General features: G+C 47.7%; 1 protein-coding gene and 1 long non-coding RNA gene across 2 annotated transcripts; both read left to right on the top strand.

The window, feature by feature from the left end:
- Positions 1 to 1,132: 1,132 nt before the first annotated feature.
- On the top strand, positions 1,133 to 24,214 carry LOC311195308 (hydrocephalus-inducing protein-like; the record flags this gene model as incomplete). Its single annotated transcript, XM_084268687.1, has 16 exons — positions 1,133 to 1,182; positions 2,257 to 2,410; positions 6,407 to 6,571; positions 10,101 to 10,253; positions 11,398 to 11,636; positions 12,558 to 12,810; positions 15,043 to 15,186; positions 15,683 to 15,820; positions 16,546 to 16,859; positions 18,653 to 18,845; positions 19,088 to 19,297; positions 20,645 to 20,782; positions 22,058 to 22,235; positions 22,709 to 22,839; positions 23,514 to 23,647; positions 24,043 to 24,214. 16 exons carry the CDS (start codon positions 1,133 to 1,135, stop codon positions 24,212 to 24,214), a joined length of 2,766 nt encoding a protein of 921 aa, XP_084124813.1.
- An 858-nt stretch (positions 24,215 to 25,072) lies between these two features.
- LOC311195201 lies at positions 25,073 to 25,965 on the top strand. Its single transcript, XR_014617490.1, has 3 exons — positions 25,073 to 25,119; positions 25,236 to 25,457; positions 25,891 to 25,965. It is a non-coding gene; the product is annotated as an uncharacterized lncRNA (long non-coding RNA).
- The last annotated feature ends 29,469 nt before the right edge of the window (positions 25,966 to 55,434 follow it).

Here is a 55,434-nt window from a genome sequence, read left to right as displayed (position 1 = left end):
GCTCTGGGCTCCTGCTTCACCTTTCTCCCCAGCGAGGGGGAGATTTTGCCAGACGATCTCCAGGTCATCCAGATCTCCTTCAGTTCCACCATCCTGGGGAAGTTCACAGAAGAATTCAAGTTCAATGTGAATGGATCCCCTGAGCCCGTGACCTTGACTATCAGGTGAGTGGGGAGGTTACAGGAGCTTGGTGGGCACCTCTGGAGTTATCTCTGGGTAGTGATCTCCCACCTGCCTCATTTTCTGGCGAAGCAGAGAGAAAAAGGTGTTGTGGGAGGTCTTGGCATGGGGATGCTAGGTTAAGAGCTGAGAGCCTTTAACCTTGGCTCCAGTTTGAACCTTGCAACCCAGGGGTGATGACCTTCCTTCCTTCCTACGCCCTCAATATACCCTGTTTAACTCTGAAAGACTTGGGTGCCTGTGGGAAGCACCTTGGCCTTCTTGGTGGAGCTTTCCAGGACACTCTTGGCACGGAGTTTGGCAGCGACAGGTTCCTATCGTGACCCTTTGACACCCCAGTGTGATGATCCTGGGTCTGGAAGTGACTACCCATGCTGGGAAAAGTTTAACTGGAAAGGTGTGGAGATGCCTGCTGCCCAGGGTGGGTACCAGGAGCTGGTAGCTCCTTCCCTCTTTGGGTTGCGGCAGGCGTGTGATGGGCTGTAGATGGGTCTGGGATGGGTCTGTGATGTCCCACGTAAAGGCACAGCGAGGCTAAAAGCACTTTGGAGACCCTTGAGCAACAGGCCAGCCTGGGTGATTTTGTGTTTTATAATCCTCTGTTAAGAATCCACCCAACCTGGGTAGCAGCAGGCTCAGCGTCATCCCTCGCACTCCTGTGTTGGGACAAGGTGTCCTCCCAGCTCCTGTGCAGCGAGTGCTGCGCTGCCTCCTTCCTGCAGCTGGAAAAGCGCCGATGCAGGAGCCTGGGAGCTCTCTGCAGCAAGAACTCGGGCATCATCCTGTGGGCCGGTGCTGGTGCAGAAGATAATCTGCACCAAGCCGAGGAGGGGAAAGAGAAAAGGCTGCTAAGAGAGTCAAAGCTCCTTTCTCAGGCTCTCAGCAGCGGATAAACTTGTCCCAGTGGGTCATAACCATGGGCTGTTGGGATAGTGTGGTGTAGGCAGGCAAGATGTGGGGCTGGCTGTGCCTCCTCGGCCAGCAGCCTCCTGCTAGATCAAGGTAGCCAAGAAATGAAAGGAATCTGCAGTGGGTTTTGCTGGTGAGGCAAGAGAAACCGGTAAAAACAGAACAAGAAGTTTATTGCTTGAAGAGAGAGCGGGGAGTCAGTGTGACCAACTGGAGCTTCAAGACACCCACCCACCCGCTCGAGCTGAGCGCCCCGCTCCTCGGGAGGCTTTGAATGCTGGATTGAGTCCCATGCGGAGAACAACTCCCATTTGGATGTGAGCTGGCTGGTGGGACACTGGGCTATGAAGAAGGGAACGAGGATGAGTGTTTGAGCAGTTCTTTGTTATCCTTCCCACTCAGCAAGAACCCCCGAGTCCACTAATGCTGCCATAGATGTGATCGTTCCCAAAACATCCGCGTTTCCCCCCCAGGTGGAGCTGGGCTCGGGTGGCATCAGCCATGAGGTGAATTCATGAATGGTGTGTGGCTACAAGGGCCGATTTCAGGCAGTGATGGCGAGTTTCAGAGTTTGGAGCTGATTTTAGGGACAGGAGAGGAGGTGTGGTGGGTTCAGGGCCCCGTGTTTGGTTTAAGATGTGTTGTTCTTGGCTGTGTCAGCAGTGAGAAGCTGATACATTCCTGTGTAGAATTGTTGCTGATCTTGTTGTGGTTGGTGGGTGTCTGTGCGCTCCCTAGGATTCTGATAACTGTGTGGATCCAGATCTCCTGAGAAGACGCTCAGCCACTCAATGGAAACGCTGGCTCCAGCTGAGAAGAAGGGAACCTGAGGAGGGTTACTCCATTGAGTCCGCTTTTGTGTGGGCATCTCTACCCATGCGTTAGAGATGGGGAAACTGAGTCACGGAGCCATCGCTTGTTTGGGGCCCCTCATTGAGCCAACTTGGGGGCATAGCTTTGCCCTATCCTGCCTGACACTGTGCCCTAAGCCCCATCTGATAGCTGCTGGCCACCTCCTGTCCCCTTGAATGAGGGCAAGGGTGTGAGGGGCTGGTTTGAAACCCGCCGTGGTTCTGACACCGGCTCTTACCCGCCCGAGCAGCAGGGAGAGCTGAAAGCTCTGCAGTTCTCTAACTCAGCCAGTGCCTTGTCTGTCTGTCCTCACAGTGGCTGCGTCATTGGACCAACGTTCCACTTCGATGTGCCTGCCCTCTGCTTCGGTGACGTCTCCTTCGGTGAGTGCGCCCTGGGCTTGGACCGTGGGCCGAGAGGTCCATGCGTTACCGAAACAGGGCGCTTGGAACCTCAGAGCACCCAGAATGTGTGTTCCTCTGCAGCAGCAGCCTTCAGGGTGTTAAAAGCAGGACTGATACCCTTGGCAGCAGAATGGCTGCGAGGGTATCAGTCCCTGAAATGCCCCGGGAATGGGAGATGGGGAAAAAAGGGTGATGCTGGCGGGGGGAAGAAGGGCGGTGCCTGGGAGGGGGAGAAGGGCGACGCTGGGGTTGGGGGAAAAGGGAGATGTTGGAGGGGGAGAAGGGTGATGGAGCTGTGAACCAGCCTGGAGCTGCTCTGGATAAATGTTGGGAGGACAGGAGCCATTCAGTCCCCTGACCCTTAGTGTGAAATGTTAATTAGTGCTGGGAGGGCACCTTGTTATCACATACCCCATAATATGCCCAAGCCATAGCTCTGCGCAGAGCTCCTTCCCTGTGTGCCCCCACCCCGAAAGCCCAGTTCTGCTGTGCCAGCAGCGCTGGTGGCTGAGCATCCAGAGCTCCATTGAAATGCAGGTTCTGGTTCTCCATCTCTGCCTCACAAAAGGCTTTTTACTGAGATGAGCTGAAGTTTTTAATGGGAAATCAGTTGTGGATTGATGGAAGGGCCATTATCGAGATGGGCCAGCCAAACCAGATGTCTTCTCCTGGGCTGGTCTCCTGCCTCTGCAGAACATCCCCACTGAGTGGGGTTATGCCACTGGTGCGGCAGGGAAAGCGGGTGTCAGAGCTTTTTGAGCAGTAATGAGACGTCGCCGTTCGTTAGGGAAGGTGAGACACGGCTTCTGCTGATTTCTCAGCCAGTGTCAGGCTCAGCTCCTGCCAAGTGGGCTGCAAACCTTCACGTGCTCCATCTGGTCACCCTGAAACAGGAGATGCCGTAAGGCTCCAGCTAACAAAACTGCATCAGAGGGCTTTGCATCGGGCTGTAGCTCCCCATTTCATCCATCCCTGCTTTTACTGCAGCTTCTCCTTGGTGCCAACCTGCTCTTCCGTATTGCAAACCATAGGGGGTGTTCATGGGGAGTTTTACGGATCCGATTCTGGGAGTAAATGCTCTGTCTGGCTGCTCACTCTTACGTGAGACGTAACCGGTGCTGGTGTCGGGGCAGCTGAGAGAGAAAAACTCATGGCTTTGGGCATCAGAGCTGCCAAGGAGGGATCTCCATCACCAGCCTGGCACAGAGCTTCCATGGCAATTAATTCCTTGCTGGGCTTCTCAATTAGCTGCAGTTGAGATTGAAGAGAGCCAAAGTCCAGGCGCAGTTTTACCGTGAGAGGCTGTTCAGCCCAGGAATGGTGGGATAACGGGGGCATAAATCCCTCTGTGTGTCTCTTCCCCAGGCTTCCCTCACACCTTGTCCTGTCGCCTCAAAAACACCTCCTTGGTGCCCATGACTTTCCACCTTCGCATCCCCGGGGACGGCTCGGGAGGGCCCAGCGTTACCAGTGCTGCTTGGCTGTTGAACAACGATCCTGAGCCCTGGAGATGGGGAGTTGAAGGTTCCATCAGGCCGGCTGAATTTACCATCGAGCCTCGCAGCGGGACCATCCGCGCCCTGGGATCCAGGAATATCAAGGTGTGGGGAGAATCCGTCCGGCCGTGCTTCAGCAGATGGAGCTGAAGCTTCACTGGTGGGGAGGGTCCGGGGGGGGCTTTAGTGATGGGAGGCAGATAGATGCACTTCTGTTGTTTGGGTTGGTCCGGGATGTTTGTGAAGGGGCATCGGTTTGTTTCCAGAACCATCCGCTGAGCATCCTGTGCCCTACGGTCAGGTGCGGAAGCCACGTGTGTGCCTGAGCGCTGCGTGGAGCTGTGGCTTTGGCTTAACCGTGGGCAGAGGAAGGATGAGGACAGCGGGTGGCCATTAGAGAGATGCCCTTGTGTAAAGCAGTTTGCTTTTCTTCCCGGACTTGTTTTCCCTCTCCCAGTGAGCAGAGGAGCTGCATTCACTGCAGCCATCCCTAGGGGGGGCTGAAGCAGCTCTGCCACGTGTGACCTGCACCCAACTTCTGGGGCCCTTGGCATTTGGCCCTGGCTGTAAAGCTGAACTCGCTGGGTTTGAGGTAATGCATTGCCCCGGGATCTACGCTGTTGTATCTGAGATTAGAACTGAGATGAATTTTAATACAGTGGTGAGCAGAGCAGTTGTCTGATTAGGCTTTAATTCAGCTTACACACACCCTGTTAACCACACAGGGTGTTGAACCAAGCAGATGCTGTCAGGAGACCTTTATTGCTCTCAGACTCTGCTCTACACATGGAGCAGCAGAAGGATTAGGGGAAAATCCTTCTCCTTACCATGGAAGGAGAATCAGGGGACGCCACACACGGAACGATAGTTTTTGGGGGTGGTGAAGGTCTTTGACGGTCTTCTCTGTCACCAGGTCACCCTGTGCTCCAACACCGTGAAGAAGTACAAGCTGGCGCTGGTGGTGGATGTGGACGGTGTCGGCAAGGAGGTGCTGGGGCTGCTCCTCACAGCCAGGTATCGGCGCTTTCCTTTGCGGCGTGTCCTCTCTCCTGGTGCATCGTCTCTCCTCCCCTCACACAAAGGCCAGCTCCAAACGAGAAGTATTACTTAATGAGCTCGTTAAGCAGGGCTTTGAAAGCAGCCAGTGTTGAGGAGCATCTGTGCTCACCAGACAGGCACAGCCCCCAGCCTTTTCCTAATTATATTAATTAGATTAATTATAGACCTATTTCTTTGGTGGGTGAGGTGTAACAGACTTCCAAAGGGCTGTCTCTCTCCTCCTTCCTGCAAGCAGTCAGTGGGGGAACTGTGTCTGTGTTGCCACCAAAGCACAGTGTTCCTTTGGGATGTGGGGAGCAGCCTGGTGTCTGTCTGGCTTAACAAAGGCACGTGCTAATGGGGAAGGGGCTTAGGGCAGGACTGGTGCAGGAAAAATAACAGCAAGATCTTCCGAAGGAGAAACAGAGTCCTTGATGCTGAGGAGAGCTCAGGTTTTGCTGCTTCCCTCTGGTCCTTTTAAGCATGAATGTTCTCACACTTAAGCTGGAAGTCATCCCTGCTGCAGCCAGGCTGGATCCCGCTGTGCTGTGGGTGTCGGTGTCATTACCAGTAGGATGCAGCTCACTGGTGCTTTTCCGCCGTCTGGTCAGTGTCTGGGCTGTGATTTTATTTTTAACAACCACCCACTGCGTAAGGCAGGGGCTGGCTCGGACCTTCCATCGCCACAGCAAGCAGTTGAGGCTCTTCAGGCCCCTTTTCTGGAGAGGAGGGAGTAGTTTCTGCTGAGATACTGGGCCATACTGCACCAATCCTTGGTGGGAAGGTTCCTCCAGAGCTCAGGGCTTGCTGTGGGAATCAAAGGGAATACAGGAAGCTGAAGGTGATTTATTGCTGTCGGGGTAATACATGTCTGTCTGACAGTGACAAATGTGTTCCGCTCCTCTGTGCCCTATTCAAGGAGGAAACAAATTCTACGTTCTCTCAGTATCTCTAATTCCCTTTGGGACATCTCTTTGCCTAGATGCATCGCTCCTGAGCTGGAAGTGCGGGACCCCACTGTGACATTTGGCCGGTGCTTCCTAAACTTCCAGTACGAGCGGCCGCTGACCCTGGTGAACAAGAGCCGCGTTCCAGCCTGCTACAGGCTCCTTCCTCAGGTTTGGCATCGCATCTGCCCTCAAGAGTTATCCAGGGGTTTATTAAGGGGATGAAAAATAATAACAAAGGGGTGGGGTAAGACCTTGCTGGTTTATATTCAGATGGGTTCTTGTTTTCAGCAAACCTTTGGGTGTAGAAGAACCGCACCACCCCCCCCCCCCCCGCATATAGACTTTGGGAAGAGGTTTGTATTCTAGTCTTTAGGTTGATTTTATGCAGGGTGTTGAAAAGCTGCTGTGAGGAGGCTGCTGGCATGGGTGTGTATGCCTGTGGGTGCAGCAGCTTTTGGACCCCCTTGGGATTCAAAGCCCATCCCGCTCTCCTAGCTGGGTTCCAATGGTAGATGTTAAGGAGTGCAGGTTTCTTCGGAGGTCACTCTGAATTTGGGTTTGATTCTGTCTCTTACAGAAGCACAAGCAGGGTGATGCTGTGCTGTACTGCAGCCCCGTGTTCTCTGGGATCATCAAGCCTTACAGCACTGTCAGGGTCCCGTTGGTGCTGGAAGCCCAGAAGTTGGGACATCAGTCTGCTTCTGCTGTGCTCGCTGTGCTTGGGAACAAGAAATCCCCATTGGTGAGTCCTCGAGGTTCCTAATTCCAGGGATCCTTCCCGGGGCTGCAGTACGCAGCCAGGGTGGACAAGGAAAGGGGTTCGTGGTACAAGCAACAGCCAAGGTCTAGAGGAGAGGAAGGCTGGTGGGACTTCTTGGGCAGGTGACAGTCTGAGAGTCCGATGTGGCACATCATTATAGATAGGGGAGACAGGATAACGAGCGCAGTCTGCAACTCAGCATGGTCCCTGGAGCTGAGACTCTGCTGCGTGATTAGGTGAGCAGGAGCTGCTGCTTCAGAGCAGGAACTTTTGTTCAGGAGGGCACTGGGACACCCTGTGTGAGAAACCACGCTGAGAGCTTGGCCCATCACGTCGAGAAGTATCTGTCTTATCTGCGTAAAGCCCTGTGCATCTCCACACCCCTGGCATCTGCAAGGCAGGGACTCTTCCTTTTTCCAGCACAGGCTTGGAAATGGTGAAGCATTCCTGACGATGTTTCTGGAGCCTCCTGAAAGATGCTGTTAGCGTTCAGGCATGCACAGCAGCAGCAGTGACAGCAAGATGTAGGCAGGAGAATGCCTTGTGTAGTGTCCTGGCTTCATCTAGCTGAAATCTAGAACAAATGTAGTTAATTAAATTTAAGTTTAGAATGATATTAACTTTGGAAGCGGCTGTTTCAGGATGTCTTGCCATCTCTCTGAGCATGAAGTAGGATGCTACAGGAACCTTAAGCTTTCTGTACCCAAAAGGGAGGCTGGCCTTTTGAAAGCAGGCTGGGGATTGAAACTGTCATTAAAACAGATGGAAACAATGCTGCTCAATCCCTGGATGCCAGGAAACATCTCAAGCCTGGCCTTTGTGGCTGTGCTGGTAGGAGAGACAGGCAAGCCTGAAGTGGGACAAACCAGTTGCTTGGGCATAGACGGGGTGTTTCCCTGGAAAAGGGGGATTTCTGCCCTCTAGAACCAGCCTGCCGTTTAACTGCAGGTTCCTTGCAAATCTTTTCTCCTTGAGCTAACAGCTTCTGGGTTCAAAGCTTCACCTTGCCTAAAGTATTTGCCTTTGGAAGTGAACGTCATCTTCATTTTCCTTGTGCTTCAGCTGGAGGATCCCAGCTCTCCCTGGCAGGGGGTTGAGTGGCTCCACAAGCCCGTGAAGTCGGTCTTTAACATGCAGCATTTACGCTCCCTTGCCGCGAGCGCCGGTAGAGGCTTCCCTGGGTGTACTGAGCTCAGGGATGGGAGTTTCTAGCCATGGGGCGGCATTCTCCCTGTTTCCTATAGCCTAAGCAGAGTAGTGGATTCATCTGAAGTTTTCTGGGCTAGCAGAGCATCAACTTGCACATGCTGCACTGGTGGCAAATCCTCCCCATAGGGATCCTGTGACGTCAGCCTGACCCCGGGGGAGTGGCTGCAGTGCGTCACGATGGAGCAGAGCGCGAGCTGGCTCTGAAGTCACCCCGTCAGCGCGGATACCGAGTCTGCGGCCGCACCTTGCGTTGCGTTGAGTCCCTCTGGGTGTCTGTCGCTTGGTGTTGGGCTTGCAGCGGCTGCGTGCCAGCTTTGGTGTGGTGTATTCTGTCATCCTCTGTGGGAAGGAGCTGGTAAAACCCAGACCTGGGGTTACTGGTGGTCACTTGGACCACGGCTGTCTGCCAGGGACAGATGCTCTTCTTTCCTAAAGGATCTACCGTGACGTTATGGTACCCAGAAGCAAAGCCAGAGTGGTGCTGGGGTTTGTACGTGCAGCAGTATTACCCAGAGCAAAACTCCTGTCGCCTTTCACGGGTGTCACATTGCCCGTCACGCTGTTGAACAGGGTTTTTCTTTCCCCCTTGAAGAAGACAGCAGATGAAGAGTTTCGTTGGCTTTTTAATAAGCCTTCTCCTTGGTGAGGATTCATTGTGTTAGTGCACGTTCCCTCGTTAAAACCAGCTAGCCTGAGCATCTTCCAGATGTTATTGTGTCCACCTCCAGAGGGCTCTGCCCTGCCTTTGCTGCTTCCACCCCACTGCTACCGGGAAGCCAAGGTAGCTGGTGAGACACAGCTCTTCCCTCCAGCTCCTTCTTCCTGGCAGCTCTGGGCAAGCATCAGTAAGACCTCAGCTCTCCCTACCTCCCTCCTCCCGGAGCGATGAAACATCTATCATCACACAGCTTTAGCTTCCTATTTTTGAGGTACCAGCCTTGGTACGTGGCTTGTTGGGGGTTTTTTGGCTCTTGCACAGTGCGCTGTCAAGAGATGAGTGTTTACAGACGCTGCTCCTTCTGCCTGAACTGGACTAGTGATTCTGACAGCTGTCAGTGCCTTTTCCTCGAGTGGGCCATCGTTAAAGGTTTTCCATCACAGAGGCTGGTTTGTCCTGAGGTTAAATCCCACTCCGTGTCCTCCGGTGAATCGCACAGAGATTGTCAGTGCTGGGAGTTCTGTGTGTTCGGGTTCTGTTGAAAGGTTGAAGTGTTCTTAGGAGCTGGGCTTGTTCAGCCTGGAGAAGAGAAGGCTTTGAGGGGACCTCATTGCAGCCTTCCTGTCCCTGAAGGGAGGAGAGGAACAGGAGGGAATCAGCTGTTCCAAAGGGCAGACACTGGCAGGACAAGGGGGATGGAGTGAAACTGAATGAGGGAAGGGTTAGATGAGATATCGGGGGAAGTTCTTTCCAGAGAGAGTGGTGAGGGCCTGGAAGGAGCTGCCCAGAGAAGGGGTGGGTGCCCCATCCTTGGGAGTGTTCAAGGGAGTGTTGGATGGGGCCCTGGGCAACCTTGTGTAGCTCCAGGCATGGAGGTTGTTGGCCCTGCCTGTGGCAGGGTGTTGGAGCTCTCTGGTCCTTGAGGTCCCTTCCAAGCCAGACCGTTCTATGATTCGGAACTGGTGAAGTCCAAGCAGAGCAGATGAAGTTCCCTGGTTTTTAGCGCTGTGAGAAGGTGGCTCAGCACAGGAACCCGTCTTCCTCCTCCTACCATGGCCTTTACAAGAAGAAAACTTGGAGGGTCTCAGGCTCTGGAGAGAAAAGCAATCCTGCTTGAGGGACAGAATGAATAATGAATCTCTTGTTCCTGTAGTACTGGGAGTGCCCAGAGGCAGCACCGAGAGGCAGCCAACGGACGTGATCTCTGCTGCCAAGAGCCTGCTTTGCTGGGGGCTCGCGCTGGTTTTCAGGGGGCAGCTTTGTGGGGGATGCGGAAGAAGTTACCGGCCAAGTGTGGCTGTCTGGAAGTCCTAGAGGACAGTTTGGGGCAAGATCCAGCGGGAAAAGGAGCGGGAGCAAGAAAAGGGGCAGGAGCAGGCATGGGGTAGAGGAAGGAGAGCTGAGCAAGGGGGAAAATACAAGTGTGGGGAGCTGGTTTTCTTTATCCCCCAGTAACAGGGGCCTGTGGCTTCCTGATGGGATCACTGTAGATCCCACACTTGCTCCAGGCCTTCTGCATCAGTGTTACAACACCTCAAACGACCGACAGCCGTAATCACCCTCCAGTCTAGGGGTGCCCTGAGAGCCATCTCTTCTTTAAACTTTCCCTTGCCTTTGTTTTTTTAATCTTCCCTACCTGGACAGGACATCAGCTTGAAGGCCGTTGGAGAGGGACCAGTTGTCCACGTGTATCCCAGCAAGATCGATTTTGGCGATATCCAAGTTCTGGCGGACGCTTCTCGCACTCTCTACCTCTCCAACCAGAGTGTTATCCCTGCGTCCTTCCGGGCAGAGGTGGTAAGTATCTGTGGGGATATTTCCCAACAGAAATGATGGCTCCATAGCAGCCTGGGACTTGATTTTTGCACGTGATGTTTCCATGTCGCTATCTGAGAGAGCAGCAAGGTATTCCACCGCAGCGCAGCAAGAGAAGCCCAGCACTGGGGGACCCCTCAGGGAGGCAGGGAGTTTTCCTGGATGGTTGAGCAGAAATTGATGCCAGGTCCTTTTCACAAGTTCTGGCTTTACATTGTGGGAGGTGTTTTGCTCTGAGCTGTGTATTTGGAGCTCTGAGATGAAGAGAAGCCCGTAGCCTTTTTCTCCTGAAAGGAGCACGGTTTTCCTGATCATCTCCCTGCTCTCTCTGCGTCTGTTTCAAGCTCCTCCTGGTGATGGAGACCATTGCTCTGCTGCCAGCTTGCTCCCTGTGAATGTGACTTTAGAAGGACTGGGGGGTCCAGTGCCCTGATCGCCCCATCTGTAAAGGGCAATCTGGAAAACACAAGAGGAAGAGAGAGGAAGCTGGGGCCGTGCCCACAGGGCACAGCTGGCAGGTTTCTTCCTGCTTGTTTCTTCACTGCCCCTCTGTAAACATTCAGAGCTGGATTTCCCGAAGCAGAGAGTGCCAGGGCACCTCACTGCGGCTGATGATCAGTGGGAACGGAGTGCTTCAGTCCTGGGGGGGCTGTTGGGAAGCACTGCCCAACTCTTGGGGAAAGAAGACTTTGGGCATCAGGATTTTGCTCAACCCGTTTGGCAGAGTTTATCCTTCAGGCTCTCGGCCATATCCCCCGGCTGCGTGGCTGCTGCAGTGGGGTTTGAGCAGTCCTGGCCTTGAGCCTTTGTGCAAACCCGTCTGTGGGGAAGCCAGGAGAGATGCAGCTTGCCTTGGTGTGCTCTCCCTAGGGGAGGCTGGAGGGGAATAAAGCTTCTCCCAAGGATGAGCATCCCTTGGGCTGGGCAAAACAGGGTTAAAGAAGTGGGTCTGTTAAAGGAGGGTGCAATACAAGCTCCAGCATAGTTGCTGTTTCCAGACGCTTGGATTTAGGGAAACGAAGCCTTTATGGATTTACCCTCATGTCTTTAGTCCTTTCTCCTGCACCCCAGAAGAGAGCAGGGTCCGTGGTGTCCGTGCTCACTTAGCGTCTGCCGTGTCTTACAGGCTGGCAAACGCTCGCGCTGCAGGATTGAGCCCAGTAAAGGAGTGATCCCCCCCGAGACCAAGGTGGCTGTGACTGTCATAGCAAACTTGGATGACATTGAACAATTCAAGGACAAGGTGATCGTGTCCATAGAGAACAGCCACAGCTACAACGTCCTGATCCGGGCTTTCGGCATTGGCACCACCATCGTCACGGACAAACCACTTGCTCCGGAGCTCAACTTGGGCCCCCACTTCAGGTAAGTTATCTGTCTGCTCCGGGCTCTACTGTGGGCCCAGCAAGGAGGAGTTCTGCTGAAATCCTTGGGGCCGGTTCTCCTCCAGCACTCCAAGTTCTGGCTCGGTGCCACTGAAGCCCCAGGAACTCCTTTAGAAATGTTTTCTGGGCGGTTTTCAAGTTGTTCGATTCCCTCAGAAAGCCACTGAGCCAGACACCAGTTGGGAAATGTTTCCCGACTTGCCCTGGGTCAGAATCCATGTATTTTCTGGCTTGATGGAGTTAAGATTTGGAAGAAAACAGCAGGTTCCAGAAGCCTCCAGCAGGGAAACGTGACATTACAAGTAGAAACACAGTACAGAGTACTTTTTGCAGTAGCCTTGCTGGCTTCTTCACTGGCTGTGGAGTATCGTCTGGCAGCGGCAGAGAACCTTGGCAGTAGCTTGTTAGCAACTCCTTGGCTAAGTTACCAGCGCTGTTCGGTTTCCCTTCTGCCCCAGGGAGTCCGGGAGGAGCAGCAGAATTTGTCTTTGCCCTGTATCATCTCTGAGCTTGCTGTCTCTCTCCTGTCCCCTGCCAGGCTGCTCTCTATCAGATGTAGATACTCTTTCCTCCCTTCTCCTGCCTGTTTTCCTTGCTGTCTCTTCTGCCAGCTGCCACAGCACGGAGCAGCCATGGTGGCTGCAGGACCGGCCCTGAATGGAGGAGAAGTCTCCTGAGGTTGGGTGGGTTGGTCTGCGCAAACAGACCGGCTGCTGGATGCTGATAAACTTAGGGGCAACCAGGGTCTGGCTCTTGGTGTAACTTTGAGCTGGGTCAGTGGTTTTGGAGGTGGATTTGTTGCTGGGTGAGTGGTCAGATAAGGCCAGCGGGGCACTGAAGCCAGGTGGGTGCTGGGAAGAGGCAGTTCCTGAGCCATTTTCCATCTCTGCTTCTCTTCTAGCCTACGTCCCTGTTGTTACCGCTTCAAGATAACGAACGCAGGACGACGCATCCATCAGCTCTATTGGAGAATGGAAGGTTCCCCCCCATCTCCCCGTCGTGATTGTCTCCCTGCCACCCAAACCAAGGGCAAAGGTTCCTCCAAGACCTCCAGACCTGCCAGTCCCGTGTTTAAGCTTCAACCCCTGACAGTGGAGCTGATGCCAGGCCAGACTGTGGAGATGACTCTGGAAGGCTCCTCCAGCACTCCTCAGGTGAGGTTCCCCCCCGGGTGCTGAGCTTTCCCCATCGCATCACCTCCACTGGGGCTTCTCCTGCAGCCCCTTGACTTCTCCCTGGGAATATGAACAAGTGCTTTCAAGAAAATATCTCAACGCCCCGAGTGACCATGTCAGCACCAGTTGCACTCCTTGCTGGCCACCATCAGTTCCCAAGGGGTTTTTTTGGGGTGTTTCTATAGCTACCATCAAGGCAACTTGCCCATACCAAAATAGGGGCTGAAGGAACAGGGGCAAACGGTGGGTTACAGGGAAGGAAGGGCAGAGAAAATAAGTTAGGCTTAGCCTAGGAGCAGAGGCAGGGAGTGGATTGAGAAACCGCGAGGTAATTTCTCTGGGGGAAGCAGGGAGTAAAACAAAGGCCCTGGGAAGGGAGGGGAGCGTCTGGGAGCAGCGTTATTTTCCCTCTGCAGACAAACATGGGCAGAGGGCTTGCTTAGAGCCCAGTCCTGGAGGAGAAAAACGAGCCCAGCGCAGCAGCCAGAATGGTGGGAGTGATGTTCTCCATGGGGGAAGCTGCTCCCAGGGATCATTAGAAGTGACAGTTCCACTTGTATCAGTATTCCCAGAACAGCTCACCCCAGGCTCTCGGCCGGCCCCGTGTCCCAAGGGCGGTCAGGTCCGGCAGCGCCCTTGGATGGCAGCTCAGAGCGGGGGTAGCTCAGCGGGATCGCTGTGTCGTCTTCTTCCTGGCCCCTTCTTTCCAGGGGAAGCTCTGCAGAGGAGCTGCCAGCTAAGCCTGGGGCGCATTCCCTTGCTCCAGGCTCACTGGGCACAGATGTTTAGGCGAAGGTGGAATAAATCTGCATGAAGCTCCTGCTGTGTTTTGAAAGGTGTTTTGAAAGGGTTGCCTCGGCGGAGGCTCCAAGATGTGATTCCCGGCTCAGTTGGTTGCGGTGGGACTGTCCCCGTGCAGTTGAGTCCCGAGGTTTTGCTGAGGTGGAGAAAAAGGTCCAAGAAAGAAACTAAAATGCTTAGGGCATTGGAGAGGGTGTCTTGCTTGGAAATCTTGAGAAGGGCACTGGGAAGCCCTGTGAAGGGCACCTGTGAGGCAAGAGCATGGGGAGCAGATGTAGCTTTGGGTCTTGAGAAGTTGGTACTCTTGAGGTTGGTCAGAAGCCCAACTCCCTGCGGTGCACGTACAACCCAAGAGTTGTGAAGGCTGTAGGCTCCTGGGAGGAGCTGGCTTGTGGAGCTGTACCAGAGGGGGAAGAGTGCAGAGAAGGGCAACCAGACTGGTGAAGGGGCTGGAGGGCAAATCCTACGAGGAACGGCTGAGGGAGCTGGGGATGTTTAGCCTGGAGAAGAGGAGGCTGAGGGGAGACCTTATCACCACCTACAACTACCTGAAGGGAGGTTGTAGAGAGGTGTGCGATGGTCTCTTCAGCCAGGTGACAGAAGATAGAACAAGGGGAAATGACATGAAGCTGTGCCAGGGCAGGTTTAGATTGGATATTAGAAAAAAATTTTTTACTGAAAGAGTTGTCAGGGCCTGCAACAGGCTGCCCAGGGAGGTGGTTGAGTCACCATCCCTGGATGTGTTCAAAAAAAGGGTAGATGAGGTACTTAGGGATATGGTTTAGCATAGGATGGGAATGGTTGGACTCGATGATCTTCAAAGGTCTCTTCCAACCTTGAGATTCTTGTGATTCTTGTGAAGAGTGGAGGGGGAGGAACCTGGGGAAGTAGAACCATGAGAAATCAAGGGAATGGGTTACCCAGCAAGGCTGTGTAAGCTCCTGGATCCCTGGCAGGGTTCAAGGCCAGGTTGGATGGGGCTTTGGCCTGCCTGGTCTAGGGAGGGTGTCCCTGCCCATGGCAGTGGCTTGGACCTAGATGATGTTTTTCAGCATGATGATCATGCTGAGCAGCAGGGCACATCGTGGCGATAACAGTTTGCGGGAGGGGGGGGATTATTCCAGTTCCACCTGACTTTGTGGGTGCCTTTTGTGGACGTTGGGGTGTAGCACTAAGGATTTTGGGAGAGCAGAATAAGTAGGATGGAGCATGAAGAGAGGACTAGCAAGGAGACCAGTGACTGTAGCTTTATGGCAGTGTAATAGTTGTGGAGGGTTGATGGCCAAGATCCCATGGCATGGGTTTATCCAGGCTATCAAATTCCTTCTGTGTCCACGGCTTGCAAATTCCATGGTGTTTTCTGGGCTCGCTGCTGGCACTTGGTGGGTGACGTGTGACTCTTGCCCACAGGTAGTGAAGGAGCGGCTGGTGTGTCATGCCATCGTGGGGAACCAGTTTGGGAAGAGACGGATAATGCAAGTGGCTGTCACGTGCGAGTTCATTGCTCCCACCCTGCAAGTGTCGCCCAGAGCAATGTCTTTCCGGGTGGAGAAGGTAGGTCTCTGGGTTGGGTCCTGGTGTTTAGTAGCATGGCTGAGGACTGAAAGCCCACGGAGGGGTGTGATGGCCTTCAGGGAAGGAAGTTAAACATCTTCTCCAAGTCCTCAGGGCTTTGCCATTGGTTTGAGCAGGACCAAGCTATTGCCATCAACACTGAGATCATCATTTCTCCCCTGTGGGGTTGGGTCCATCTCTCCAGCTCTATTTTGCCTGTGTTGAGCTGGAGGCAGAATCGAGCTGCTGAGCCCATGGCCAGGTGTGTGGGACCCACAAGAACAGCATGGGCCTCTCACAGCCATCCTCCTGTGTTGGGACTGGGGCGGGAGAGCAGGTCGCTGTGGCCGAGCGATGCCAAGCGCCCTCCTCACCCCCCAACCCCCCCGTGAGGTGGTCTGTGAGCAAAGCAACCATGTTTTTAGAGGTGGGACTGCTTAACTTCACCGAAGGGCGGTGAGTCACCCCCCTCCCTGTTTTTTCCCCTTGTCTTTAGCAACCCAGCGATGTCCTGAGCCTTCAGTACAAGCCTCTCTCTTTAAAAAACACCTCCTCCCTGCCGCTCAGCATCGTCCTGATGGTAGAGCAACCCTTCTGGGTCTGCAGTGCGTCCCAGCAGCCCCTGCCAGACCAGGTGAGCAGCCCCAGACCTTCCCGCTGGTGGGGTTTGAAGAAGGAGGGGGATGGGGATGCGTTTCCGTTGGGAAGCCCTCCAGGAGAGGTGGTTATTCCTTTGAATTGGCAGTCAGTTGGCATGAACAGCATCAGGTTTGAAAAGGAGAGAAAAGACCACCTCAGTTGGGGAAATACCTCCTGGCTCTAAGACAACTCGGAGCAGGAACCTAGGTGTGGGCCAACCGTGAGGTGAAGGTGTCTCTTGGAAGCCCTCCTTGGGTGACCTGAAGAGCTGCTTGCTCTCTTTGGGGGCAGCTCTGCCCTTGGGAAGGCCGAGGCGCTTGTCACCTGCGCTGCTGGCGGTGGGAGGTGTGAGACATGGGCTCTGCTAGAGACATGTTGGAAGCACGGCCACCGTTGCCATGCAGGTGATGAGCCCTCTCCAGGCTGAGGGCACAGTGCCCTAGGGCTCATGTTGAGTGTGAAGACAAAGGGGTTCCTCTAGAGTCAGGGCACGCCAGGATTTATTTCCCTCTTGCATTATGGGTGCAGAGCACAAGGGGGTGAGCCTGAGAGTCTCAGAGAAGAAAGTTGTGCTGCATGGTCAGGGGCACGTTATAAAGAAAATGAAGGCTGAAGCAAGAAGCCCACGTTGGGGTTGCACTTTGAACACTGAGGCGTTTTGTGCCACCAGACCTCGGAACTTCATCACACCAGTGGTTAATACTCGTCATCTTCTTGCAGCCCATAAAGCTGGGGACCGGGAAGGAACTTAATCTCTCCATCGGGTTTAACCCTGCTTTTGAAGAGGGTTGGAATAGTTGGGAAGCAGAGAAAACTCTGAAGATACAGTTTCCTGAGCACCCTCATGAGGAGCAAGTCACCATTCGGGGAGAAGTCTTCTTCCCAAATCTCCATATCCAGACCACAACCTTGGACTTTGGCTGCGTCTTGAGTGACACTGAACACCAGCGCCACATCCAGATGACCAACTGCAGCCCGCTGCCCGTCCAGTACCACTGGCTGTTCCTGATGGACGACTCCACAAGGCACCTGAGGTACGTGTACCTCTCCTTGAAGCTCTTCGTCCGCTGTCCCGTTTGTCCTTTGCAAAGCCTGAGATGGTTTGTGTAGCATCCGACAAATCCCTTTCACTTTCCCTTGTGGAAAAAGCACCTCCCAGCTTCAGGCAGGGAAGGTGCCCAGGGAGTGGGGCTTTTCCACAGCTTGAGGTGGGGATTTCCACGGCTCGAGGCAAGCGCCACCTTGAACTGAGTTCTCATGTGTTCAGCTGCCCATGGCATTCACACAGCGGCTGTTGTGTGTGTTCCGGCGCTCGTTGTGTGTTGTGTGTTCCGGTGGGTTCTGCTGCGGCTTTGGGTGCAGCAGTAGGTGTCAGTAGGAGGACTTGTCCCCATGTCCCTTGGCACCAGGGCCACCCAGTACTGGCCTGTGCTTTCCAAGCCCAAGAGCAATCTCTCAGTTGTGCTGTAGCGCATCTCTAAAGGCGTTTTCGAGCGGTTCTTCCCGCTGTGGCCTCTCTTGCATAGGTCAGAAGTTGACTCTGGGCAGTTTAATTGCAGCAGCCAATGGTTTTTCCATACAGCCCCGGGAAACGGAGCGAAGTTACCCATTGAGGGGCAGCTCTTCCGAGTCCTAGAACAATTGGCTCTGCTGGACGCAAGCCCGCAGGTGCTGGTTCTTCCAGCAGATGCCGAGTCACCCAGCTCTGTTGCCTTGAGGGTCGTGAGTGTCCTTCTGGCAGGATCCTCTGCTCCAAAGGGTTTGGCATTGCCCCTTTGCTGGCTCGTTAGCGCTGCGGCCATTTAGGACAGCTCCCTCTTCTGCTCCGCATGTTAATTAAGCGGTAATGTGCTCTCTCAGGGTCCCTCAGGAGACACCATGTGATCCTTGTGGCAGAGCTGGAAATGAAGACGGTCTCCAAGCTATTAACACCTCACATTGCTCACTAAGAGCCCGGCAGAAGGGCAGCATGTCAGATCTATTTTTCTGGTCCACGTTAAGCACTGTTGGTATTGTAAATTATCAGATGAAACTAACTGGGTGTGACATGGAGGGAATCAACCGTCAGGGCTGGTGACGGTGAGATGGACAGAATGGTGGTCAGACCGGTGTGTGGCTGGAGAGTTTCCAGGCACTCCCGGTGCGTGTGTCCCATTGGCACAGGCACCTCCCTTCTCACCCAGAAGAAGTCAGGCTGCCCGAAGGCAGCTGAGGTACCTGGGTGTCCCGTGCAGTGCTGGGCTCTGTCCAGTTGAGGCACAGCAGGCTGGAGGCTCCAACCCACCCCAGCCCCGGCTCCATTCCAGCTCTGGCTCCATCCTGCCTTGTTACACGTACAAAAAGCCACCAGCGTCGCTGCTTGCTCGTACCGACCCGCGGCTGTGGGTCACTCTTGGGGAGATGTTCTTCATCTATGTCTGGCTGAGCCACAGAACTTCTTGCCGTGGCTCTGCAGGTGGGGAAGGCATGGTCTGGGGTGGCAGGTGCTTTTGGGAGGGTGCTGCTGGGTCTGTACCAGCCCATGGCTGCCTGGCTCTGTCCCTTTGCCCTCCAGTCTGGGCTTGTTGCAGGGTTCGTGTGTGTCTCCCTTTGCTGCCACGCTCCCCACCCTGGTGAGGTGTTCACCCCTGTCCCCATCTGCTGCTCCTTGCACCCGGCTGCCGGCACTGCCGCTATACCGGCATCGTTCCCAAGCACTGACCTGCTCTGACCCACTTATGGAGCTGCTGAGCTCCCACCTTGGTGCCGGATCCTGCCAAGGAGCTGCTCCTGCTGCCCTCCCTCCTTCCCACTGCAGCTCCACCATCAAAGCTTTGTTATTTTCCAGGTTAACTCCTCCAACACCAAATTCTTTCACAAAAGCCAAACCACCAAAGGAGGAGGGAGCTCAGCTGGAGTGCCCAGCACCTTCAGAGAGCATCCTCGGGAATGGGAGTGTGGAGGAACCACTTGAAGCCCTGGCAGGGGTGGGGGATTCTGTCCCACAGCCACCAGATGCAGATGACACCCTGGAAACAGAGGTAGGTGATTTTCTACACCTCCCACCAGCGTTGCCTCCCCCAGCTTATGCATTCATTACTGAGTATGGGAGAAGATTTTCCCCATGGTCTTTCCACTTTTAGGCAGGGTGGCTGCAGGATGAGACTGGGTTTGAGGAAGAGGCCCTCCAGCCATGTCTGTCCTTTGCTCCAGGCAGTGGCTCCCTCCTCTCCTGCACCCATTTCCACAGCTGATGTCTCAGTGTCTCTTCCCCTTCCTCCAGGTTTTCCACATCCTGCCGCTGTACGGCGTGCTGCAGCCGGGCGAGAGCGAGCGGGTCAGGGTCACCTTCTCTGGCCATGCAGACATCATTGCCCGCGTCACGGCGCTGTGCCGCGTGGAGGGAGGCCCGACCTATGAGGTTGCGCTGCGTGGGGAGGCCTCGCTCATCCACTACCTCCTGGACAGCACGGAGATGGACTGCGGGCTGCAGGTACCAGGCACTTCTCTTGGCAGGAATCCTTGAGACCATCCCTGGCAGGTGGCTGCCCACCGAGGTCCAGGACTCTCACTGGCTTCTTTGGTTGTTTGGCTTGGAGGTGCAGCTTTGGGGCGACAGGTCCTGTGTCCAAGCTGGTTTTAATGGTCATCTCCATTGCCCTTCCTGAAGCTGGGAATCCCTCCTCTTCAATGAACTCTGGCTCCCAGGGCAGGCGGTGATCTCCAGGGAGTTGTGCCCTGAGACATCCATCTGCAGATCCGCTCCCGGATCCTGGGGTCCAAGGAGATGGTCTCTTTCAGTGCTCTCCATAGACCAACAAAAGGAACCAGGAACAATGTTACTGTGGGCTTCAGTCACCGTGTGAGAGAATGTCCCAGAACAATCCCCATTTTACCTCTTTTCAGTCAGCCCCCCCAACATTGCCAGCTGTTGGCCCTGTACATCTTGCCCCGTGTCCTTGGTTTGCTGTCCCTGGAAGCTCTGCAAATCCCTTTCCTTCTGAAATGCCTCCTTAGTGCCTCTCTGTCAGTGCCAGCAGAATCCAGGCATCCCAGCAAGTACGTGGCTGCCTCGTAAAGACAAGTGATGCCCTACAAGTGGGTCAAGGGATGGTGACTGAGAGCACGGTGGGCTGGCCATGCTGGATGGGGCAGTTGCCTTGATCTGTCCTGAATTTCCTTGGAGCCTTTGCAGAGGCTCTGCTCCATCCAGGGCTCCATCCAGGGCTCCATCAATCCGAGAAGCGGGGGAAGTCCGAGGGAACTAAGCTCACTGGAGATGGATTAGAGACTGAATAGGGGCTCGGCCAAGAAGGTCCTTGGCACTAGTTAAGGGTTGCTGTCCAGACCACTGAGCACCCCCAGCTCAAGGGGGCTGGTAACAGAAGAAGCTTCCTGGTGGGAGCCATGGTCCTCCTTTGTGTTTCAGCTGGCTGTCAGATGACGCCTTAAAGTGCTGAGGACTTGTATCTTAAAATCCTAGAACAGTTTGGGTTGGAAGGGACCTTAGAGGTCATCTTGTCCACCTTCACTGAGCAGGGACATCTTCCACTAGGTCAGGCTGCTCAGAGCCTCATCCAGCCTGACCAGATGTTTCCAGCAGTGGGGCATCCCCCAGTTTATTACTGAGCTTTTTGTGGTGGTTGCTGCACCTCTGCGCGCTGCCATAAATCCCTGCGTGGGTTCCTCAGGTTGGCCTGGGAGAGTCAGGTGCCCGTCCCTCTTCCTCTGCCTCTCTCTTGTGTTGTGTCCATCGGCTCTCATCCCAGTGTCAGCAGGAGGAGATTGCCAACATCCAGATGTGTGTCCTCAGTTTCCCGCCCCTCTGTCTTCTCTCCAGCTGTTTACCGAAGTCACCAAATCAGAGGTCACCCTGCGGAACAGCGGGAAGATGGGATTCACCTACGTGGTGCTGAGCCCCAGCACGGCCACCACGGACAGTCCTCAGCCTGGCGTGCCCCTGGTCCTGCCCAGCACCGTGAGTAGCACGAGGGGTTGACGCTGGCTCCACATCAGGCTGCCCAGGAGGGGGTTATAGGGGAGGAACAAAAGGTTGGGCAAGCAGAGTCCTAGTTGTACCAGGTGAAGTTGTGCTGGTAGCGGCACTGGAGCAGGATGGTGCAAGGTCTCCTGAGCGTCTCCTTCCCCTCAGGGTTGGGTGGTGGGACAGGACTTCCTCCAGGTCCCTGCCTGCCTCCTGTCAGCACTAAGGATGTAAATAGTCCCTCTCTTGGGCACGCAGCTCCTGTGTCGGAACTCGCGCCGGCCCCTCGCTCCTCCAGCTCGTAGCATCCCCTGTCCCAGTGCCTGGGTTCTGCCTGGATCCCTCAGCTGAAGCAGCATTCCTATCCGTGTCCCTCCTGGCAATGGGAAGAGGAGGCCAAATGGCTTTCATATGTCCTCGTGCCAGTCTCCAGGGGTTTCACTGCTCCAGAGGACACGGCTCTGCTTGGCCCTGGGCAGTTGCTGCTGTGCAAGCAGCTTGGCAGGACTTGCTTTTGCAGATGCCGTGTTGGGAGCTGGAGTCCGGGGCTCCGGGGACCAAGAGGCAGGATGTGTCCTGCTCAGCAGCTTCTCCCTGCAGCGTGGGGGGGCGAGCAGGGAGCTGAAGGTCCAGCCCAGTGAGCTGAGAAGAGCTGTGTCTGTGCCCTGTCCCCTGAGCAGTGTTGCCACCTGTTTGTATTGGCTCTCAACCTGCTTGGCATGAGCCCAACTCCAGGCTCAGACAGCTCTTCTCTAGGAGCCCAGTGAGGAGGGGATTTGTGGGGAACCCCTTCATCCCTGGAGCTCGTCCGAGCCTCTGCCTCTGCTTTTCCAGGGGTGTAAGTTTGCAGGTCACTGTGAGTCTAGATCGTGCCATGTACCCTCGGTGTAACCACCCAGGCAGGAGCTGTTGGTTGGGCTCATGAGTAAGAAGTCAGGCTCTTGGACACAAGCCTGGGAGCCATTGCAGTGCCGTGACAGGAGCTGCTGGCCCTGCTGAGAGTTTGGGCACGCCGCTCCTCCTCCACAGCAGCTGGCAGAAGGGCTTTTCTTTGCTGCTTGGGTCTGGCAGAGGGTGGGCAGTGTTGGCAGGAGGACAAACCACAGCCCGGTGTAGGAGACTTGAGCTTTTGGATGCAGGGAAGCTGGAAGGCGATGTGTTGTGTGAGAACCTGCAAGGTGCCTTCTCATCTCAGCTTACCGGTGGTCTGAGCCACCCCTCTGCCAAGCCCTCTGGTTGAATTCCCCTCCTCTTCTTCCACACCTCCAGGGTTACATTGGACCTGGCAGAGAGCAAGTGCTCACTGTCTATCACCTGCCGGGAGTGCCTGGAGTCTTCTGCCGGACCTTCCAGATCCAAGTGGGTCACCTGGAGCCAGAAGAGATCAGGCTGAAAGGAGAGGGGAATTTTCCCAGGATTTATTTGGACCTTCCGAGGAGAATCAAAGGTGAGCACTGTCTGACTGCTCCTCGGGGAGGTCCCCTGGGGGTCTTTTTCTGTCCCCCTGTGTCGTCATGCTCATAGGGCAGCTCACACCCACCTCCACCAAGCCTGGAGGTTTCAGGGCTGTTGTTCTTCTGGTTGCTTTCTAGAAGCACATGGGCTTTGCTCCAGAGAGCCATCCTGGCCAGTGTCATCTGTTGGTGGCCTGGATAAAGGGGACAGCTAGAAAGCAGTGTTGGGGAAAGCTGTAATGTGGGCTGGCAGGGATTTGGGCAGGGGTGGGGGGGATGAGATGCTCCCTTGTGTGGAGGAAGATGGGTGGGAGAGAACATAGAAGAAAAGCAGCATCCTCTTTCCATGCGTTGCTGGAGGAATGTGTTTGTGGGAAGGGCCAACACTGGGGGTGTGGAGCTTCCCAGCTTTAACGGGGACGCCGCTGCGCCCACACTTCTATTTGTGGCTGTTTTCTTCCTTCAGGAAATGAGAACTATGAGCACATCCTCAAAGAGGCAAAAGAAAAGCTTGGAGGAGGCAGCCAGAGAGACGACGCGGTGGTTGTCGGGGAGGCCACGGCCAGCGAGCCACCCATGGACGACTCTGGCACTGTGGTGAGACCGGCTGCTGCCCTGTTTGGCAGGGGCCACCCTCTCCCTGTGTCACTTGTCCCCCTTGCAGCTGGCTCCCCTGGGCTGGCCACAAACATGGGGCTCCTCTGGTAGTAGTCCTTCCCGTGGGTGCCTGAGCTTCCTGAGTGCCCGAGTGGGAGGTCCTGAAGACTGTGCTCAAGCAACTGAGATGTGTCTCCAAGAGCTGTCAGCGCTGATGTGGTTCCCTCATGGAGAGAGCTTTTGTCTGAGCTGCCCTGGCAGCAGCTGGGGACAGGCAGCTAGTTGGAGCTCTGGCAGGTCCTTGACTTGTTTGGTCAGATCAGCTTGCATAAGGGTGGCTGAGCAGGCGAAGGTGCTGGAGTTCATCTCCCTTCAGATATGGTCCTGGCAGATTCTGAGCAGCTGGACAGAAGGACCCCATCATAGACTGTATTGGCAGGGACATGCAGAGGCCATCTACCCCCTGCAGCGAGTAGGGACACCTTTAAGTAAATCAGGTTGCTCAAAGCTTCATCCTTGAATGTCTTCAGGCATGAAGCCTCCACCACCTCCTTGGGCAAGCTGTGCCAGGGTCTCACCACCCTCAGAGTGAAGGACTTCTTCCTGCTTCTTACCAAGAGCAGGGTGGGATTAACTTCCCTTTGCTAACCAGCCACTGTCTTTGTTTTCCTCAGCTGGACGTTGGGCTGCAGATGGAGATGGAGAACATGCTGATAGAGCAGCACGCCCTGGAGCAGCAGAAAGCTCTCTCCTCCGGTTCCCCAGAGGACGCTGCCTTTGACCAGTGTGCTCGTCGGAGGCTTCTCAAGTTAGTAGGGCCCCTGTGCTCTGATGGTAGCGCACAGTGGTGCGCCCCTGCTCCTGGGAGCTCCTTGTCTCTGGGAATAGCTGGGGACTTGAGAAGGGGGTTGGTCCTGACAGTTTGGACGTGCTACCATTGAGCAGCCTGAGGACTTTTTTCCAGTGGCTTTTCACAGCAGAGGAGTTGTGCCCAGTGTCTGTTTAAACTCATTTTATTCTAAGAACCTGTTAGTAGCTGATAAAAGCTTGGACCTGGGTGCCCCGTGACGTACCAAAGTCTTCTTAGCAGAAGATCAGACCTTGGGCTTCATGGGCTGGAGTTTCTCCAGCAGTGACTACAGAAGCACCTGCTTTGTTTGCATCCTCCTCCACCTTAAGGACTCTCCTTGCTTCTCCTTCCAGAGTGGAGCTGCCCGAGTACATCCTGGACTTTGGCCACGTCGTTCTTGGTGACATCCACACGCACGTCGTGAAGATCACCAACCCCGGGCAGCTCCCCACGTCCTTCTGCGCCGACGGACGGGCTCTGTGTGGCACCGGTAACCCATGCTGGAGAGACTTCCCGCGGGCTTGAAGGACCTGTCTCTGACAGATGAGCTGGGGCCACGGGGAAGGGTTTTGAGTGCTCTTTTGCATCGTTTTCTCTTCCTTCCTCCCCCTGCTCGGTGCTCTGCAGCCAGAACTCTCCTGGCCCGCAGTGTGCAGCCACCTGGGCTGCCCTGACGCTTCATTGCGGGGGCTCCGTGGGCTGATCACCTTGGTCACCTCTCAGCATCTTCTGCTCTTGGCTACCAGGAGCATCTCCTGAGTGTCTTTGTGCGCTCCATGAGCTTGTGTTGGGAGCAGATGGGACCCTTGGTGCTTTGGAAGTGCTTTGTTTAGAGTTCGTAATGGCACAGTGCTGCTTTAGCCTCTCTTGAGACAACAGCCTGTGAGGTCAAAACAGGCTTTCAAAACAGGTCCTTGAGGACCATCAGATGGTGACTTGCTGCGTCTGAAGGGTGGTCAGGTGTCTCCTCTAAATTGTCTTCCAAGCAGCACCACAGCACAGGGGAATCTTCCCTGGAAGTTCTTTGGAGAGATCTGCGCATCCTTCCTGGGGGCCTGGTGAAGGAATTGCTGGTGCTCCTCAGCTGATGGGTTTCCGTTTTACCCTGCGGGTCTTGAATTCAGGCTGTGAAATTCCTTTCTCTTTGAGCGGTGACAAGAGAGAAGGAGTGGCTGTCTTCTCTGGAGACACAAAGGGTCCTTCTGCCTGACAGTCCTGTGGACACCCATACGGTCTGAACATACTTGTGACCAATTTCACGATGCTGGTGTATCTCAGCTGCTTTATTTTCACCCATTCAAGGTTTTAGTGTGGATCTGGGCTGCGTGAAGAACTTGCCCTTCTGTGAGACAGAGACCTTTCAAGTGAGCTTTGACCCGCAGAGTGCCAACCTGCCGGTGGGAGAAGTGAATGTTGTCCTGCCCATCAAGGTACTGCATCCTTCCTCACCTCCCTGTGCCAGCACGGCCTTTTGAGGCAGCTGTCAGGTTGGGGAAAGCAGCAGATGTTGCCTGGACCTTCAGCTGGATGCTCTGCCCCTCACTAGGCAGAAGAAGGCCCCACATTTCCCATCCGTCTGCGTGCCAGTGTGGCTGAGCCATCCGTCTGCGTGTCCAGGGACAGACTGGAGTTTGCTGCTGTCCAGTGTGGACAGAGTCAGGAAGCAACCATCCAGCTCCACAACCAACTCCAGGTCCCCTGTTCCATCACCGTGAATGAGCCCATTGTGAAAAGGAGGAAGAGACGACGCGGGACACGTAACTTCTCGGTTGGGTTTTCTGTGCCTCTCGTGCCTTTTCTGCCGCTGTGGGTGCCTCACCGCGTGGGGACGGCTCGTGGGAGGGAGATTGGAGGGTATGGAGCAAGGCTGGTTCACCTGGACTTGTGGAGCAGCTGATGCTTCACTTCTCTGCCACCTTCACCCATTCGTCCTCCTCCAAGTATGGTGCCTGCCCGTGTGCCTGCCCTGCCCACAGGTTTTCCCTCCAGTTCTAGGCTGTAGTGGCCACATCTGGTCTGGATGTGGGTGCTCTTGGCACTGTGACGGTGTCTCAGAGCCCTGTGGGAACTTGAGGGTCTGTCCTCACAGCCCAAAGAGACCTCACAAGGTTCCTTCCTGTGCCCAGGTGGACAAGTATTTGCCACTTTACATTAAACAAAAGCTGCTGAGGCAGTGGAAGAACAAGCGCTGTGTCTTCCAGGTGCTGCCCTCGGCCGGGACCCTGACTCCGGGACAGCGCTACAACGTGCGAGTCAGGTTTACACCCCGGAAAGAGGTGAGATTGACGTGCGGAAAATAGACTCTATAACTTGCTGAGAAGTATAAGCTGCATCCGAGTCCTCATCCTGTTCCTGCAGCCAAGGGGGAGGCTTAAAAATATCGTTCAGATCCTGTTCTGGTACCTGGTAAATTTTATCGGGTCTGGTACACCTCTGCCCTATACTGCACGTCGAGCAACACCCCCTCAGTTTACCTTTGTGTTTTTTATTCTCCCTCTCGAGTGCTAGTACCATAGGATCTTGTGGTGGGACTAATCCACACTCCCTTTGCCACTCTGGATGGTTTTGGAGGGTGTAAAACATATCCAGATATGTAACTTCATCCCATTTTCCTTCTCTTCTTAGAAATAACATCAATTGTAATAAGGTGTTATAATCTAATGTTCCATTGAGCCCCATCTTCTAATTTATCCCAAGGCCACTACTGATTACAATATTTCATAAGTGTTTTCTTCTTTTCAGTGCCTCCTGATCCCACCAATTCCTTCCAATGGGCTAGCACACACCCTAGGGGATTCTTCTTAGAGGCTCCACTTTGATTGTTACCCATCATTTTAGGATTAGACTGCGACGGTTACAGTTTGAACCTTCCCTTTCTAGTACTTTCTGTGGGGACGTAGGGGGAAAACTGCGCCTGCGCGTGTCCAAAAACACAGTTAGGTGAACACGCAGTCAAGCAGCAGAGCAGTACAAAGTGGCCGGCGCTGGTGAGGGTGAGACCCCAATTCCCTTGCCTGAATCACAGGATGCGCCTACAACTCCACGAGTGGTAAATGTTCCTTTCTACAGCGCTATAGCCAGGCAGTAGGGACAACGTCCTTGCTATGGCTGTGGTGGTATATTGTTCCCTTGCCATTAGACTTTCAGGTTGTCATCGCCTTCCGAACGAGTGCGGCTTTACCCACCGGAACAACCAGACAGGTGGGTGTTACTGAGACTAAAAGGTCTCTTCAAGCTCAGATAATTTAGAAAAAATCTAAATTTTCCTTTTCTGTTGTTTTAATTCTAGGCAGAGGACCCAGGCTTCTGCTCCAGCTGATGCGGATATGTGGGAGCGACGCTTTAAAATTGAATGTTTTGTATTGTCAGCACTTATTATTATTTTTATTATTTTTCTTATTGTGTCTTTTTTATTGTTGTTATAGTTGTGCATAGTAATAAAGTTTTGGTTTTGTTCAGTTATACAGTTCTGTGCACTGAAAAAGATTAGTTTCGTTTAGTTAATCAAGAGTTTCTATCTGTATCTCTATTGGACATCAGGGGGAGAAAGTTGCTACACCACGTGACTCATAACTTTATAGGAGACAAAGAAGGGATATGGTTCACAGGAACTGTTTGCATGCGATTCACCACATCTTGGATCAATTAGATTAGACACGGTGGAAATATTTAATTTCCCACATATTCCTTTCTCTTAGTTTTATTGCTCTTCGAGATCTGTATTAAGTTTTTGATCTCAACCTCCATCTAATATCTACCACAAGTTCCAACCAATCTCTTCACAGGGATTCGGGACTACAAATTGGGGCCCTTTCCTTAGTTTACAGAAACTTGATTTCACAGTCACTCACTCATGCACACCACAGCAAACACCAAGATTTACGCCAGACAGCAAGTTTTACGACAAACAGTTGACATTCTATTAATTAATTGTCTGTTAAACTCTATCTATATCCATCCCCTCAGCATTACTGCATGTCACTGAATCACTGGTACCAGCAAGCAGCCCCAGCCCAGGCCCCTTCCCGGGCTCAGCGGGGCTGTCGCCCATTGTGGTTCACCGCCCGTGGTCCCTGCGGTGCCGGCACGTTCTGGGCAAACTGGGAATCCGCTTCAATGGTGGAGCATTCCCAAAGGTGGTTTGAACGTGGCCACTGGGACTTGGAAACTGGTGGCTTGTGGACACAAGAGCTCTGGCTCCCAGTCCCGGGGTGTTGCTGTTGCTGGCCAAAGGCGGAGTGGAGATGACACCCCTGATTGCGAGCGGTCGGGAGCTCCTCGCCCCTCTGATGGAGCGATACAGAGCGGATGTTTGCCCGAGGTGGCAGTGCCAGGACTGTCTGGGCAGTGTAACCCTGAAAGAGGAGGAGAAGCAGCCCCTGAGCCCACCCATGGGGACCTGCACTCCCCCAGGGCGAGCTGAAACCCCTGTCAGTCCATTTAAATCCATGGGATACCCAGTTCCACCTGATGCCAGGAACCATCCCAGCCCCTGCTGCACATCAATAGCCGTGGGTGGGACCCCACAGTGCAGCAGTGGGAGGGTGTGGAATAAATGCCGTGGGGTCCCACCCACAGCAGACAGTCCTCCACAAAGTTCTCCAATGTGAGTCCTTTCCCACAGGGCTTTATCTGTTCATCAGCTGCCCCGCCGTGGATCACAGCTATGGCAGGCAGTAATAAATCCCAATGTCTCTCCAGTCCTCCATGGGGTCACCAGCCTCCCCCCAGCAAATCTCTCTCTCGCTCATCTCTGTGGGCTGCAAGTACTGGCAGAGGCTTGCTCCAACGTAGGGTCACAGCATCTTCTTCTATGCGTCTCCACCTGTTCCATCCAGCGTGGAGCCTCTCCACTGGCCACAGGTGGGGTCTTGGCCTTTTCCATGGACTCTGTGGGGAGGGGGGGAGGGGAAACACCCTCTCCACAGTGGGTTTCTCCACAGGGTGCAGGGGCATCTTTCTCCAACACCCGGGGTGCCTCCTCCCCAACCCTCCCCAGCCTGCGTGTCTACGCAGCTCGTTACATCTCCTCACTCCCTTCTCTGGTGGCAAAATGCAGCTGCCAGCAGGGGTTTTTTTCTCCTATATGTGATTCACAGAGGCGCTTTGGCCCAATATTTACACTTTGGGGCCACAGAGAATTCCAGCAGCTCCTCACAACAACCATTTTCTACAGCCCCTAGCACCCAGCTACACAAAACTGTGACACCGGGGGAGCGGCGCGCTAATGACCCGGGGTTCATTAAAGTTGTTTTCATTAGGCGCTGGGGTGTGGTGGTGACAGCAGCGACCTCCGCGCCACTGACGCCTGGCGTGGTGCGGGCGCAGCATGACAAGGGGCCATTGTCAGGGCACCGGCACGGCCCTGGTGCAGGCATTGCCCAGGGTGACCTTGTCAGGCCGGGGAGGGGCACAGTGCCCGGGCATGAGGGGCCCCCGGGTGCCACCCACGTCCCTGTCCCACCGGTGACCGGAGCGCCTCTCCGAAGCCGGGGCTGCCCTGGGCCAGCAATGGTGCCGGGAGCCCCTTGCAGAGCCCAGCCTGCCCGCGGGCACACGCTGGGTGCAATAAATCCCTGGCAGGCGTTAATTGGAGAGCACCTAATTGGGAGTGGCATCCTCTCTTGCAATGCTCTTGGGGCCAGACTGCTCCATGCCAGGCCCTGACCATGGTAATGGACATGAGGGCAGCACCCATGCCCATCGTTGGAGAGAAGGTGCAAAAGCAAGAGAAAAAGTAGAAAAGAGGGTCGTGTAGAGATGTGATTTGTGCGTCACGGTAAGGAAGGTGCAGACAGAAGGACGCCCCTGGGACAACCTTTTGTATAGGAATGTTGTGGTTCTTGTAGTAATGAAAAGTCCAGAAACCTGACTGGAGGCTGCTGCCTCAGCCAGGAGAGGGGATAAAAGCTTGCTCAGTTGTTATTAAAGGCGTCTTCGATCCACCGCGATCGCAGTCCGGGCCTTTCAATACGCCACCAGTGCCGCCCAGTGCGGGGCACTGACACGACTCGCTGCGATCCGGTGCCGCGGCTCAGCTGAACTCAGGGCAGAACGCTGACAGGAAGCGCTACCGGCGCCCCAGTGCCTCTCGCAGGAGGAAGGTGAGCGGCTGAGAACTGTGGGGATGAATGTGATCAACAAGATTGTGAAGGAACATGGGAAGAAAAGGGATAGTGGAGAGTTACAGCAAATTTTTCTTTGGCCTTTTAAAAGTGATCCTTCCACAAACAGTCACAATATTTCTCATGCAGAAATCTGGGATGAAGTTGGGGTCAGATTTGGGACGGTGCCACTAAAATGGCTTTGCCAAAAACGTTATCATTTCCTCCAAGTGGAATTGAGCCATGAAGGTGAATTCATGTTTTAAGGAAATGTGGGTGGAACAGGAGGCTGAAGAACAAGCAAAAAATGTGTGTAGAAGAGTAAAACCTATTACCAGGTTTATTTTTTTTTTCTTCTCCATCCAAAATACTCTGAGGTAGGATGGTCCAGGTGAAAATGAAGCTCTTTTGATTTCAGCAATGCCTCTCTGGAACCATCACAGCTGTGTACATCTAACTTTCCCTGAGGGGTTGATACCCATTTCAAGGAAATCCCTTTGTGCTAGGATGCAGCTAGGCTGGCTTGGGTTATCAGTTTCCAGCAGGTGTGCTGCTATGTTCTGAGGGACATGATCTGCTTCAGCTGGGTAATACTACTTAAGCTTATCCAAGTGTGGCTGGTGAGGAAATAAGCGCACCTTTGTTCCCTTCTAGCTGCAACAGCAGCATGTACTAACTGTACCTGTTTCTAAACCAGAGTACCTCTTCCTATATTCAAGTGAGAATCAATTGTCTTGTCTGCCAAAGCCAATCACCCCAGAAATATTTCCAGGGCACAGGGGAGCTGCCTCAGTCCCCCTGTCTCCTGTGGTGTTTGATTGATGTGCAAGAGCCAGGTGCCCCAAGCAGCCCATCCTCCCTGAAAGGGCAGCTGTGGAGCCCCTGCAGCCCCCTCACTCGCCCAGCCCTCACCGCTTTGGTGACAGAGATGAGCTGGTTGAAGCTGATAAGAACGATGTTGAAGACAGAGGCAGTGCACACCAAGTAGTCCACCACCAGCCACAGCTTGCACAAGCCCCAGCCAAGTCTCCTCCACTCACTGGGCACCACGAGGTCCACTACTTGAACCAGCATTACATTCTCCACTTGGATCTGAAGGTCAGTAGCTCATACTCTCTGCTGGTTAGCGATGGTGGTTTGGACCACCACAGAGTCTCTAATTACAAGAGTTACTTCTCATTAACATGGCCTCAGGTCATAAGGAAATAGACTTATTTAGTTGGGCAGCCGCAATGAGTGGGGAACTCCAGAGGAGAGATCTCTATCCCTCTGGGTCAGTTCTCTCTCTTGACAGTGGATTGAAAAGAAAACAGTACAGATTCTGTAGGAAGACAAAGAGTACTATCAGGATTGTGTATAGGCTGATAAATAAAGCATATGCTTAGGTCATGGATGAATTATGTTATGCCTCTGAGTTAGCTAGACCACAGTAGGACTTTATACACAACAAAATTGAAACTACCCATGGCGTATCACAATGTCATGGTCTCTTACTCCTGATTATAGTATGCCACAGTTCTTATCCTGCCATGGACACTGAGGATGAATAATACTTCTTTACTTTGCCCCTCAAGTATTCTGAACACATTACAGTGCAAACATGAACGTGAGAGTTTGGAAGTGATACATGGCCCATTAATTAAAAAAATAACATTATTTTTTGAGCAAGATTTTATATCCTTTCTCCTTCTTCTTCCCTTCTCTGCTGTTCTTTTTCTCTCCTTCTTGCTAGAATTCTCTACTTATGTTCAGCTTTTCCTCAAACAGCCTTTTACCCCTGAGGCACTAGTAGATTTCAAACCAGGAAGCCAGAGTCATTTATTTCTGTTCACTGTCTCCTGGACATTGCAGTGATTACTAATCAGGTGTGGTGTCAATCTATTTTCTAAATAGGTGCCTTCCTTCATAAAGAACCATCATAATCAACACTATTGGCCACAATACAGATAAGAAAGTTCTGAGTACTAGAATTATCTTTCTCAACTGCAGCTTGAACTGTGTCAGCAGTACCAGCCCTATTCTTGATTAGGATAATTAGAATCCATGAAACCACTAAAAAAAGCAAGGTGGCTTATTAAAATTGGCGTTTCAAATTTGAGATCTGTGTCTTATGATCGCTCCAACGTAGAGAGAACTTCATCTTCTTATAGTTGAGCATGTATGGAGAATGACTGTAAATCATCAAGTGTTGAAACCTGGGGCATACCCTTGATTAATGAAGTGGATGGCATGATGCCTCTTAAGCCATGGAAAAGCGTGCTATAGTTTATGTGCTTATACATTTTTATGTTCTATAGTTGACTCACTCTTTAATTTTTCACATGCCAATTAATTGTGTGGTTTAAACATCTTAAATAGATGTCTTCATCTGCAACCCATTAATTTATCTTCTACTGATGAACAGAGATTTTTAGCAAGAATGCTAGAAAAATCAAAGTTTCAGAATTCACAAAGTAACTTGCATTTGCTTATGGAGCTACTTAATTGGGTAAAATTAATCTTTTGCCCTACCTGCAATGAAATATGTTGGACCTTCAGAGAATACTATTCTTCTGTAGAATGTCCAAAGCAAAACCCAACCACCTGTTCAGAAAAGCTTTAACGTTACAAAGCTCTATTTTTTTCTATTGGTCAGTTACCTTAAGGTGACCTAAACTCTTATTCCAATGAAAAAGGAAACTAGCTGAAAATACTTTGTGTAAGAATACCCAGCTTTCTGGCTTCTGGGTCTTGTGCTAAAACATGCCTGAGCATCCTAGTAGAACTGATTTTACTAAGGGCAAAGAAATTTGATAAATAGGTGCATCTTGTAGATGGGCATCTCATTGGCAAACCTCCAGTTGTCTGGGATTTCACCTGTTAACCAGGACTGTTGATAAATGATAGAGCTTGGCAAGTTCCTCCGCCAGCTCCCTCAGTACTCGGGTGTATCCCATCCATCCCCATGGATTTGTGAGTATCCCGGTGGCATAGTAGGCTGTAGACTGCTTCCTCCTGGATTATGGTAGTTTCATTCTGCTCTCCATCCCTGTCTTTCAGCTTAGGGGGCTGAATGCCCTGTGGACAACTGGTCTGGCTAATAAAGACTGAGGCAAAGAAGGTATTAAGTACCTTAGCCTTTTCCTCATTCTTGGTGGCCATGGTCCCCTTCACATCCTGTAAGGGACGGAGATTCTCTTTAGCTCACTTTTTGTTGCTAATGTATTTATAAAAACACTTTGTGTTATCTCTTACAACAGTGGACAGACTGATTTCTAGCTGGGCTTTGCTTTTCTAATTTTCTATCTGCATGACCTAACAAGATCCCTGTATTCTTCTTGTTTTGCCAGCTCTTTCCTTTTCTTTTCCTGAGTTCCATCAAAAGCTCCCTCTTTATCCAGGTCAGTCATCTTCCCCAAAGGTTCGTCTCATGGGGACAGCATAACATTATTTATGATTTATGCTATACTGTAGATCTCTTTTATGAACTGTATTTAGTCAACAGGGGTACAATTTGGTAACTTTCTGACTTATTCTTTCCAGCTAAAGGAAATACGAATTGTTAGAGGGTTTTTTATCAATAATATATGAAAATATACTTTTATCACCTAGTTAGTAGCAATAACTTTTTTACCAACTTTTGTGGGGTGTCTTAAATTCCTCAAAGGATCTCCATTTCTTCTGCTCTTCTTAAATGAGAATCGCTTTGAAATGGATGGAAGTAGAATATATTATCCATTAAATTTATGTTTTCACTGTCAAGTATTGCTTCATACTTCTGTCTTTAACATGTTAGGGGTTTTTTTAACTTTATATGTAATAACTGACATAGCAGATTAGCAGTTCATCTGGTGTAAAAGCCTTTCTCCATCAGTGACTGATAGAAGATGTTTTAAAAGAAACTTCAAAAAAACATATAAGACACAATTGTAGAATTGCATACAAATGAAAGTTGGAGCTTCTTTCTGGTTTATGCCTTGAGGCACACCTTTCTATTTGTTTCTTTCTGCAGATGCTCTTCTAACATTGAAAGAAGGCTGTACAGAACTTACTTTCAAAGAGTCAAAATTTAACAGCAGAAATATCCTTTGTCCTCTGAATTTATCTAAGAATTTTCTGAAGAAGGTTGTTTTTCAAATCTCCTGTGTATCAGAGACTAAAAAATACCTGCTGTGTAATGGAAGCTGGTAGAAGGCTCATCTATCTCTTCATACAAAATTCAATGGTCAGGAGATGTCATTACAGTGCAACACAGTGTGTAGTGTGTTGTTTCTTCAAACAGTTAGTTGGATAAAACTGTCTCCTTAGCCATCTTATCTTTTCTGTCTCTTTACCCTTGTGTTGTTGCTTTCATTTATCATCACTTTCTTCATTCCCTGAGACTTCAGGATTTTTCTTTTCACTCACAAATGTCTTCATCATTTCTGTGTTAGTCTTTAACATCTAGCAATTGTTTTCTTACCCTCAGTCATTCTAATGAACAGAAACATACTTTAGCTGCACAAAGATCAAATATATTAGAGGCTTGTTTTGAAAGCATTTTGAAAGCCACTACAGAAAGGCTACTAAATGTTGAGAATAAAAATTTCTTAACCTTCACAGAGCCTACCACGTGTACAACTTTCACACCCTGCTCTCTTCACTGCCTAACAAAATTGTACCCTTGTTACATGTTTTCCTTTATTGTCTTTAAGGGGAAAGAATCTATCAACATAAATCTTAAATATCTCCAAAAGTACAAGTAAAAATACATAAATATATGTAACAGATGCAGAATTGCCTCCTGGGATGCATGTATTATGCATACAGAACTGTCATAACATCCTTCAGACAATCACATTTTTTCCTTTGCTCATGGTCTTTACACCTGTCTCGTTTTGACAACGCACCCGGATGTAATGCGGATACTAAAATGTAACTAACACTATAAAAACATATTTTCCACTTTTTGGAACGTACTTATTCATACAAATATAGGATCAAATTAATCCACCTAGACTAGAAAAAGCAGTAACCACACAAAAGCAATTTCCTTTACATTTTAACCAATATTCTGAAAATAGAACTATGATTCTTGAGAAACAATTGTCTTCTGGGCAAATCAATGGTCTAAGTCTAATCCAAAATTTTACAATATTGTTAATATCATAGCTTTCACATTGAAGGACAGAAAAAAAGAAAGCAGCTTTTATTTTCATCACAATACATCTAATTGAAATATTATGAATATTGAATGAACAATGAACAATCCTATTTAGATGTTGATTAATTTCAAAATCTTTTTAGCAGAAAACATGTAGATTTTCTTTCAATTTAAGACCTGTTCTTTTCATTGTATTTTTTTTCTAATTCAAGATTAAATTATTTTTGATATTTCCTCTACATTCGTCTTCCAACATCTGTTTGTCTTTGGTTCTGCGATGTATAGAAGCAGTGGGGAAATGGAGTTTCTCTGTTAAGGAAGAAGGGTGAAGCTGTTCTAGAGCACCTCTAGAACCACTTAAAAATGCTGCCTGTCTGACCTTCGATGTAAATATCATCTTTAAGTTACAAATCTGCTTTTCAGTTGCCTGTTGGCAGTTGATTTATGTGATAAAACCAAATAATCATCTACCTTTCCCTTGACATTATACGTTCATATGTAAATAAGTGGAGTGGAAGTTTCCATTGGATAGTCAAGGGGTCAAAACCGTATTTCAATGTAGAACTAAGATGTTTGGAGTATGAATGCTGACAAATAAGAATTGGTAAAATGCAATCTCTGCAAACATGCAAGGAGTTACATATTCCATGACAATACAGAACCAAAGCAAGAGCAACACACTTGTACACAGGGGTGGAGTTGGAAAATTTAAGAGATCTTAGATTATTAAAGATTTGTCAGGTCTCTTATGAAGCATGCTCTTGGATAAAGTTTCTGGAATTCTGCTATACTTTTCAGGTTCTGTGTTTGGTTATGATACCAAGATCCTTCAGATGGCAGTGATTTCCCACTGATGCTCCAAGTGCAGTATCTACTCTATAACCTAGAAGGTAATTCTTTTAGTTTCTTCTGAGAAACCTTTATATAAGGCTAACCAAGAAATATTGTTGTTAATATTATTGTTGTTATTTAATCTTGAATGTACTCAATACAGCCTGTGCATTGCAAAAGTATACAGCAGTTACAGGTTGTTCTTCATTCCCTGCACTAGGTATGGATCTTTGAAAGTGATCTTTTGAAACCCTACAAACATTTGGAGCTCAATTTAGATCAAACAAACTTTACAAAAGTTGTGCTGAAGTCCTCGCTGCTGGTCTTGGATGTGCCCAGTCAAAGGTCAGAGACAATGCATAGAACCAGACAACAGTGTCAAAGCAAGTAAGCAGATAACATCTGATACTATTGCTTTATTGAAATTTAATACACTGGGAGTGTCTTTGAGAATGGTTCTGGTTTTATTTAACAGAAATGACCACAAAGTTAATGACTTACCTTTAAAACAAAAATAAAATGCGTTGATTTGGTGATCTTGCATAGAGCCTGATGAATAAAAGAGGTTGTTTTGGGCTTTGGCAGACTCTGAGGTGGTCAAAGATTTTTAATGTCTTATCAGTTAAATGCTTCAATTACATTAGGTAGGATATTGCACATTGCTGAGTAGTAGATGAGCAATAACTAAAATTATTCCATAATTTCGGGAGGTTAAGGCATCACTTTTTCATGATTTTATTTCATTTCACTGTGGCAGAAAAAATGACTAAACATCACTGCCTCTGTCTTGGCAGATTCGTAATGTGTATCAGGAAAGGCACAGATACTGTCCTCAATATGTTTATTTTTAATTGTAATTGATTTCTAAAGATATACATGAGTAAAAACATTGTGAGGACAGTTCTGTTAATAAGTATACATATACACTGCAACCCTTCATATCAACAGCATTAATAAAATGTTAACAAAAATTTATGGAGAAATTATAACAATTTTAACAATCCATTTCTAACTAATGTTTCAAATTTTTATTATATTGCATATATAATAATGTGTAGTGCATTCAGATTAACTATGCTTAATATTGCAACTCTTCTCCTGCCATACCTTTCTTCCTAAGTATGTGATATGAACCATGACATTACAATCTTAAAGCTGTAACAAGAATGAGTTATGTTTGTACTATTTCCCATTCTCATTATTTTCTTTGTCACACAATGAATTAATGTTGTGCCATTCTCTGTTCTCCTTACAATCTTTTCCTTATGAATGGGGTATCAGAATTTTAATGTCTTTTGTAATCTCTGAGTTATAGGAGTGTCTTACACTACCATGACCTTGTTAATATTCTGCATTGTGATTGGCTGGTTGCACACTGCTGTGTACGAGGGTACACTGAGCAGCCAATCAAGTGGTTTTGACAGTGGCTAATTCAAAGTGTTCCACTAAGCTGAAGTAAAGCCCACAGACCTCAGTGTGTTATTACTGCTAAACCCAGCTAAACACAAGAAAGTGTTCATTCCCTTCCCAGGCATGAATCAAATATCAGTATTTCAGCCACTGCAAGTTATGAAGCACTCAAGAGAATGATAATATGCAAGTGCATACACTTTCTGCAAGTCCTTTTGTTCTTCCTTTGCTTTTATGGTTTCCTCAGTTTTAAAACCTGTTGTGTATTTCTCCACATTAAAGAAAAAATAAAATTTAAAAAGAGACCTCTATATTTCTATTCTTAAATCAAAAGAAATTGGCAGTTAGGTTTTGGCTGTAACTGCTTGCTGGGTCTGGTGTACTGAGTGTGTGATTTTGACAGGTTAGAAAGGTTAATATATGAGTGCACGTCCAATCCTTTTTTCCACTGCTGAAACTCAGAAATAGAGTATATCTGCTTTCGATTCTCTGTGCTTACAGCTACGATTCTGCACATTTTCCAGTTATATATTTAATTGTCCTCTTGTCTTTTTAGGATCTTTTAGATCTCACTTTGTGTAGTATTTATGATTAATTTTTAAAAAAATCTTTATATTTAAATCATAATGTACCCTGATATAAGTCAGAACATATTGCAGAAACCTGGAAAAAGAGAATATAAATTATAAAAAAGATTCATGTTTATCAAATATGCTTTTCATGTTAGTTGATTCTTGAAAGCATTTTCCAGTTTACCCAACGTAAATTATATAGACGATAATGAATAAATGTGGATTTTCTTTTATTTTTTCAACCTATCACATAGTAAATACATGTTCATAACCCTAAGGAGGTGCTATTAAAATTTGGTATGTGAGAAAAACTCTAAATCAGTTAGGAAAATGTTAATACTGGCATGCTGAATATGGTGACAAGTAAATTGGCATTTGTCAGTCAGTACCATGTTGGAATAATGCCAATAACTTAGTCTTTTTTTGGAGAGTGTAATTTTCCATTTAACAGAAAAGTAACTATAAACAACAAACAGTGTTTTACTTAGGTGCTGCTGAAACCCATAACTACTAAATCACAACCCACCCATCATTCTGGGATAGACAAGCAGGTTGCATTGGTTAGGAAACTGTTATTAAGAATTGTGCAAAACCATTTTGACCGTATGGAGACTGTGGGAATGAGAACACTTGCTTAAGAGTTTTAATGTAAAGCGCAGCAAAGGGTATATAGCACATGTAATTCTTTGCCTGTTGTCCAGTTGTATTTTCTGTCCGGGGGCAGTAGTGGAGTGGTGTAAGAAACACTGGTCAGCGGTGGTTTACACACTCAGCTGCTTTATTTAATTGTTTTCTCTTTGGAACTCATTGCTGTGCATTCTCAGCATCTCCAGATTTTGAATTAATTTATCCTTATAATATTCCCAGTAAGGTAAAGAAATATGTTACAGCTGGCGAACTGAATGTAGATAAAATTATTCGCCTGACTTGGCCTAGTAGCAATATCGTTAACTTTGTCTCTTTACACACAGTCAGGTGTGTGAAGGAAAAGAGTCTGGAACCTAACCAATGACCAGATAGGAATATTGGGACTAGCAGGGAGGGTTATTTTTGTTATTTTTAAAGGATTTGAGGAACAAAACTCCGTTGTAGAAATTTACACTTTGGTCAGAAAATGTACAAAAGACCTTTAGTACTGGAAAAACAAATAGGTCAATTCAGATTGTGAACAATCTCAGTAGGCATGTATTTTGGAAAGACATTTTGCTTTCTCTCTTCTGTATTAGCCTTTAAGAATAAACTACATATAGACAAGAAGTTCCTTTCCATGGCTGCATTGCCATGTCATCTGTGGAGATAGGACAAGGGGCAATGGCTGCAAATTGGAGCACAGGAAGTTCCGCACCAACATGCGGAAAAACTTTTTCACAGTGAGGGTGACAGAGCCCTGGGACAGGCTGCCCAGGGAGGTGGTGGAGTCTCCTGCTCTGGAGGTATTCAAGTCTCGTCTGGATGCCTATCTGAGTGATATGAGATAGGGAACCTGCTTTGGCAGGGGGGTTGGACCCGGTGATCTCTCAAGGTCCCTTCCAACCCCTACAATTCTATGATTCTATGATCTCAGGGAGAAGTGTCCTGGAAACTAAACCTACCCCTTGCAGTTGGCTTTTTTCGGTAGAAACAAGGGGGCTTGTGATATGAGATCACAAAACATCATTAAAGGTTTATTAATTTATGCAAGAGTCAAAGGGCTATGGCCTTCATAGATTAGCTCATTTGTTACTACATTGATGTATAAAAATTTATCCAAATAGTATTTTTCCCCCTTTGTTTTCCTCTTTTTGCATATTCAGTAGTTACTTACACTCTGGTCCTTTGCATTTCAATTGGATGTTCCTGTCAGCATTTAATTACTAACAAACTCAACTGTGTAACAAAGTCAAGTGAGGAATATGTGTAAAATTTTAAATTTGTCTTTGGGGACTTGACTTAATTTGATTTGGGTAATGTAGTTAAGCTAAATGAAGTTCACATAAGATAAATTCTGTCCCAGAACAGTGGTGTCCACAACTTATGTGAGGATGAAAGTTCATGTGTTTTGAACTCTGAAGCAGTCCTTTTACAGGTTAAGCTCATAATTCTGGGATTTGTTCCTATTGTGTTAAAATTACTAACGTTATCTGTTTTATAATTAGTACCTTCTAGCAGATAGAACATGACTTTAATTTCCAGAATTTTTGGTGCCCAGATCTGGACTACTTGCCTTAAATGAAAGCCTAGGTGGTGTTTTTATGCTTTTTCCCCCCCTTTTTCATTTACATGAGTTGTTGAGCTGAAAACTGTACTCTCTAGAACATTCTTGGTGCTATGTCCCACCTGTTCTTATGCTTTAAATGTTGTGCTTGATACTAAAATCAGTTCAATAGCTGGTTGTATTAAAATGGTTAAGAGCTAGGACTCTAGACAGCAATAGTTCAAAAATATGTGAAAGCAGTGGCTAAAACCAAAGTAGAGCACTGAAATGCCAAGGCAAAGGCTACTTCTGCATCCTTAAGCCCACCCTTTTCCATAAGGATTTTCATTTACGTGATTGATGGCCTTTTTTACCCTACATCTTTTTCATCTGTTAACCTCTGATCTTTCTGAACTGGAACAGGAAAACTAACTGTGAATTTGTAAGATAGGGGATAAAGCACAGAAATATGTATAAATGGGAATTTATTGCCAGATATCAGAAGACCAGGCCGACTGAAAAAGACGTAACACGGGGTACATGATGTGACTAGAAAAAATAAGGTTGCTTACTGTCTGATTTTGTTTCTCATTTTTCCTTTTTTTTTTCCTAATGAGAGTAAAATAATTGCATTCAGAAATCAACTTTCTCATTTGCCTGAAGGATTTATGCTTACATTTACTGAAGTGATGACCACAAATGGAGCTTCTGTGAAGTATATTTTCTCTTTAAAAAATAAAGGTGAAGGAAAACAAACGTGTCTCAGTAGCCTTGGCATTCAAGTTAATAAACATAAATGTCTGCTGAGTTTAGGAAGTTCTAGATTAAGCCCAACAGTATATAAGCTTTAATTGACGTGACTGCTGATGAAGCATAGGTCTTGCCTGTTTTGTCTGTTCAGCTCTGATTTAGCCAATTGTATAGCAGCAGAAGGCTCTGAAGGCTTGGCAAATTATTCAAACATAAACTGTAAATATGGAGAGAGGGAGAAATCATGGACATTTCTTTCATACTTTTTACTCTGCTTCAGAAAAGAAGATTTTTTAATAAGATCAATTCTGAGTGTGTACGGAATATATGCTGATATATATTACATTAATTATGACTTAGATGTGTGTGTGCATGTAATTCTTTTTTCTTGAGTGACATCAAACCTTTTAGGCTTTCTACCTAATAGTGGCTTCCTTTAGCTACATGTCTTCCCATTTCTGATGTTAGAAAAAAATTCTAGGACAAGTTTCTATGCAATGACAATTTGCCCAACATTCTGAAAGTGAAAATTCTTACAAAAGTAATGACCAAAATGCAGCCCTCTCTGGTTAGAAGTACAGTAATGCTGCACTTCAGCATTTTAGGGTGTGAACTAAAACAATAGATCTTATTCAGTTGAAATTGTGAGGGGAATTTAGATAAGCACAAGGTAATTATCCAGGTTAGAATTTGGCCGTAACACAGGAGCTGACACCTCCTATCAAGAGGTATGTAATCACATTGTGTGATTTTCTGCAAGAAATACTATACAGAGCAGCACTGATTTTCAATGCCCTTGTGAACAGTGTTTCACAATATATGTTATTTTCAAGACTCTGAGAAAATTCTCCACAACTGCTTTTAAGATATTTCCCCTAGTGCAGAGATTTTATTTTTTTTTAAGCACATGTTCTGAAAAGCACTGACAGCCTCTTCAGCAAAGGAGCCAGGATTGTCAGCCATTGATGAAAAAAAAAAGAATCTGCTTTGACACCCCAGAATAAGCTTCTGGCAAAGTTATGTCTTTCTTTTAGATGTGGATAAATCACACGGCTCAGAAACTGCATCATACATTATGCCTGAGTTATAAACAAATGCTGCTGAGGTAAGGATATTTCTCAGTCCAATGTACTGAATCTCTAGATGTCACTTGCCTGCATCAGGGTAATGTTTGCTCAAGGCTTGGCTGTGCGTTCCAAGCAGCTTATATGGATCTTCATGAGACCCAACCAAACAGATGTCTGCATTACCATACAGTCCTTTCTTAAACACCTGCATTGCTCCACCAGTGGCACCATGTTTAGTGCTCTAGAGGAGATCCACTGTAAAGAGAAAGAGCGAAGAATTTGTGTCCATATCTGGTGCTGTTCATTCTGTAACCTCTGTAAGGCCTGTGATCATGACAAGTGAGGACTTTCTTTCCCATGTCTGTGACGCTTGATCACTGTGAGTTTTTTCCTTTATGTGGTTCATGGTTGCTGGTAGGGTCTAACTCCCAGATGGTTATAGACATTGAAAAGCACCTATGGACAACTGAATTGCAATTTTCATTTAAAAACTGTTACCCACATATAAGCAGACTGTTAAAACAGTTGTTCAGAATGTAGAGTGCTTTAAGACCTCTCTGTTCCAAGATGCTGAAACTCATTTCTCTCACTCAGGTAAATTACACCATTGCTGTCCATATCTAATCCATCACAGCTAGCATCTAAGAGCAATCAAACCCCAAACTGCCAGGAACTGTGGCTCCACATGCTGTCTAAAGCCGTTGTTTTTTCAAGTCTACATAATATTACCATAACCACAAATGATGCAAAACTCAGTGACTGTGATTTATCCCTAACAAAAGAAAGCAGAATGATTATTATGTACCTTTCTGTTCCATACTTTGGTTCACCCACTATGTTATTTCATGACTTCTTCAAGATTTCATGTTTGCACTCTGTTGCCAGATACCCTGTTTTCAAGAGACAGGCGAGGGAGGTTGGAAGTGAGCAAAAGAATGAGAACTCCAAAGGTGAATTAATGAATGGTGATGTTCAGCTGGCAGACGGCATCACAAACATCTACCTTTTTTAAAAACCTTTGTCAAACAACAGGCAGTAGATTTCAAATGCATGAAAGAACGTATTTGTGTCTTGTTATATAGGGTGAGTTTTGTTGAGTGTCAGATTTTAGGGAAAATGGGAAGCATAAGTGTTGCCTCTTCTAAATTCAGATATCTGTATGGGAGGCATCTAGTTAAAGTCAGTATCCATTCTCTCACAAGAATAAAGGAAAGAGCTGAAGATCTCCAGAGAAAATCTCCTCAGAATCTGATTTATTCTACCTAGGTTAGAAACTTGTGTAGATTATATTACAGGCTGGAAGTGTCATTCTCTTTGTGTTAATGACAGAGGTAGGTAAGACAGTTTAGTTAGGCTAAATATCTAACTTTTTCCTGAGATGAAGTTAAATGGCATGGATATTAACCTCACCTCTATCTGTTGTTCAGTTTCCTTTGAGAGTAGAGTGATTCAGACCTGTAAGACAGTTGAAGTATGAAGGAAAGACAAAGGAAGCCAAACCAGGCAAACGTCATGATGATGACCAAGAGGCACAGGTAGTGAGTCAAGAAATAAAGAGATGTAAAAAAGGGAAAATTAAGGTATCACATATAGAACATTTTAAAATTGGTAACTCCAATAAGCATTTTGTCACTGAAAATGTAATTATACTGACATAATCTTGTGAGACAATAGAAGTCCAAAGAATAATTTAAGGCCAAATGCAGAAAGAGAACAGAGACATCTAATCCTTTTGTTGGCCCTTTAGAAAATAAATTGATTTGGAGTTCATACAGGAAAGGGTAGCACAATCTACCTCTACATACCCAACTAAAGATGGTATAATAAAAATATGAGGTTTCCTAAATAATATCAGGGGCTTTCCAGAACAACTCAGACACACATGTGGAGTATAACCTGAATAAGTTCAAGACCTTAAGGAGAGCTCTGAGAATAGACCAATAGTAATGATTGCAAGCTTGCCTTCCAGTATTAGGAGCTGGTAAGATAAGGGGGAGAGGAGCACTGAACAAAGTAGGCAACAAATCTATGGATGAGTAAGAAACCGTTTGCTTTATTTAGGCTTCAACTTAAGCAAATGATAAGAAAAGAAACTGGTGCTAGTTTGAGGTTTCTAATAATGTTCTTTGGTTTGGTTTCATTTGGTTTGGTTTTGTGTGGTTAAAAATATATATAGGAATAAAGTGGGGTGGTAGTCCTAAAATCAGATCTGACATATTGCATCCAGTAGAAGACTCTCACAAAAGAAAGTATGGAGGAAGATGAAATTACACAGAAACATGTAAAATGTTTATAAATTCTGTAAGAAACAGATGAGACAAATGAAGTGCGTTTATTAATTCTGAAATGGTTGGCACAGATGAAACAGACTGGAGTGAATCTTGTAAGTGAAATAAAAATCCAAGGTGTCCTTTCAAGTGTAGAGGTGAAAAAAGAAGATGCCATCCAGATGGATCTTGACAGGCTTGAAACGTGGGCCCAGGTGAACCTAATGAGGTTCAACACTGCAAAGTGTAAGGTGTTGCACTTGGGCCAGAGGAAGCCCAGACATAGATACAGACTGGGAGAAGAGGTCCTTGAGACTAGCCCTGCTGAGAAGGACCTGGATGTTCTGGTGGGTGAGAAACTTAACATGAGCCAGCAGTGTGCTCTTGCAGCTCAGAAGGCCAATGGTATCCTGGGCTCCAGCAGAAGAGGGGTGGCCAGCAGGGACGGGGAAGTCATTGTCCCTCTCTGCCCTCGTGAGGCCCCATCTGGAGTACTGTGTCCAGATCTGGGACCCGCAATACAAGAAAGTTGTGGAACTGTTGGAGAGGGTTCAGAGGAGGCCACAAGGATGATTAGAGGTCTGGAGCATCTCCCCTACAAAGAGAAGCTGAGGGAGATGGGCTTGTTCAGCCTGGAGAACAAGGAAAGGCTGCGGGGGGACCTCATTGCAGCCTTTCAGTACCTGAAGGGAGCATACAGACAGGAGGGGAATCAAATTTTTAAAAGGGTAGACAATGGCAGGACAAGGGGGAATGGTTTAAAGCTAAGGGAGGGAAGCTTTATCTTAGATATTAGGGAGAAGTTCTTTACAGAGAGAGTGGTAAGGTGCTGGAACAGGCTGCCCAGAGAGGTGGTGGATGCCCCATCCCCGAAGGTGTTCAAGGCCAGGTTGGATGGGGCCCTGGGCAGCCTTGTGTAGATCCAGGCCTGGAGGCTGTGGAAGGGGGGTTGGAACTCCATGATCCTTGGGGTCCCTTCCAACCCAGACCATTCCATGACTATGATTCTATGATATTGCAGAGGAACATCATATGTCAAAACAAAGTGCCAGTGCCACAGTTTTAGACAGGAAGACTGCTGTGACAGTAAGGGGTTTTTCATAAAGTTATTTGCAAATAATGGATAAATACAATAATGATAATTATTCACTGCAGACTACCACACAGGAGGAGACAAAGAACTTAAAACTGCTAGCTTAGCTCTTTGAGACAGTCCATGACACTTAGAAGAACATAAAAAGGAGAGGTGAAAACAAATAAACACAATATGTTCATACAAGTCAGGGAATTTCAAAGGCAATAAAAAGGGTTTATAAAGTACATTACAAAGAGAGACACTATAGATATCGTAGGGGGATACCTGAGGGGAAGATAGTTATATCCAAACAGCATCCTGACCGATTCGTGAGCATAAAATACTGTAACCAAATGACATTAAATATTTGTACAGACAGCTGTTCCTGTTAGCACTGACACTAGGAGTAGAGGCAACTTGCTGAAGTTTATAGATTCTGAAGATTGTTAGGCCACTGGTACTGCATAAGTCTGTATTTGTGTATATGAGCATCAAGGACAGTCCTAAATCCTGGGAATAATCTTCCTTTCCTAGGATCCTGAGTGCTCTTGGGTCCCCACATTCAAAAGATCTCTATCATGTGAAAATGAGCTGAATTGTATATTGGTATTTATTTAGTATGAATAGGATTATAAAACATGCTGCTGTTATTTCCACTTCCCCCAGATGAGATCACTGCTGGCTGCTCAGACATCTCTGCTTCAACATAAAATCAGGCAGGTGAGCAGACGTGGAGCCCTCACATAACTGCACAGCAGGCTCGGCTAGTATGTGGCCACCAAAAGCACAGCCATGCAACTGAGACTGTGCCTCCCTGCCCAAAAATCTTCTCTGGAACAAAACAAAAACATCTTGGCTGGAGCCATTCTCACCTGGGAGGTAGGAGCTACCAGCTGAGAGGCAGATCCAGAGCCTGCTGCCTTACTCTGAGACATGTGCCTACGTGTATCCTAATCTGGAAACAACAGTAGTAGGTTGCTTGAGGTTACACATGCGGAGTGATCACAGAGATATATTGTGGTGCTATGGAAATAGTCCAAAGGAAAGAAAAGAGAACAGTAGATGAAACATACGCAAATTTTGGTTTCATATACAAAAAACAGCATAGAAAAGTTTTTCAGCCAGGGCCATTATCATGTGAATTACAAGCTGCATGAAAATTATGCATGTGACAATTAATTTATGTCATTTTTTCCAGATATGGAGAAATATCGTAGAATATTGGTGTGTTTTAGGTTCAGCCTTCTATCTAACCTCTACATTAATAATTTGGAAGAGACGGTAAATTGATTGAGAGGATTAATGACAAGGACAGAAGAGTAATAAAAGGCATCCCAGAGAGATTAGGGTAGAAAACAGCAAAATCAGTTACATGCTGAGCTGGTGTGAATTAACAAAAGCAGAATAATCTGAAATACCAACACCATACAGAGGACAGAAACCAAAAGGATGTTATGTGGGTCGAAGACGGGCATTAAATGTGATATCAAACCATGATATGATGCGATAGCCAAAAAATGCCATTCATTTTGGAAAGAACCACCTCACTACAGAGTATGAAGAGTGTACTCCTTTTGGCTAGGAGTCTGGTGTGATCCCAACCACAGTACTGCATTCCTTCCTTGGTATCTCATTACCAGAATTACAGTTTGGGAAAAGCCAAAGTAATTAGGAAACAAGAAATTGTTGACACAGGGTGGCGGGGGTGGCAATTAGTAAGCTAAATTTGGAGACTTAGGTAGCAATGTTTAAAGGAAGAACATAACACATTAAAAATGTCCTGGAACTGCCAGAGTTGGAAAAGAATTGGCTGATACAAATCCTGGCGCAACTGAGCTAAGGCTGAGAGAGGGGGAGGAAAAAAAAAAAAGATAAATGCAGGCGAAACAACCGGTTATATTTCCTGCCAATTGTCTCTATTAGGCTATCTTCCAAGGGAAGCTTTTTTCTCTTGGGATGTTAAAATGTGGATTGGACAGAATTCTGTGAGATGTATTGTTTTATATAGCTTAATAAGTGGTTTCTGTCACTAATATGGGCCAAATATATCAAGACAGCATACAGTTCCTGCTGTTATTAGGAGCAGGTATTCAAGCACAGAATGTGTCTCTCTCATTCTTCTATGATGTTCTACAGTGAGGTGCCCTGGCATTTACCATTTCCTAGAGATCTTTGATCTTTTGAATGGCATGTAACTGGCTGTAGGGATCAGCGAACGCAACATTTCCAACTGACTTGTATTTAACGTGAGATTTCTAGCTGAGAGAGTGGGACCATGTTTGAGTATGTGCTGCTTCCAATTCACTGAACTTATTAGCAGTTTATACCCTGTGTTTGGTTAAGAATGTTCTCAGATACGATTCTAAAATGTTATTAATCCTTTTCATTATTGTTTTTAATCATTGTGGGTACATACTATGTGCCAAGAATAGGCTGTGAGGTTTAGTTTTCTTGCCTGATAGTTTAATAATTCTCTCTTGAATAGAAGAACTTGCTTTCAGAAAGATTTATCAGGTTAAAAAAAGGTTTTGATTTAATATTTGAAGACGGAGTTAGTCTCCTGCTGTGCTTTAAGCATTTGAAAACCTGCTGCAAAGTGGCATTTCAAAGACAGCTTAATATTAAATTCAGTTTGCAATATTCATATCTAATTGTTGTAAGACCCGTTGTTCTGTTAATAAGTGGCAGAATAACAATGTTATTATGTTTGGCTTTCACATGCATTTTTAGACCTTTGTTAAAGGACATTGTTCTTGCAAAGCAAAGAAAAACATTTACATATACAGTAGATAAACTCCTACAGCTTCAGAGCAGTCTGGGTGTTTATCATCTTCTGCATGACTGATTTGAGTGTTATTCTGCTCAGCTATTCTCAGAGTACACATTGTATTCTCATTTAAGCATTGGCTAGTTGTGTTATCCAAATCACTGCATTATGAAAATAAAATATCCAAGAATATGAAATGATATGAATAGGAAAATATGCCATTTTTTACGAACAGCATGCAATCTAGTCCTCTGTGTTTTCTTCTACAGCAGAGGCAATATAATAAAGAATTTTATATGACTTCAGCACTGATGTTGTTGAGTGATTTAAAGCCATTTTCCCATTGTAACTCAGCTGTTCTGCGTTTTTAGAGATTGTTTTTACCAATATTACTGAAAATATCAAGAGAGCAGTTGCAGAAGTGACACTGGCTACTCGCTTCTGTTGGACGGCTTTTATCTGGCATAAAACTATTAAGCATACAGTCATTATGAATCATTAATAGCCTGACAGCAAAGTTGACTGCAGTGGGAAAATCAAGTCAGTTTTATTATTCATTAAGACATTCCTGAAGGAGCTAACTCTTCACAGAAAGAATAGACAATAGAATTATAATATTTCATACTTAGGAATGTGGTCATGTGTTAAACTACTTTGCTTTCTTATAATCAGATTTTTTCAGTTACTTATGCTAATCATTTTGGTAACATTTTTATTGCATGCATTCCACTTAATTCAAAACCTGTCTTCTAGGATATCGAAGTAATGTCTGAATTTCTTTGTAATAGTTACCTTGTACACACCTTCCTGTATTAAATTTTAGTTTCTCAAAGGATTTTTATAAGCTAAAATTAGGCCAACTATGAATTTAAACCTCGTCTGAAGACAGCGCCTCACATTCCTCTTCACACAGGTTTTTCTGTTTTCCAAACAGAAAAAAACCCCCACAGGTTTTGAAAAGATGTGTAGAGTTGTGATGCAGAATGAGGTCAGGGAAAGGAACATACACTGGTGGCTTGATGCACACATTCCAGTAATAACAAGAGCACTGAGACATTTGACCTCTTGGGTTATTTCTTTCATTTTGTCCTCTTTTGATGTGGGATAACAGCTCTCAAGTTAGAGCCAGAGAAATAACCTTGGGGTAGGGTGCTGTAGAGAGATACTAGATTCCAGCTGTTCTTAGAATAAAATTTGCAAACGTTTCCCTGAGATTTGTGAACTCAGCCTAACTTTTAGAGATACATTGGGTATGGGTCCATGAACACTGTCTGTGGGGTTGGCTCAAAATGTATTTGCCTATATGAGAGAGTGAACCCCTCCCAGACTTGTGTCTACTTAAGACATGCACTTATTCGGCATGCCAATCTCTTAATTTTTCTGTCTTCAGAATGAGAATCCCAATACCTCACAAGAAATACCAGAAGTCTAATGTATAAAGTGTTTTGCTATTTCTGGTCATAGATATAAAAGTGGATGTTCCATGCTCACAACATTGTAGATTCCCCGTATCCATGCACATGGAACAGTGTTTTACTCCCAGCTTTTCATTTGGTCCAGTATCTGAACTTGGCTGGGAAGATGATCTTATATGACTGTGTAGAAAAATTTATTTTAAAAGAATAAGCAAATTCAGAGGTGCTCTGTTTTAGGTACTGGGCAGCTCGGGGACATTCAGCGTTATCATCAAACTCCTTAGCTTGTTCAAGACTGGCATTTTAGGATGAGACTTCTATGAAAACAGCATGATTCAAAACATCATCTGGTATCAGATGCATTCAGATCCATCAGGACTAATGTATCTAGAGTCATAAGTGCAGAATATCTGCTTGCAAACCGCTGTAAAACTATTAATGAATCTAGGTAATCTGGTCCACATCATGCTTCCTTCAGAGGCATAAAGATAGTGCTATTTATAGGCCAAAAAGAAAGCACCAAAACTAGAGAAGTGTTACTAAAAGAGCACTACAGAAAAGCTAGCACATTCTGAGAACAATCTGTCTTCAAGTAGGTTCTGGCTTCTACCATATATTCTGCTACCTCAGCTCTTAAAATCTGATGTAGAAAACGAAATCTTGCAGATGACACCCTTTATTGCTAAAGGGTGTTTGGTATGTGGGGAACCTCTAAAGGCAACATCTTCTATTTATCCACCTTAAGCCAGGATGCCCACATACACAATTCGATTCCTTCCCTCATCTCAGATTTCTTTTAATCTCCATCTCCAGAGTGCCTCTGACCACTGACAGCTCCTCCTGCAGATTTTCCCCTTCCTGCTTTCGTTTTCCTGCTTTGGTGTTACGCCGGTGAGCTCAATGTTGTTATACCGTGGTACTGTATGATACTCTGTTTTACCGTATGGATATTATAATTATAGTAACATGCTGATTAAGAACTTCAGACACAGATGAGCACTGCCCAGTACTAAACACTATGTATAAAAATGGAAGAAAAATCCTAGACCCATCAAATAATGTTTACAAGATACAGATGGATCAGACAGATACTAACGGATCGGGGAATGCAAAGTAACAGCAAACCTACCATATTTGTAAGTATGATAAGCTATTCTCTTGAAAACATAACACAATGCAAGCTAACACCTTTGGTCAATCTCTAAGAATTAAATGAAACAGAAGATTGCGCAGGTTTTTGGAGATTAAAAGAAATTAAAAGAAACTTTCATTGGAGACGGATGAGGGAACACTGAGGAAATCCAAGAGCCAGACAAAATGATAAACTGGGTAAATGCCGCACTTTTTGAAGGGGTACAAACAGGCCAAGGAAGCATTTGTCAAGATCAAAGTAAAGGACTTTGTGAGATTTCAGACAATGAGCACCACCAAAAAATATCTGGCTACGTGAGAGAATGGAAAAGGTGTATGTTAAAGGTATTACCCAACAGGAAACTGCTAGACTTGTTGAAGACATTGCTAGAAGGTTAATCATACCTTAGTCATCAGTAACATTGGGATTATGGGCCTGAATAAGAGGTAGGATGCTCGTAATCACGGTGATTAGAAAGCAGATAAAAAGGGAGAGATTGCACTGGAAGAGTATCAGTGCTACTTTAAGCACGGTCTGTCATTGGTCCCTACATTTAAGTGAAGGCGTCTCTCACTGTTTCACAGTGTACCTCTGACAGCTCATCCAGGTCTTTCCATTTAATCGTTGGCTTTATTCTTTTCATCTGCATTTTTAAGCAGTGGCCTGTTCCTATCACTCTTTCCCCACATCCCCCTCAGAAAGCTGTTTGGGTTCCTGACCTCTCAGTTTCTCCATCGGCACTTCAGGTCCATTTGCTCTTCTCTCACTGTCTCCTCTCATAAGATCGTAAAAAACATTTTTTCTCAGTTTAGACTCATGGCTGCACAGCTCCGGGCATGAGCAGAGCCCTTGGGAGACCCATTGTTCCTGTCCTCTTCCAGCTTGCAGGCTCCCTGTTTGACTCCCCGTCGAGGTTTGAATGTCTGTGGTGGTTTAGGCCTGGCTGGAGGCCAGACGCCCACCAAAGTTGGTCTATGGACCCCCCTTTGTAGTTGAACAGGGGAGAAAATGTATATTGAGAGGTTTAGGAATCAGTGTAAGGACAGAGAGATCATCCTGTCAACAACAACATGGGCAAATCACACTCAGCACAGAGTGAAGGACAGAAAACTCTCTAATTTATTACGCTACAGAAACAGCGAAACTGGAGTGGGGAGTGACCAGATCTTAAAGCAACGTGAGCAGATCTTAAAACACTTTCCCCCCCACCACTCCCTTCCTAGCAGACTTTAGTCAGGATTATGCTCCCTTCTTCCCTCCCGTTGTGGCACGGGGAGGGCAGGGACTGGGGAAGATGGGGTTCTCGGTAGCACCTTCCCCCTCCCCGCCATTCTAAGCAGACTTCCCTTTAGCCATGATTTTGCTCCCTTCTTCGCCCCAGTGGGGGTACAGGGGTGCAGGGACTGGGAAAATGGGGTTCTCGGTCACTTCTTCATGAGCTGTTTTCCTTTTCCAGATCTTATAACACCTCTACCTCCCCTCCCACCCTTCCCTTCTTAGCAGACTTCACCCTAGTCATGATTTCACTCCCTTCTTCCCCCCCACATCGTAGCAGGGGGAGGGGCAGGGACTGGGAGATGGGGGCTTTGGTCAGTCCCTTGCAAGGTGGTTTCCTTCTCGGCCGGGGGAGGGGACGACATTCATTCCACACCCTCCCCCTGCTGCACCGTAGGGTCTCACCCACAGCAGACAGTCCTCCATGAACTACTCCAATGTGAGTCCTTCCCCACAGGGCTTTATCTGTTCATCAGCTGCCCCGCCGTGGGTCACTGCTGTGGCGGGCAGTCATAAACCCCAATGTCTCTCCAGTCCTCTGTGGGGTCACCAGCCTCCCCCCAGCAAATCTCTCTCTCGCTCATCTCTGTGTTTCTGCTTCTCTTCATGGGCTGCAAGTGCTGGCAGGGGCTTGATCCAACACTGGTCATAGGATCTTCTCTATGTCTCCACCTGCTCCATCCAGCATGGAGCCTCTCCACTGGCCACGGTCATGGGCTTCCTTCTTCTCTCACAGAACCTGAAGACAATGATGAGATGCCACATAAATGGCCAAAGACTCAAACAGAGCAAGACTATGAAGAGTGGAAAAAGAAGATCCTGGAAAATGCTGCTGAGGCACAAGAGACAAGTAGGAGTCTCTGCAGTGCCACCGAGTAGTACAACTGCTGCTTGCTCATCATTTTAACTCTCCCTCTGCTCTAAGAAGAGTTCCTGTAGCACAGGAGGGACAGCTACCTGGTAGCCAGCTGGTTTTATTTATTAGCTGTTTAAGGATTTCAGAAGTTACTTGAAGTAAATTACACCGTAATTGAGGTGATTTTACAAAAGCTTGTCTGACCGTTCCCCAGGCTGGTACCTGAGCAGCTGGGGCATGACACAGAATAGCTTCATTCTCTTGCTGCAAGAAGAATGATGTGTTAAGAGTAAAGAAACTGTAAGCTTTATGCTCTTGGGCCCCTGGCTAGGAGTAGTCTGTGAAAAAAAAGAGGGAGGGGACTAACGGTCCCTCACTGAACTGCAAAACCAGCAGAGGAATTAAGACTGATTTTTTTACATTTTTTTATTTTTTTTTTACTTTTAGCAGTACAACACTGCTGTACAGTTACACTGTAGTGTAACTACATGTCTCTTATGTCTTCTGCCCTGGATGTGCAAAAGAAGTTAACTTTTATGACCCCTCACTTCAAAACAACCCAGAAAGCCCCAAGTGTCCCTATGAACCAAAAGTAAGGTATCTGACATCTGAGCATTTCGATTGGAAACGCTGTCCCTGGCTGAGCTTCTCAGCAGTACATTAAGGGCTTGCCAAATGCCTCACTGCTGTGCATGCTCCCTGCTTACCAGGGTGACACCAATGGCACCAGGATCACAGTAGTCGACACCATTACCTGCTTTAGATGCCAGCCTGTGGCGCTGGGTCTTTCTGTCACACTTACTGACTTGCAGGTCGCCCGAGGTTTGGCCTTTCAGCACTTTGCAGAGCTGAAAACAAACTTCACAGGACACAGTGAAACACCCTGTAAGGCTGCAGAGGTCAGCTTCACTGGACCCCAGAGCTGCGTGATGGCTGCCAAAGGGGAAGGGACTCTATTAGGAGCAAAAGAGCAATCCTGCTGGCCAGATGCACCTTCTCCTTGGAGAAGATGGAGAGGAAACACGTCCAAGACACCAGTGAGCATCCATGTGTCAGCCTCTTACAAAACCAGAAGAGGGAATAGCACCCGTTAGCTGGAAAATTAAACCTTCTGGCCATTTTCCTGTCACTTCTCCTCCCAAAACATAAAAAAGGAAATCATTTGAAGCCAACTTAATTAGCAGGAGCTAATCTCATTGCAGATGCAAGTTCTGAAATGGAGCTGTAACTGTGGAGTGGACTTGAACACTAACGCTTGATGCGCAGAGAAAGTGCTGGATAATGAACCCATGCAGAGTAAGAGCTGCAACAAGTGCCTGCCCTTTAAAGCCCAGTCTAATACATAGCAGAGGGCTCTCAGGGTGGGAGAGGACCCAGCCTCATACATTAGCATTATGTTGTTAAGACCTACTCAGAGATGCTTTGAGGTGGGTTGGTGCAGGGATTTAAACCAGAGCTGAGAAATAGGCTTATTGCATTTTAATGGACTCTATTAGTATTCATTCAGAAATAGGCAGACCCATTAATAAAATACCATTTAGCAGGCAGAACCACTGTGCAAGGAAAACATGAACAAAAGTGGGCCTTCACAGGAGGTGAGACATTGTCAAGATTATTACGTTTGATTTTAATTCTTCTTCTCCCTGTCGATTCTGGAAATGCTGTGGAAGTCCAGAATTCAGGACTATGGAAAGGGAGAAGCGTAACTGGAAAAGATGACTAGACTAGTGTAAGCCAGGCTTACAATCTCTTTATTAGCAGCCAACACTTTTGCTAAATCAAGGGATGTGAAAGTCCATAAAGTCAAAGACAGCTTCGCCGTGGTTTGATGCCTTTGCTGCCAAGCTAGTGAGAGTAGTGCTGGATTCTGTGTTTCCTGAGAGTCTATCCATCTCATGCTGAGTTTTGCAGAATCTAGAAGAGGAAGACAGGAAACCACAGCTTTAATAAATAATGTTCTGCTTTTAGCTGAGAGATTGTAAGTGGCTCCAAACTCTTTATACATCAGGGAAAAGTTTTAAATACAAAATAAGCCAGTATCCTGAAGAAAATGTAGAATGTTAAAGAGCAAAGTGAGGGGAAAAAAGGGCTTCCACCTCCTAACTGGGTTAAAGGCAGTCTGGCAACACACCGCCTCCCTGCTACTGAACAGCATCAACACCTATTTTGCATGTCACACCATATCAACTTCTCAGCCTTCAGGAAAGTTGTCAGGAGGAATAAAAAAGCCCTCAACCTATAACTTACAAAATTAAGGGCTGCAGTCTCACAGACCGTGAGAAGAACTTCCAAGTTTTAAATAAAGTAAGGAAACTTAGTGTTTCCTTTAGGAAAACACTGTCATTTTACTGCAGTTCAGCTCCAGGTAGGAAGTAACAAGTACAAAGAATAGAAAGGTGACTGAATAGGGATTGGAACACAGCTGCCAGGGGCAGGGGGAAGTGGAGGGAAGACTGCAGGCATTTCTCGCCAAAGAGGGGTTTGGGGGTGGGTTTCCCACTGCCACCCAAAGGACACTGCTTAGTACCACAGAGGCTGAGAAGTTTCTGGTTTGAGAAGCAAAAGCCCAGAATCCTGTTCGCTGTTCTGAGCAAACGACCAAATAGACACTGAAAAAAGTGTAACGAGTCTCTGGAGTTCCCCACTCATTGCGGCTGCCCAACTAAATAAGTCTATTTCCTTATGACCTAAGGCCATGTTAATGAGAAGTAACTCTTGTAATTAGAGACTCCGTGGTGGTCCAAACCACCATCGCTAACCAGCAGAGAGTATGAGCTACTGACCTTCAGATCCAAGTGGAGAATGTAATGCTGGTTCGAGTAGTGGACCTCCTGGTGCCCAGTGAGTGGAGACTTGGCCGGGGCTTGTGCAAGCTGTGGCTGGTGGTGGACTACTTGGTGTGCACTGCCTCTGTCTTCAGCATCGTTCT

This window comes from Gallinula chloropus (assembly GCF_964237585.1).
Source record: "Gallinula chloropus genome assembly, chromosome: 10".
Classification (NCBI taxonomy): domain Eukaryota; kingdom Metazoa; phylum Chordata; class Aves; order Gruiformes; family Rallidae; genus Gallinula; species Gallinula chloropus.
This window is presented reverse-complemented; position numbering and strand designations above follow the sequence as displayed.